This window comes from Mauremys reevesii, linkage group 13 (genome assembly GCF_016161935.1).
Source record: "Mauremys reevesii isolate NIE-2019 linkage group 13, ASM1616193v1, whole genome shotgun sequence".
Classification (NCBI taxonomy): Eukaryota; Metazoa; Chordata; order Testudines; family Geoemydidae; genus Mauremys; species Mauremys reevesii.
In genome coordinates this window covers 10360001-10420948 of record NC_052635.1, presented here as the reverse complement: position 1 = coordinate 10420948, position 60948 = coordinate 10360001, and the positions used below count along the sequence as shown (strand labels likewise).

The following is a 60948-nucleotide window of genomic DNA, read 5'->3' as shown; positions in this document are numbered from 1 at the left end:
ACTGCTCCTCTCTGAATCTTCAGCATGCCTGGTCCCCATCAACCCCTTTTCATTTTACTGCTCCCCAATCACTTACTGAAGGAAGTGCCATCCACAAGCTGCAGTAGATCCCACTGCTACTACCAGTTGTCATGGAGAGTTGGGGAGTCAGGGCCCTGCAACCCCATTTCCTGCGATTCACCGTGACTCTCAACCAGCCAGTAAAATGGAAGGTTTATTGGACGACAGGAACACAGTCCCCAACAGAGCTTGTAGGTACAACCAGGAGCCCTCAGTTTTGGGGGGTAGGGAGCTTAGACCCCAGTCCTGGAGCTCCCTCCATTTCCCCAGCCACCTCTAAACTGAAACCCCCTCCAGACATCTCACTCCCGTTCCCCCTGGTTCCTCCTGCAGTCTTTTTCTAGTTTTCCGGGCAGAAGGTGTCACCTGGCCTCAACTCCCTTCCTGGGCTCTCATGTTGTATGCTCAGTTGTCTTCCCTCAAGGAAAGTCTCCCATCCCCAATGCAGACAGTCCCCAGGTCAATACTCTCCACTCCCTGCTGCATCACAACCTGGTATTTCATTCATCATCCATTGTAAAACTAGTTACATCCAAGCTAAGAAAGGATCTCACAAAGCAGGCCTATTATTAGTATTAGAATATCCATCTTTGGACATTGGTATATACAATTCATATATGAGGGACAAAAGCATAGTATGTGATTCGAGAGAGAGATCGATCAATAGATAGATAGATAATGCCAATTATTGTGACTCATTCCCTCTTCATGTCTGTCTATAAGTATTCATTATTAAACATTATTTACCAAAGAATATCTATGACTATCTTACTCCGCAGATCACTTACATGCAGCTCATCATAAGTAACTGGTGTTTGAGCCATTTTCACTGGCAACCTTTTTAACATGCCCTGTTTCTCTTCCTTGAGTGGATACATTGAATTATCACACCAGGGTTCATTTAAAATGAAAGTGTCAGTCCTCAACTGGTTTAAATTTTCATTGCTCCCCTGAAATCAATTGAGTTTGAGAACTTACACCAGCTGAGAATCTGCTCTCAAAGCTCATGATTATTAAGGCCCTGATCCAGAAAACCCCTTTAGAAAGTGCTTAACTTTAAACATGTGAGTAGTTCCACTGATGATTTACATTTGAAAACTCATCCTTTATTAGATTAGGGTTAGGACTAGGTCTAAATTGGTGTCAGAACTGTCACCACCTGAATATTTCTGCTTCCCCTATTAATCCATCTCCTACAATTGATGCATTTGAATTACTCACCCCTTCTGGGGACTGGTTTATTAACACAGAATAAGAGTTGTCTCAAATGTAGAATCTCTGAGTTGCCTTGGCCCAGACTCACCAGGTGGTTATGCCCCTCCTGGGATCCTAGCTCCCGCATGGAGACCTTAACCATGGTGGGTTTATTTCATTCTCTTATCTAACATAACCATGGAGGCTCTCATAATCCATTCCATTGTCTCACCTGCTGAGCTCTCTGTCTCAGTGATATCTTGTGGCAGTGAGTTCCCCAGTTCAACTGTGTCCTCAGCAGTGCTGGGCAGAGGCCACCCTGGGCACTGTTCAGAACAGGGGGACTGGCTAGGCAGGGGAAGGAGGAGAGTGAGAGAGGAAGGAAGTGATGGCAGGGCTTGCCAATGGGCAGAAGCAGAGGAAATAGTCTTTTGCTTGGAGATGAGGGTAGGAGGAAGCAAGTAGGGGTGGGTGGCCTGTTCCATGGGCCTGGGGCCAGGTCAAAGGAGTGGGGCTGAGAGAGGAGGGGACTAGTAGTCAAAGGGGTTAAGCAGGGATCTCTGAGGAAGGTGAGTCAAGAACTCTGGGTGGAGGAATTTACTCAATGATCCTCTCTTCCAAGAAAACCCAACAGTGATGTCATGGACAATGTCCACATTCCTGATTGAAAGATTTTTTCAGTAATGTTCTGATTTCTGACATTTCAAAACATCGGTACTTTTGGTATTTTTTACCAAACATAAGATTACATTGAAGTAAGAAAAGGAGGCCCACATAAGCCACCTTAGCACGTAACTGGCAGTACAAAAAATAAAGTTAAAATAATAATTCTAAATGGAAACCGCTGTTTAAAATGTTCCCAATATAAAATAAAAACATTTAATTGAAAATGAGATTTTCCCACAAAAAATAAAATAAAATAAAATGGATGTCAGTGAAACTGTTTGTTTTGTTGAGAATATTTTTTTGGTCAAAGATTTCTGACCTCTTCAGCTGTCTAACAGCTAAAGGTAATGACTGGAAAGGGTTTGTTCATCATTTGCTTACAGTCAATTAGACGTACTTCAGTGCATTGTTGGGTCAGGCTACAGTGGTCAGTATCCTGAGGAACTGAACATGTTAGAAACCCTCAGGGTTAGATTCACAAGAGACCTGAGGTGCCAGCTGCCACTTTAGGCACCTGGGGCTGGACTCACAAAGAAACATAACCTTGCAATGTTGAGTGGTCCCCACAGCTAAGTGTCAGGTACCTAGAAAATCCCTGGGGTTCAAAAAGCCTGTGTCTAGTGCTCAAAGAATGGGGGATGATGGCACCTCAGAATGGGATCCATAAAAGCCAATGTGCTTGGCAGCTCCTCGGCTAAGGCGGCCAATGGGAGATGTAGTGTGCTAAGCCCTGCCCCTCTCTCAGAGGTAGGCACCTAAGCGCAGGCTACAGGGAGGTGTGTCCTGCCGCTGGGGATTCTTAGGCCTGGTCTACACTGGGGGGGGGGTCGAACTAAGGTACGCAACTTCAGCTACGCGAATAGCGTAGCTGAAGTCGAACTACCTTAGTTCGAACTACTTACCCGTCTTCACGGCGCGGGATAGAAGTCCTCGGCTCCCCCATCAACTCCGCCACCTCCATTCACGGTGGTGGAGTTCTGGAGTCGACAGGAGCGCGTTCGGAGTTCGATATATTGCATCTAGATGAGACACGATATATCGAACTCCGAGAACCTAGATGTGACCCCTCTCCTGGAGTTAGGAGTTTAGGCCGTATTAGCGGCGAAGGAGCTCCTCACAACCGTTATCCCAGCACTTAGGGTATCACCTGGGGACCGTGAGACCCTAGATGCACATCCGCACTTCTGTCTCCCACATCCCAGGCGAATGCGCTGACCATGTGGCTAAGAGCTACAAGGGAAGTACTCCTGCTCCATCTTTCTGTGTGACATGCTTATGGGGTCCCGCTCCAGTAGGCAAACTCTGGGCAGACTTACTGCACTGGCCCTTCAGGTGAGTTAGGGGGTGAAGTCCTGTTGTGCCCTCACTCATGCGTTGCTCATGGGGCTTATGTATCTCTCCCCTCTACACCCCAGCTTCCTGCATTGACTCCCAGAAAGAGATCACAGCTGGGAATCCCAAGCAGAGGGAGGCACCTCCCTGCAGCTTGGATTTAGGTGCCAAATTCCCCAAGGGAGGCAGGGCTTTGTGCATGCCCCACTCCCTGGCATCTCCCCCTGGCTAGCTTAGGCAAAAAGCTGCCTTTGCAATGCCTACATCCCTCTGTGAATCTGGCCCTTGCAACCTGCTCAGGCTGGCTGGGTCACCCAGCGTGTCAGGGACACTCCCCTTTGCAACCTGGAACCTCCCCACTCCACATTGCATAATGTTATCACTCCCAGAATGTGACTGGACAATAATAGGCCACCGGGCGGGATTAGAACCAGTGCTTGGGGGCTTTCCATTGGCCACGATACCCGTCACTCTCAGTGACCTCGGAGAAGGTGGATGGAAAGAGGAGGTGAAGGACCTTTCAAGGTCCCTTCCAGTTTTAGGAGATTGGTATAGCTCCAGTTATTACCTTTTAATCCCCAAATGGGTACTCCAGCCAATCAGAGCCCCCTTGCTGTCTTCCAGCCCAGAAGTCAGGCAAAACAAAGAACAAAAAAAGTAGGGAAGCTTCATATGAGACTCTTTCTCCAATCCTCAATAGTTCCCAGATAGCAAGGTAGTTAGGCCAGGTCTACATTGTAAACTTATCCCTGCATGCTATTGATAGAACTATGTGTGAAAAATCCACACCTGTGAGCAACGCAGTTACACCTACCTAACCCCTACTGTAGACAGCGCTATGTGGCCAGGAGAGCTTTTCCCTCAACATAGCTACTGTCTCTCATGGAGGTGCATAAACTATGCCAATGGGAGAAGCTGTCCCATCAGGGTAGTATTGTCTTCACTGAAGCACTACAGCAGTCCAGCTGCACTGGTGCCACTGCAGGTCTACACTTAAAACCCTGCCCTTAGACTCAGTTCAGGCAAGAGCCTTGATCTGACAAGCCTCATTTGAGTGCAGGAAACACCACTGACTTCATGCACTAGCTTCCCTGCTGGAGCAGAAGCCTGGGAGAGGAGGAGGACAGGCAGTTCTCAAGGATTCATCACCGGTGAACAAGCTGTTTAAACAGAAGTGTGTTGCAGTAGAAGCTGTAAGAGAAAAGACATTCATGCTCCCTGGTTTGATATCCAGATTTCACTTGTCCCAATTTCTGAATGTTGGCAGATGTACCCGTATGTATACAACAGCCACAAGCCCATCATTATAACTGGTAACAGACCTGTAAATACAAATGCAAGTGGAGATGTTTCTGGTGAGTGCAAGCAGGGCCGGCTCCAGGTTTCTGCTGCCCCAAGTGGCGGGGGGGGGGGAAGCCAATCGGCGGCACTTCAGCGGCAGTTCAATAGTGCTGCTCCATTCTTCGGCAGCACTTTGGCAATGGGTCTTTCACTCCCTCTCTTCCTCTTTGGCGGCACTTCGGCGGCAGCTCTAAGAGGAAAAGTGGGACTGAGGGACCCGCCGCCAAATTCCTGCCAAAGACCTGGACTTGCGGCCCCAACGGTGGACGAAGTGCCGCCCCTTTGTATTAGCCGTCCCAAGCACCTGCTTCCTTAGCTGGTGCCTGGAGCCAGCCCTGGGTGCAAGGAAGACTGTGGATTCATATTCTGGTCATAGCAGAGCCAGGGAGCTTATGACTAGTTACACTGCTTGGTGTTCAGCTGTTTGAATTTGTGATGTAGCTGTTAACAAGCTTTCCAGCAGAATTAATTTACTCTCCAGCTCTGACAGCATATTCATTTCTCATCTTTGGGCCTGTTTGTAACACAATCTACAGCAATTAATTGTGATGCTACAAACAGAATTGTGACCATAGGTGAGAAATACCCAGGACATGAATTCTAAAAGCCAATCCCGTGCAAGAATGAAACTATGGTAAAACAAACACAGGAAATGATTTAGAATTTCCTTTTGTTGAATATGTTGAGTGTTCCGTAGCTTAAGTCTTTAAGTTGCAGAATTGTTTTATGCCTCTTTGATGTGGGGCAAGAGGACTGTTGCTTTTCCAGTCCTTATTTTTCTGTTATAGTCTGGAGTGTATCCTCATGAATTACAAGAAGAAATGCAAACCAGTGGAAGCCATCTCTCTCCTTCAAACCTGCTGTATTCTCAAGCTCTCACCTACTGATGTATAAAGCAAAATGATTTGGATTAGTCATGTGATAACTTTCTCTCATTTATAGGAAATGTGCCTTTATTTAAAAGTTACACTCCTAATTTAAAAATACTAATAAGCACAGGCCACACCTTGCACAGTGCCTTGGTAATCTTGAGTATGAGCTGGTGAAGAGGATTTCATGTTTGCATTTCAGAATCTAGAAGCAATGTATTATTGCCAGTGACTACTGCGTTCTAGATAAATTTGAAGAGTATGTTTGGGTATCTGTCCTCTTCGCTGTCTCCTTCATGCCCCAATTTAAAGGTGTCTCTTCTGACACACTACTAAGGGATGGGAACCAAATCTTAAATTTGTGCCTTCTTGGAAGAAACTCTTAACACATCTGCCATTTGAACAGACTTTGCCTGCCTTGCCTTACTCCATTAATGCCTTCTGACTAGTTGTGGAAGAACCTGCCACCCTTTATGAATATGCAGTTAAATTCTATTATTGAAGTTCTAAATATTGGAGCACTGAACCGTTAGTGCTGCCTTGTGGTATTTCTGATTAAACACTTCTCTAGAAGGTATTTACATTCTCTTCAAAAGACACTTTTTGGTGTCAGTTTAATCTGAAAGAGTATCTTTAAAAATGTTTAGTGTTTGTAATGTAGACACTTACCAAAGTTGGTTTTGTTTGGGTTTTTTGTCTTTCGCCAAAAAGTAGTTCAGTGAAAACTTTTCTCTGCAAGCCAGCAAGATGTTTCCAGTGTAGAATCAGTGCCAAAGGTAGTTTAAAAATGTATATATATTTATATGTAATCTGTTTGCATTACTTCACAAACTAGTCCTCTGAGTGAGTGTTCCCTTAGGACTTCAGGAAAGGCTGGTAACAAATGTCGTTGCCTCTTCCCTCTTCTCGACAAACTTTTTCGGTATGGCTGACTACTCTCCATGAGGAGGGAAAGAAATAAGTTGGTGTTTCACCCAGAGTCACCACTGTGTGTACCCTCTAATCTGTCTGTTTCTAATTTCTTTCCAGTCCTTGTTTCTACTTCCTCTGTATAGTTTTTCCTTTCTCTTGTCTCTTTTTTCCTCCCTTACTTTGCTCTGTTGGCTTATAATTAACTATCTGAGGTCTTGCCTGTTTCTTTGAGGATGAAGAGGGAGAGAAAGGCAAGGATTTCTTTGCCTGCTGAAGTAATTTCTGTTTTATCTTCATCACTGCAGTGACTTCTTTGAATGTACAAAGTCTCTTAGAAAAATAACTCGACTGTATAAATGCACCATGGACCAGTAACAAAGCTAACAGTACAAAAATGTAATCTTATTTACTCACAATTAAGAAACTTTTTATTATTATGTTTATGCTGCAGCTTTTAAAGAAATATCAACTCTCTGTACTAGTTCCTACACTGTCAGAGGTTTCTAAGTGTATGTCACCAGGGAGGTGTGTGTCCCTGCACTGTGTTGGCCTTTGTAACTTTTAATAAAGCAGCTGTTGAAACTACCATGTGTTCCTCAGCGTGTGTGTGTGTTGGGGGGGGGGGGCTGTTAGGAAGAAAGGCCTCTGCTGCCTTGCGCTGCTGGGGAGGCGGCTGCACCTCCTGGGCGGGCGTTGAGGGCAGAGTGGCCCATGGATGGTTGCCGCGCTGGGCCAGGCTGTAGCCCCAGATCCCCACCCTGGGTGATGGGCGGGGGGAGGGCAGGGGGAGCTGGGTGCTGAGGCAGCGGCTCGAGCCCCAGCCAGTAGGTGGTTCCGTCTCTAGATTTAGCCCCTCAGGGGGTTGGGGGTGGCTGCGTGCGTGTGTTCCCTCTGTGTGCTGTCCCAGCTCTGTGCACACAGCTGACACAGCAGATCTCGAGAAAACCCCCAATGACCACAGACTCTAGTAAGAAACGAAGGCACGTCGGCCAGGTTAATTGTCGAAGAAAAACACAGTCTCCAGCTCCCCGGCATAGAAGTCCAAGGTGCTGCTGAGGTGTGGCTAGCTAGTACTTATGTGCTCCCTGACAATGGACTCAGCTCAGTCAGTGGTGGGACTTTCCACTGCCCCCGAGGCTGGCCAAAGACACTGCCCCAGGGATGCATTCTTATACACCGGTACAAACATGTTACACATCACTCCTGACATATTGAGGTGCAACCCTTCTACCTAGCAAGGTACAACCCTTCTACGTAGTAAGGTGCCGCCTCTCACTTTGTACATGTTGATTCGAACAAAACAACTCTCCATCATATTACCCTTTTGGCCCTGTCATTGGGATGGGTCAACCTGTTCCTTGTTATCTGTGAGGAGTATACAAGTATGCAAATGTTCTGATAACTGGTGTCTCTTTTCGCAGCATCAGCCCTTTTCTTGCCAGCTTCTGAGAGCAGGGCCTGCCTCTGGCTCACAGCTTAACTTTGCTTTATGTTAGTAAAGTCTTGACCATTACTTTAGTTCAAGCCTTAGGCCTCATACTGGGCCTCTGATAAGGGTTTATCTTTCAGGACCTCCTCTTACTACAGGGGCTCCCTGACAGCCGCTCTGCCCCGCCGCACTCGTATTGCCCTATGGAAATGCAGGGGGGGGGGCGCCCAGGGCCCAATGGGAGGCAGCTGTGTGGTGAGTCGGAGGCCGAGCCTGCTCACTGTGGGGCTGTGTGAGGCTCTCAGGAAGGGGGAGAGAGACCCCGCTAGTGGCTTGACCCTGGGGAGTGATGGGGGAGCCCGAGCTCTAGGGGTTCTACCTAAAGAACCACAGGGCTGAGGGCAAGGGCTGTAACTCTCTGGCCTTCGGGGGGCTCAATAAGCCCTCCTACAAGCTGGGGTGCAGGTGAGGGGTTGCAGTGGCTCTATAACAACCACCCCCGGGCAAAATGAGACATGGACTTACATTCACCCTGTACTGAATTGCAGCCACTTCTGGGGTGAAGGGCAGTAGCTGCATAACAACACACAGCAAAACTGCACAGGGATTGCCTGCCCAGTGCTGAAATGCAGATATCTCTGGGGTGGAGCGCAGCAGCAGTGTAGTAACACAGCAACACTATACAGGGATCACTCACCTGGCACTGAAATGCAGACATCTCTGAATGGAGCACAGCTGATGTGCAACAGCTGCAGCGGCACAGCAGCCAGCAAACAGAGCTGTAAACAGGGGAGTTTCACTGGGAGTTCTGTTGGAGGAGCAGGTATTTGTATTTTTGTATTTTGTGTAGTTTGTATGTGTGGAGGCTGCTAGGGGCAGGGTGCTGGGAGAGAAGCTGAGCCCTGCTTAGGGGGCGGGGCTTATCTGCCTAGGGGTCCTATAAAGGTAGCCAGCCAGTCAGGCAGCGGCATAGACAGCTGCAGCAGCACAGCAGCCAGCAAACAGCTGTAAACAGGGGAGTTTCACTGGGAGTTTACAGGGGGAGTTTTCAGGGGAGACCTAGACCGTGGCAGAAGAACCAACAGGTTAGTGAAGGGGGGTGGCGGTCTGCCAGTGTTCTGGTGCCTGTTGGGGGTTTGTTTTGGTTTTTGTTTCTTTGACTAACAGGTTTTCAGTGGGAAGGCTATGACTGATACAGAGGCAGCAGTTAAAGTCACAATGAGGATGACCAGATGTAGAAGTTGCGGCATGTACATGATCCTGGAGCGCATACCTGAAAAGAGTTTCGTCTGCATGAAGTGCTGCCTGATAGAGCAGATGGAAGAAAAGATCTGAGGACTGGAGGTGCAGGTGGAAACTCTGGTCGAGTCTAGAAGGGGGTTCGAGCAGATAATGGAGCAAATATATGAGGCGGCTGAAGGGATACTCTCAGACTTGCAGATGGAAGCAGGGCCAAAGAATTCTGAGGGGAGACTGCTGGGTGAGGAAAGTGGATGATGGAAGCATGTAACTAAGAACCAGGCAGAGGAAAAGATGGGCCAGTGAAGGAGAAATAAAGCTCAAGAACAGGTTTGCAGAGTTGGAAAATGAAGAAGGGACACAGCAGGTGGTCACTGAAGGTGAGAGGGCAAGGAAAAAGAGAAGAGCAGCTAGCCCTACAGGAAGAGGGGAAGAGTCAATGGAGACAACACCAAATATGAGCCCCAGGAGATTACAGGATGGGTTGCGGAGGATTGCAAGGGTGAACAGGAATCGAGAGGACTTGCGGCCAGTGGGAGCAGGCGATAGACCAGAGAATCATACTGTCACCAGGAAAAGGCAGGTCTGCGTGATTGGGGACTCCTTACTGAGAAGAATAGACAGGCCTGTAACTAGAGCTGATCCGGAGAACAGAAGGGTGTGCTGTCTGCCGGGTGCTAAGATACAGGATGTGGACCTGAGGCTGAAAAGGATCTTAAAGGGAGCGGGAAAGAATCTGTTGATTATCCTTCATGTGGGAACAAATGATACGGCTAGGTTCTCGCTGGAACGTATCAAGGGAGACTATGCCAGGCTGGGGAAGACGCTTAAGGAAATCGAAGCTCAGGTGATCTTCAGTGGGATTCTGCCTGTTCCTAGAGAAGGGCAACAAAGGTGTGACAAGATTATGGCAATCAATAGATGGCTCAGGCAGTGGTGCTATAAGGAGGGCTTTGGGATGTACGGCCACTGGGAAGCATTCATGGACAGAGGACTGTTCTCTCGGGATGGACTTCACCTGAGTAAGGAGGGAAATAGACTTCTAGGATGGAGGGTCGCCCAACTGATTAAGAGAGCTTTAAACTAGGAATTTGGGGGAGATGGTTGGGAGATGTCCAGGTAATCTCCACGCCGAACTTAACACCGAGAGGGAAGAAAACAAAGTAAGAGAGGATACAGCCATGAGCAGAAGAATGGACATAAGGAGGAAGGGTAGTGTAGATACCAGTCTAATAGGTGATACTGGTGGTAGAATGTCTGTGCCTAACCGGATAAAGAATGTCAGTGAAGCCAAACGGCAAAAATTAAGCTGTTTGTACACTAATGCGAGGAGCCTAGGAAACAAAATGGAGGAACTAGAGCTACTGGTGCAGGAAGTGAAACCGGATATTATAGGGATAACAGAAACATGGTGGAATAGTAGTCATGACTGGAGTACAGGTACTGAAGGCTATGTGCTGTTTAGGAAAGACAGAAATAAAGGCAAAGGTGGTGGAGTAGCATTGTATATCAATGATGAGGTTAACTGTAAAGAAATAAGAAGGGATGGAATGGATAAGACAGAGTCTGTCTGGGCAAAAATCACATTGGGAAAGAAAGCTACTAGAGCCTCCCCTGAGATAGTGCTTGGGGTTTGCTACAGACTGCCGGGATCTGATTTGGAGATGGATAGAGACCTCTTTAATGTTTTTCATGAAGTAAACACTAATGGGAATTGTGTGATCATGGGGGACTTTAACTTCCCAGATATAGACTGGAGGACAAGTGCTAGTAGTAGTAATAGGACTCAGATTTTTCTGGATGTGGTAGCTGATGGATTTCTTCATCAAGTAGTTGAAGAGCCAACAAGGGGGGATGCCATTTTAGATTTGGTTTTGGTGAGTAGTGAGGACCTCATAGAAGAAATGGTTGTAGGGGACAACCTGGGTTCGAGTGATCATGAGTTAATTCAGTTCAAACTAGATGGAAGGATAAACAAAAATACATCTTGGACTAGGGTTTTTGATTTCAAAAGGGCTAACTTTAAAGAATTAAGTAAATTAGTTAGGCAAGTGGATTGGACTGAAGAACTTACTTCAAGTCAAAGTTGCAGAAACTATCAGAAGCCTGCATCCCAACAAAGGGGAAAAAAATCATAGGCAGGAGTTGTAGACCAAGCTGGATGAGCAAGCATCTCAGAGAGGTGATTAAGAAAAAGCAGAAAGCCTACAGGGAGTGGAAGATGAGCGGGATTAGCAGGGAAAGCTACCTTATTGAGGTCAGAACATGTAGGGATGAAGTGAGACAGGCTAAAAGCCATGTAGAGTTGAACCTTGCAAAGGGAATTAAAACTAATAGTAAAAGGTTCTATAGCCATATCAATAAGAAGAAAACAAAGAAAGAAGTGGGACCGCTAAACACTGAGGATGGAGTGGAGGTTAAAGATAATCTAGGCATGGCCCAATATCTAAATAAATACTTTGCCTCGGTCTTTAATAAGGCTAATGAGGAGCTTAGGGATAATGGAAGGATGACAATTGGGAATGAGGATATGAAGGTGTGACGTTATGAGTGTGATATAATATCTCATTGAAAGGTGACAGGGCCAGAAAGAGTTAATTAACTCATAGACTGACCTGACCCATGGGTGAACCTTGAGGACTGGTTAGGAAGATATGTAAATGACTAGAGCTTTGAAATGCAAGTCTGCATTGTTAGAGGTAGAAGGGGAGATGTTTGCTCAGGTCTTGTGATGTCAGCAAACAAGTCTCATCTATTGCTATAGTTTTAATTCAAAGATAAAAAAAGAAATATTAACATTTATAATGATACTTGAGTAAAATAGTATTATTGTCTATGTGTCTCCTTGAAGGTTGTGCTAACCTGTATCTGAACTGTTTAATGGATAAATTACTCTGTGCTAATTGCCAGGAGATTTGGGAGAAGGAGTTAAGCCTATTGTTTTCTCAGGCCGAAAGGCTGCTGGAAATGTATAAGAAGCCTGGGACACGATCCTTCTTCATCTCAGATCTGCTTTGGGTTTCAAGAGGGGGAAACCTTAAGCCACAAGGATTGAGATCCCCAGTCATTGACTGGAGCCACCCTGAATATGGAAATTGGACTGTAACCTATGGACTATTTCTAAAAGAACTTTTGGCAACTACAAGCTTATCTCTACTGTGTTTCTGAACCTCAAGAATTGAATTCAAGTCTGTATGTATATTGATCTTTTAACCAACACTCTCTTTTCTTTTTTAATAAATTTTAGCTTAGTTAATAAGAATTGGCTATAGCGTGTATTTTGGGTAAGATCTAAGTTATAATTGGACCTGGATATGTGGCTGATCCTTTGGGATTGGAAGAACCTTTTCTTTTATATGATGAAGTAAAATTCTCAGGAATCATCATCATATCTGACAGGTGTGTCTGGATGGAGGCCTGAGGCTGGGTACTTTAAGGGAACTGCGTGGTTTGGACTTCTAAGTGACCAGTGAGGTACTGTAGAAGCTGTTTTGTGCTGGTTGGTAAATCTAAGTATTGGAATAACCACCAGTGTTTGGGGTTTGTCTGCCCCGTTTGGTTTGCAGTTCACCCTAATTGAGTGACCTCAGCTGGTTCCCACGGGCAGCACCGTCACAGAAGGTAGATATTACCACATCCGAGGTAGAAGCCAAACTCGAACAGCTTAATGGGACTAAATCGGAGGACCCAGATAATCTTCATCCAAGAATATTAAAGGAACTGGCACATGAAATTGCAAGCCCATTAGCAAGAATTTTTAATGAATCGGTAAACTCAGGGGTTGTACCGTACGACTGGAGAATTGCTAACATAGTTCCTATTTTTAAGAAAGGGAAAAAAAGTGATCCGAGTAACTATAGGCCTGTTAGTTTGAAACATCTGTAGTATGTAAGGTCTTGGAAAAATTTTTGAAGGAGAGGGTAGTTAAGGACATTGAGGTCAATGGTAATTTGGACAAAATACAACATGGTTTCACAAAAGGTAGATCGTGCCAAACCAACCTGATCTCCTTCTTTGAGAAAGTAACAGATTTTTTAGACAAAGGAAATGCAGTGGATCTAATTTACCTCAATTTCAGTAAGGCATTTGACATGGTTCTACATGGGGAATTATTAGCTAAATTGGAAAATAATGGGGATAAATATGAAAATTGAAAGGTGGATAAGGAACTGGTTAAAGGGGAGACTACAACGGGTCATACTGAAAGGTGAACTGTCAGGCTGGAAGGAGGTTACTAGTGGAGTTCCTCAGGGATCAGTTTTGGGACCAATTTTATTTAACTGTTTGTTTTATTACTGACCTTAGCACAAAAAGTGGAAATGTGCTAATAAAGTTTGCGGATGACACAAAGCTGGGAGGTATTGCTAACACAGAGAAGGACCGGGCTATCATACAGGAAGATCTGGATGACCTTGTAAACTGGAGTAATAGTAATAGAATGAAATTTAATAGTGAAAAGTGCAAGGTCATGCATTTAGGGATTAATAACAAGAATTTTAGTTATAAATTGGGGATGCATCAGTTGGAAGTAACAGAGGAGGAGAAGGACCTCGAGGATTGGTTGATCACAGGATGACTATGAGCCGCCAATGTGATATGGCCGTGAAAAAAGCTAATGCGGTTTTAGGATGCATCAGGCGAGGTATTTCCAGCAAAGATAAGGAGGTGTTAGTACCATTATACAAGGCACTGGTGAGACCTCATCTGGAATACTGTGTGCAGTTCTGGTCTCCCATGTTTAAGAAGGATGAATTCAAACTGGAACAGGTTCAGAGACGGGCTACTAGGATGATTTGAGGAATGGAAAACCTGTCTTATGAAAGGAGACTCAAAGAGCTTGGCTTGTTTAGCCTAACCAAAAGAAGGTTGAGGGGGGATATGATTGCTCTTTATAAATATATCAGAGGGATTAATATTAGGAGGGAGAGGAATTATTCAAGCTTAGTAACAATGTGGACACAAGAACAAATGGATATAAACTAGACACTAGGAAGTTTAGACTTGAAATTAGACGAAGGTTTCTAACCATTAGAGGAGTGAAGTTCTGGAACAGCCTTCCAAGGGGAGTAGTGGGGGCAAAAGACATATCTGGCTTTAAGACTAAGCTTGATAAATTTATGGAGGGGATGGTATGATGGGATAGCCTAATTTTGGCAATTAATTTGGCAATTGATCTTTGATTATCAGCAGGTAAGTATGCCCAGTGGTCTGTGATGGGATGTTAGATGGGTTGGGATCTGAGTTACTACAGAGAATTCTTTCCTGGGTGCTGGCTGGTGAGTCTTGCCCACATGCTCAGGGTTTAACTGATCGCCATATTTGGGGTCGGGAAGGAATTTTCCTCCAGGGCAGATTGGCAGAGGCCCTGGAGGTTTTTTGCCTTCCTCTGCAGCATGGGGCACGGGTCACTTGCTGGAGGATTCTCTGCAGCTTGAGGTCTTCAAAGTGCAATTTGGGGACTTCAACAACTCAGACATAGGCTAGGGGTTTGTTATAGAAGTGGATGGGTGAGATTCTGTGGCCTGCATTGTGCAGGAGGTCAGACTAGATGATCTTAATGGTCCCTTCTGACCTTAGTCTAACAACACTACACAGGATCACTCACCCAGCACTGAAATGATGCCACCTCTGGGGTAGGAATGCAGCAGCTGCTGAACAGTTTACAACAGGGTGCAAAGAAGACTCTCACTTCCATTTGAAACTTCTGGGGGAGTTTAACAGCATGTTCTGTTTCTGTAACCTGAGCTGAACAGCAGCCAGGGCACAATAGCTTGGGTCTGCACTGCAGCTAACCACACAACAGCTCTGCCATGAGGGATTTGCTCTGATTGATGGAGGAAGGGATGGGGTAGGGAGCCAGTCAAGCCTGGGGAAACAAATTCCTTCTCCAGGAGGCTTTGCTCCAGGATCTTGGAGCCCAGGCTCTACGGCCATTAATTACTGCACCACCCAGCTGGAAGGGAAGGGCTGGGGCAGGTCTCTGCACTCCACATGTCACACACAGACAAGGCAGAACGAACCATGTCACAGAATGAATCAATTGCAGAGCCTGGACTAGAACCCAGGAATCCTAACTGCCGGCTCTCTGCTCTGACCATTAGACCCCACTCTGCTTGCAGTCAGGATTGAACCCAGGAGTCCTGACTCCTAGACCATCCACCATTCCTCTAATCCAGTGGTTCTCAGCCAGGGTTACATGGGCCCCTGGGGGTACGCAGAGGTCTTCCAGGGGGTACAGCAGCAGGCTACATAAAACGCATTAGCAAAGTCAGTGCAAACTAACATTTCCTACAGACAATGACTTGTTTATACTGCTGGGTGTGTTTTGTTATAGGATTATAGTCTGTTAAAATATGTGTCTATTAAATTCAATGTGTAGTTTGTAAAGCTAGAGCAGCAATCCAAGATGGAATCTGAACTGCCATCTTGTGACCGCCATCTTGTTGTTTACTGTTATCATGGCCCAGTCCTAACTGGATCCAACCGGTTTTTCCTCCTATTGGCCACTCCAAGGACAATGTCACCTCAGGCTGTTTTCCACCCTTGCTAGGACTGTACCATATTTTCCCGCCACTAAAGACAGGAAGGGACTGAGCTCCCAGCCGAGTGGCGCAGTCCATCCCAGTGACTGTGTGCGTGGCTCAGGCCTGCCCAGCACGTTCTGCCCGAAGTGACGAGCGAGGGAAGGAGATTCCATCGAACCCGCTCCAGCTCCTGGTACAGCCAGGGGCCTGGCTGGGGGGCTGGGTGCAGGTGTGGGGGCAAGGGGGCTGGGTGCAGATGGGGTGAGGAGCCAGGCTGGGGGGGGCGAGGGGCCTGGCTGGGGGGGGACTGGGTGCAGGGGGGGGGTGTGACAGTGCGGTTCTGGCGGGACCCAACTGAGAGTGCCAAATCAGGACCAATTGCTCAAACAGGGCAGTCACAGCCCTAGGCTGGGGTTTTTCCACCTCTAAGGCAAACCAAACCAGCCAGACAAAAGGACTTTGGTCTCACCCCACTGGCTAACCACAAGTCACACAAGCAATTTCCTTAGACACTCCAGTCTCCCAGCATCACCACCAGTGCACTCGTCCTGGGGATGAATGGTTATGAAAGCCAACACCCCAATAAAAGAAAAAGGTTCCATCGATCCCAAAGGACCAAGCCCCAGACCCAGGTCAATATACACATCAGATCTTACCCACAAATCACGCTGTTGCCAATCCTTTAGAATCTAAAATCTAAAGGTTTATTTACAAAAGGAAAAAGGTAGAGATGAGAGGTAGAATTGGTTAAATGGAATCAATTACATACAGTAATGGCAAAGTTCTTAGTTCAGGCTTGCAGCAGTGCTGGAGTAAACTGCAGGTTCAGATTAAGTCTCTGGAGAACATCCCCCGCTGGGATGGGTCGGTCAGTCCTTTTGTGCAGAGCTTCAGTTTGTGGCAAAGTCCCTCCAGAGGTATGAAGCAGGATTGAAGACAAAATGGAGATGATGCATCAGCCTTATATAGACTTTTCCATGTGTAAGAATCCCTTTGTCCTCACTGTGGAAAATTACAGCAAAAATGGAGTCTGCAGTCACAAGGACAAGTCTCTGCATACTTCACTGAGTCACAAGGCGTGTCTGCCTTCTCTCCATGGGTCAATTGTGTAGCTGATGGTCCTTAATGGGCCATCAAGTCAGCTATGCAGGGCTAACATCAGCTTGTCTGGGACACTTCCCAGAGGCAGAGCATAATACAAAATACAGACAGTACAGAGCGAATACTTATAACTTCAACTACAAAATGATACACAGACATACAGACAGCATAATCATAACCAGCAACCCAGAACCTGGTCTTAGACACCTTATATGACCCCTTTACTGAGGATTTGGTGCCACTCCCGCACCTTGGTTGCAACCCATGTTCTATATGGTTCCCATTTATATCAATAACGTCACAGGGGGCGAGGGGCCTGACTGGGGGGGGGGGCTGGGTGCAGGTGGGGGGGTGAGGGGCCTGGCTGGGGGGCCTGGGTGCAGGTGGGGGGGCGAGGGGCCTGGCTGGGGGCGGGCGGGGTGGACGGGGGGGGGTGGGGGGCGTGGCGGGGGGGGGCACGGGGTGGCAGGGGGACTTCCAGCTCAGGGGGGGGGCCCTGACCGGAGTGAGCTGAGGCCCTACTACCCAAACCCCGTCCTTGCTCTAAGCCTGCCCGAGGCCCCCACCTCCCTCTGCGCCCCACATGACCAGGTGGAGGTTCAGTGGGGACCTGCGTGGCCCTGTCACCAGGTGCCTGCCCATGGGTGCCCAGGCCCGGCCCCCGCAGCGCCAGAAGTGGGGGGCTGCGGTGTTCGGACGTCATCAGCCTTGCAGACATCGACCCACCAGCACCCCAGTTGCTTTCTACTGAAATCAGTCATTGGGGGGGGCTGGGCCCATCCATCAGTGACACTAGGGGGGGCTGGGCCCATCCATCTGTGTGGGGTCACAGACACTCCCCAGAGCACGGCAGGGAGAGGCCAGGGCGCGCACAAGGGTAGGAGCAGAGCAGGGGCGGAAGCCAGGAGTCCTGACTCCAGCCCTGCCCCACGCACAGCTGAATCCCACTTCCCCCAACAGGACTCGAGTGGACGTGACAGGAGGTGAAGATGGCTCCATCCGGGTTGAAGGCAGTGGTGCGTGAGAGTAAGTGCAGAGCTGGGGGCAAGGTCCAGTTGGGTGTAGGTCTGGGGGGGCAGGGCCCAGTTGGGGAGGATTAGGTGTCAGTCAGAGCAGAGAGCTCCCCCATCACCTGCTTGTCACACAGCAGAAGGGGAAGGGGGGTGTCTGTCCCACCCCCAAGGGCTGCCCCCTCCCATAGGAGCTGCACCTTGGGGGGTGTGTCTCTTTCCATTGGGATGACTCCCACCAGGGCCAGTGGAAGGATATTTTGTGCCCTAGGCAAAACTTCCATCTTGCACCCCTACCTTTCCCCACCGACCACCTCTGAAAACTAGTAATCTTAGTGTTATAAACAGCCTGTCAGAACGGGTAATGGCTGCGTGTGAGGAGAAAAATGACATCATAGCCACTTTGTACCATAATGAAACAGTACGCTTCAGCCCAGCCCCATCGCAGAGCTGGCCTAGGCTACAGCTGTAATGTAGGAGAGAACAAGTTAAAGCCTGACACTCGATCAGCATGGCCACTGCTGCCTTGTGCATGCTGGACTCTGAGGTGTTAGTTGCTATGTGTTAGTCCATGTCTTCTTGCAACACCCTGACCTGCTGCGAGGGCTGCGTTACTTCAGAAGCCCAGGCCACTGCTGAATCTCCAGTGGACGGGGCCTGTGGCTAAATCCAGACCACAGACCTGGGGTTTAAAAGGCCGGGGCTGGGCCAGGGCACCGTGAGGCTGAAGAGCAGCAGGTCCGGGGGGCTCTCCAGGTCCTTGGCCACCAGCAGCGCCGCAAAGCCCAGGGAGGAGGCCGCGTTCTCCACGCCACCCCCCAGCCGCACCGCCACCTGGAAGTACTCCCACTACACGCCGCCCAGAAGCTCCACCCACATGGGGACAGAGTCGCAGCTGGGCCAGGGCTTGGCTGCTGTGTGCTGTTGGGGGAGCCCAGTGCTGGGGCGGCAGGGAGTGAGGGTGGGGGGGGGCACTTGTGGGCAGGGGGGAGCTTAGGGCTCTGGGGGTGGCAGCCAAAATTTTTTTGCTTGGAGCGGCAAAAAACCTAGAGCCGGCCCTCTCTCTTGCTGCACAGGGCCAGATCCTTAGTTCAGCTGCACTCGTATCTGGCCTGGCAGAAAGGAAGGGTGATCAGAGCCATGGCCCATCTAGCCTGCCAGCCCACCACGGTCGCTGACTGAGGGCGCTGCTAGGAGCACATCATTAGCTGGCCTGAAAGCAGCCTCTGAGCCACTTCCCCGAGGGGTCCTTCCACCAGCCAGTGGGTCCTGGCTCAGGGCACAGCCATCTTGTCCGAGCCCCACCACTAATCCCCGTCTCTTTCCCTCACAGAGATCTTCAGCGTTGTCTTTCGCAGCGTGAAGAAGGAAGGAGAATGGAAGGTAAGCCGGCCGGGCCTGCTGCCCTGGTGTCCCCCTGGGGATATGCTGTATCCATATATTGTGCTCCTCCCCCTCCAGCCTCTTGGGATTCATTAGGAACCTGAGGTTTTCCAGGCTGGATCAGATCCCTGCTCTGTCTATCCCATCCGTCCCCAGCTAGGCTTGGGTATGTCTGCCCTCCCGCTGCGCTGAATCAGACCCAGCTTGTCCAGCTAGCCCCATATCCCCCCCACACACACCAGATCAGACCACTGGGCCCAGTGAGCCAGCCTGGGTGGGAGGAGGAACAGGAGAGCTCCAAGCATGGGGGCAGTATGCACCATTGGGCAGGCAGGTTATTGAGCCCCCGGCATGGACTGGGCTGGGGTGTGTGGAGCAGTGGGTTAGGCCGGTGCGGCAGAGGGAGCACAGGGGACTAGCTTTCCCAGTGGCCAGATCTGGTACAGCGGGATGCTGGGCTGCACAGAGCAATGGGTTCATTCGGCACGGCAGGAAGGCGGTGGAGATGTTGGGCCGATGGCCTACAGGGCTTTCCTAGGGGAACACGGAGACCCCTTCTTCCATTTCTCCGTGCCCTGATCCTGGTTCTGTCGGAGTGCTGGGGAGCGGGTATCTGGTGGATCAGAGCAGGGAACTGGGAGCTAGGACTCACCCTGTCACCTGGGCGAAGAGGCTGATCTCCTCCAGTCTAGGAGGGTAGAACCATTCCCAATGGCCGGGTGTCCCGGTTTGTCTCCATCTCGTACATCTCATACCAGCCACTCTGCTCGGAGCCGCTGTCCTTGTCGCTCCTCACGCAGTCCTTAGCACGGCCAGCTCAGCCAAGAGCAGGCTTGGTAATGGCCCTGCCGCTCTGCTGTGGAAGGGCTGGGCAGGGAGCCGTCAGCTCTGCCTTTAGCAGTCGCTCGGCTCCCTTGGCTGTGCCGTGGATGATGTTGGTGGGCGGCTGGGCTCAGGGCAGTGACTAGCTCCCCTCTCACTACCTCAGGTGCTGATCATGGACCACCCGAGCACGCGCATCCTCTCGTCGTGCTGCAAGATGTCCGACATCGTGGACGAAGGCATCACACGTGAGTGGCCCCTCCCTCCCATCTGCTCCCCCCGCCAGGGCTCCCCTCCCCCTTGGACACACCTCACAGTCGGGCAGTTGACTTGTCTACATTCACGTTTGCATCTAGTTTCCTCCCTTTGCAGCCCCCTAGACGCCCTCCTTGCTATTGGTACCTTCCCAGCCAGCTCTAGTTCCCTTAGCCCGGCGCTTTCAGCCCCTGGAACCTCTTCAGCACTTTTCTCAGCTCCCGTTAACTCCTCGCTGCTCCTCCCCCATGCTGCAAGCAGGGTCCTGGCTGGGGAGGGGGAATGCTGGCTCGCTGCTCCAGGGTGGAGGGCACAGAGCTGAGCCAGGACTCTAGCGGGGTGCCCCCAGCATAGTACACAGGGATGTTCCCTCCCTGCTCCGTACTGTGGCAGCATCGCAGCCCATGGCCCCACATCAAAGCAGCTGCTGCACTGTAGCCTGCAGAACCCCCCAGCCTGCTGCCAGCAAACATCCCTGTTCCCCTTGGCTTTCCCTCCCCCCATCCCAGTGGAGAGCAGCTGGGGTGGGTGGCTAGGACGCACTGACCCACACCCAGTGTCTGCTCTCTCCTAGCTGTGGAAGATATTGATAAGTGCCGGGAGCCAATCCCCAGCCTGGAGGCCATCTACCTGCTCAGCCCTGTGGAGAAGGTAGGAGCTCGGGCATGGGGCAGGTGGATGGGGAGCAGGGGAGACCCTGGGGCAGCTCCTTGTGCTGCCTGGAGGTGGCGCTGTCCGGGGGGATGCGCAGCACGACCTCAGGATGGGAATGGGGCTAGTATGGGCCCCCAAGAGGCTGCTTCCCCGGAGCTGGGCTTCGTGTTCTTTGCCACGAGAAGCACAGATTGTCCCACAGACCTCTCCGCAGTGCAGTCCCATGGGGAGCATGGTGAAGCCCAGAAGCCACAGGTGCTGCCCGCGGACGGAGCGCTGTAGTAGAGGCCTGCGAGCTGGGGGCTGGGGCTCAGGACCAGGTGTAACGATGCTGGTTCTGGCGGGCCCCAAATGAGAGTGCCAATTCAGGACAAATTGCTTAAAACAGAGCAGTTACAGCCCAAGGCTGGGGGTTTTCCACCTCTGAGGCAAACCAAACCAGCCAGCCAGAGGACTTTGGTCTTACCCCAGTGACTAACCACAAGTCACACAAGGAATTCCCTTAGACACTCCCGTCTCCCAGTATCACCACAAGTGCCACTCGTTATGGGGACAAATGGTTATGAAAACCAATGCCCTAATAAAAGAAAAAGGGTTCTCCTGATCCCTAAGGACCAAGCCGCAGACCCAGGTCAATATATAAATCAGATCTTACCCACAAATCACGCTGTTGCCAGTCCTTTAGAATCTAAAATCTAAAGGTTTTTTCATAAAAGGAAAAAGATATAGATGAGAGCTAGAATTGGTCAAATGGAATCAGTTACATACAGTAATGGCAAAGGTCTTAGTTCAGGCTTGTAGCAGTGATAGAATAAACTGCAGGTTCAAATCAAGTCTCTGGAGTACTGTACATCCAGAGCTGGGATGAGTCATTCGGTCCTTTGTGTAGAGCTTCCTTGTAACAAAGTCCCTCCAGAAGTATGAAGCAGGGCTGAAGACAAGATGGAGATGAGGCATCAGCCTTTTATAATCTTTTCCAGGTGTAAGAACACCTCTTTGTTCTTACTATGGAAAATTACAGCAAAATGGAGTCTGGAGTCACCTAGGCAAGTCTGCCTACATATCTGCCTTCTCTCAATAGGTCAGTTGTGTAGCTGATGATCCTTAGTGAGCCATCAAGCAGGCTAGGCAGAGCTAACACCAACTTGTCTGAGGTGTCACCCAGAAGCATAGCAGAAGTTTGAAATACACACAGTCTAGAGCCAATATTCATAACTTCAACTACATAAATGATACACATATACATCCAGCAAACCACAACCTTGTCTTAGACACCCTATTTGACCCCATTTATACAAGATTTGGTTCCACTACAGGACCTTGGTCGCAACCATGTTCTATATGGTCCCTGTTCACGTCAATAACGTGACAACCGGGCAGCCAGGTTCTCACCTGTCACAATGCCGGTCACGGAGTCTGAACAGCTTCCGAACACCCTGCCTGGCTAGCTGGTGTGGCAAAGCTGCAGGTGCCCAGTGTGGCACCAGGGGAGGGAGCGGGCCCTGATGGCGGCTGCCTGGGATTGCTGCTCGGCCGGCTGTTCCCTGGGCACTGCTCAGAGCTCACTTAGTTCAGCAGCAAGGCCAATGCCAGGTCCCGTCTGTGGCCGAGCACGGACACTTGTGTGCCAGCGAGAGACGGGGCTGGGCCCTGAGGCTGTCCTGGGCACATGGGCACATGCCCTGTTCCAGGTGGGGAGGGAGCCCAGAGCCAGGGGGCTGAAAACCAGCCCACCTCCTGACGGCATCATGCTGGACCCTGAGTCCCCAGGGGCTGGGCATGGGCTGGGCCCTTCGGGAAGCAGGGAGGGGCCTCGGCTGGTGCTGACAATCCCCCTCCCCCCTTTGCAGTCGGTGCAGGCTCTGATCAGTGACTTCCAGGGCACCCCCACCTTCAACTACAAGGCGGCTCACGTCTTCTTCATCAGCCGTGAGTATCAGGATACAGCGGATTCCCCAGCTGGGAGCCTGGCCAGCGGCACAGTGCGGGTGGGGGGGTCTCTCTCTGCCAGCAGGCCAGTGCCCCAGCAGACCAGACCGAACGACCCCACCTACCCCTTCCCCCCCTTCTCCCCCACGGGCCTGCCTCCAGCCAACACGGCTCACAGCATGCGCCCAGAAAGGCCGCCTCTGGCTACCATTCCCAGCATGCATTGCTCCATCAGTCCCAACTGGGGTGGGGGGATGGGACACCACCACAATACTCAGTGTGTCAGGGTCACATCTGCTTCTCCCCATTACAGCGGCAGGGGGAGCCCAAATCCCCGTTCCTCCTTGTGCATCATCCTGAGTTGTACACTCCAGTCACTTCCCCCTGTGGAGGGGCTGAGGGAGGGTGTGAGACGGGGCTGCACAGGAGAGATTGTGGCCCCCCCTCGTTGCTGATGCTGCAGAAGGCGAGAACTCGGCGTGACTCTGCTTTGGTGGGGCTGGATTCATCGTTGACTCCTGTGTGTCCCCTCTGGCTTGCCCAGATTCCCCACAGGTGTGCAGCACTACTGCCCCTGATGTGCCCATCCTGGCCTTGTCTGGGGGGGGCGGCACTGTGCTGGGGGTCCTGAGCCCTGTGCCTGTCACCCCCACCCACTGCCTTTGCCTTGCAGCCTGTCCTGAGCCTCTGGTCAAGAAGCTGAGGAAGTCACGGGTCACCAAGGCCATCAAAACCCTCAAAGAGATCAACGTGGCCTTCCTGCCCTACGAGAGCCAGGTGAGGGGTGGCTGGGCTTTGGAGGAGCCAGGCTGCGGGGCAGACGGTGACGTACGACACCCCACCCTTAGTGTTCAACGTGGCTGGGCAGGTGGGGGGAACCTTTCCCTTCTAGGGCCCTGGGTTTATCGCCAGCACAGGGCAGCAGGGACTAGCCGGCTACTCACACCCTGTGAGACGTGGAATCGCTGGCTTAGATGTCTGGGGGAGGAGGGCCCTGCCTCCCCGGCTTTACCAGCTCTTACTGATGGTTTATACCAGGCCTGCAAGACAGCCCGATACTCCACACGCCTGCCCTTTGCCCAACCGCCCCATCCCCTCCTTGTGTCGTCATTGGATTTCCCCCCTCACGCCCCTGAGGGGAGGGCTGTGTTGTCAATCCCAAATGCATTGATGGGGAAACTGAGGCACAGAGCAACATGAGTCTGGTCTACACACAAAAGCTTTGTTGGTCTGGGTTTGTCATGGGGACATGAGAGCAAAAATCCCCCCTGTAACTGATGCAGCTGTGGTGGCAGAGCCCCTGGGTAGATGCTGGGTAGGCAAAGCAGTCCTTTCGTCACTGTAGCTTATTTCACCTGGGGTACTGGTGCCAGCTGTGCCAAGAGAAGCTCTGGCAGGTATAAGCTGAGTGTCCGTCAGGAGGCTTTGCTGGTTCACCCGTCCTGTTGCGCCAGCGAACCCTTCATGGCCAATACTGTTTTATTGGTGTCCAAGCACGTTTGCCCCAATGGCTCATTCTGTTTGGCCGGTGAAATAAGCGACAGCGGCAGGCACATGTTGATGCCAGGTTTGCCCGTGGCTACACTGGGGCTTTCACCAGACTAGAAGCGTGGCCAAGCCCCCTCCCCCAACATTGACTTCTCCAGGGCAGAGACACACCCCGAGGGCACCTGGGAGTCTGCAGCTCAGTAAGGACCTGAAGCCGGGGAGTCTTCATCCCAGGCTGGTGCGTGAATCTCTGGGCCGCTGTCCCTCTGCCACAACAGGAGTGGCTCTGGCAAAGGGATCTCCCTCACTAGGGGCTCGCTATGGCTCTGCCAGGCTGGTCTGGTCCAACAGCGCATCTTAGGGGCGTGGTATGGGGCACAGCTGGCCTGGCTGCCAGCGGTTGGCACCAGGGTCTGACCTCTGCTCCCCTCGCCCCCCAGGTGTACTCCCTGGACAGGCCACAGACCTTCCACATCTGGTTCAACCCCTACCGCGCCTTGGAAAAGAACAAGGAGCAGGAAATGTTGGCAGAGCAGATTGCCATGTTGTGTGAAACCCTGGAGGAGTATCCAGCCATCCGCTACCGGAAGTGAGTGTGCCGGGGGAAGGAGTGTGACGAAGTGGGAATGTTCTTAATGTTTTCTCTGAATACTGCGTGGGTGCCTGTGACGCAGCAGGGAGAGGGGAGTATTGACCTGGGCAGGTTGCAGGGGACTTTTGCTGGGACTGTCTGCATTGGGGATGGGAGACTTTCCTTGAGGCCAGATACCTGAGCATGTAACCTGAGAACCAGGAGGGGGGTGGGAGCCAGGTGACACCTTTACCCAGGAAATGGACAAAGGCTGGAGGAGGAGTGTGGGGGAGGCTGGGTGAGAGGGCTGGAGGGAGTTTCAGTTTGGAGCTGGCTGGGAAAATGGAGGGGAGCCTAGCCAGGGCTCTGGCCTCCCTGGCGCCCCCAAGATGGACCTGACTGAGGGGGTCCTGTTGTCTGTATCTGAAAGACCTGTCTTGGACTGTGTTGCTGTCATCTAAACAAACCTGTTTTACTGGCTGGCTGAGAGTCATGGTGAGTCGCAGGAAGCTGGGGGTGCAGGGCCTTGTCTCCCCCACACTGTGACAAGGGGAACCCAGCTATCTGCTTCAGGAAGTGAGTGCGCCGGGGGAAGGGGTACCTAGCTATCCCCTATAGGAAGTGAGTGTGCCGGGGAGATACCCGGCCATCCGCTACAGGAAGTGAGTGTGCCCAGAGGGAGAAGGGTACCTGGTCATCTCCTGCAGGAAGTGTGTGTGCCCCTGCGGGAGGAGAGGTTTCTGACCCATAGGGTTTGTCTTTGCTGCAGGGACCATGAAGAGAACTTCCACCTGGCTCGCGCTGTGCTGGCCAAACTCAAGGTGTTCAAGGAATACGAGCCCAGCATGGGAGAGGTGAGTGAGCTGTGCCGGCCATGCCCTCGCCCTGGGACAGAGCCGCGGGGGGAGCACATGAGAAGTAGAAGGAAGGAGGAGTGATTTCAAACCTGCTTGGAGATCCTGGCTGGGGGAGGGGTGGGGTCTAGACCTCCTTGGAGATCCTGAGGGGTTGGCAGAACAATAGCATTCCCTGTGTGGGGACTAATGGCCCCAGCCCTTCTCTAACACTGGCCGTGGGCAGATCTCAAAGTGCTCTACAAAGGCCAGTGTCCTTATCTCCTCTGTACAGATGGGGAAACTGAGGCACCGCCTGGGGAAGTGAGTGCCCAGCACAATCTCTCTGTTTATAAACAGGGCAGTTTGGTCACAGAACTAAGCTTTGCACACGGAGCCTCTTCCACACCTGGACACTCCTGTCTGTGTGTGCTCCTACACCCATCCCCACGGTATCGGAACCTCACTAATGAATTCAGCCTCCCAGGGGAGGCAGGGTGGCCTGTGTTACAGATGGGGAAACTGAGGCATGTAGAGAGTCTGCCAGAGCAGGATTAGAACCCAGCTCTCCTAAGCCTTAGCCACAAGTCAGCCCTGGCCTGTGGGCTCCCCCCAGCTCCTGCCATCCCCGTCCCACCCCCAGCAGAGGGGAGCTGCAAACCCACCCTGCCTTGGATTCTCGCACAGGAAACCCAGTGCCTCCTGTCCCCCTAGGAGAAGCAAAGTGATATAAAATCCAAGACCTGCCCAGATCTCTCCCTCCTGTTGCTTCTGCTCTTGCTTCCAGCCTTTGCCGAGCTGCTGGGAGACTGTGCACCTGTGACCAACTGGGAATGTTTGTAATATCTTTTATGAAGCTGATGCGTGCCTCAGTTTCCCCTATTTGTTTCATGGCTTCTCTGGCAGGGCATGGGGGGGAAGGACTCTCAGGGACAGTAAGAGTCATGGCTGGGGGTTGGTCACCTCCCTAACTTGGTGAAATGAAGAGAATCGGACCCAGATCAGCCTGGGAGCCAGAAAGACTGTGCCGGCTCCAATGGCGCCTGGCTGGATGCTTCCAGCAGGGAATCGGAGCAGGGCCCCCAGCTCGAGAACACAGAGTTGGGAAGGTTTGAACTGGGGGATAAGTGGGGGAAGCTGGGAGCTCTCGCCTGAGACCTGACCAAGCGGCGCAGCTGCAGTGGTTTACATGTAGACAGGCCGTGAGTGAGAGACCCGGAGCCTGAAAACAGGTTTCGCTGCAGCACGGCCGGGCTCTGGGATGACCAGAACGGCCTCTTGCTTTAACCTTCAGTGGGCTGGGCTGCCGGGGCTGGGGTCCAGGTGCCTAAGAAACCGACTGTTCTGACAACGCTGGGGGAGTGGCCCTGTCACCTGGGCCGAGGGGCGTCGGGCCCTGCGGAGTGGACGGGTCTGTACCAGGGTCTGGCTCAGCTGGACTCGCTGGGCAGGGCTCCCGGGGTGAAGCCCAACGGTTCAGTCTCAGGAGGTGGGGAGGCCGTGTGGCCTGTCCTGGAGGAAGAGAGAGACCTGTTGTGGTCTGGCACAGCAAAGGGCTTCGTCCCAGAGACTTCCCCAGCTGGGGTCCTGGCACTGACCTTGTGGATCCATGAGCGCCTTTCCTCTCTACTTTCCCATCCACTGAGGCAGTGTTGCCTAGTGGATAGAGCCCTGGACTGGGCCGGGAGAGGGGGATTCTATTCCCAGCTGGGTGACCTTGGGCAAGTCACCTCGCCTATTTGTGCCTCAGTTTCCCCATCTGTAAAATGGGGATAATGATACCAGTCTCGGCCGGGGGGGCCCTCTGGGATAGCTGCCTGCCATGGCACAGACGCTCTCTAACTCACAGCTGGCAGCACAGGCCTGCCTCCAGAGGGGAGCCTGGCACACACCTGGCTGCCCAAACCGTCTACACAGGGAAGGAATTGACAGCATGTTTGTTAACCACCGGAGCTACTTGCTGCAGCACAGCTGGCTCCAGCCTGCAGCCCCTGTCTGATCTGTGCTATTCTCAGGAGCTGGGCGGTGCTGGGGAGGTCAAAGTCCTGCTCCGTGCACACCCTGCTGCTCTTACTCCTGTGAGTCCCCCCAGGGATATTGCTGAGGCTCTTGCCAAGCCTCCCTGGCACAGGTGTAAGCACTATCCCCATGTTATCTGGGGGAAACTGAGGCATGGAGCAGCGTGCCAGGAGTAGGTGGCAGAGGCAGGAATAGGAGCCAGGAGTCCTGACTGCCCAGCCCCCTTCAATAGAATCCAGACAGCTCGCCCACCGCAGGGCCGGGAGTGCTGACTCAAGCCCTTGCTCCATGCAGGACAATCCTGGCTGGCCAGTCCAGTGTGCTCCCGCCTTGCCAGCTGGCACAGAACCCCAGGGTCTCTTGTAGCATGGCCTCTAGCAGTCAGGTCTCCAAAGCCACCCAGCCCCCGGTCACGGTGCCCTGGGGCCTTGTCTGCACTAGTCCCTCTTGCCTTGATGTTTTCCAGCTGCCAGCCCTGAGGAGTAGCTGGCACAGGCAGTTCACTAACCCCCCCTCTGCTCTGGGCAAGGTGGGGTGACCCGGGGATTCCTCCAGCAGAGTCGAACTGGCAAAGGTGTGAGCAGAGTTGGTGGGGGGGGGGGGCAACTGGGCATAGCAACCCACCCAGGCTGGGTAGGTCTGGAGAGGAATGATGGCGCCAGCTCTGGGTTCATGTCCCTGCTCTGCCACAGACTCCCTGTGTGACCTTGGGTGAGTCACCCAGCCTCTCAGGGCCTCCATCCCCCTCTGCAATGGGGTGACAGTGCTGCCCAGCCCCACGTGCATGGTTTGGGGGGAGGCAGGATGAAGCAATGATAGTGCTACAGTGGTGGGGGCCAGATACTCCTCCAAGAGAGGCGCTTCCCCGTCAGCCTCAATGTGTTTACTCAGAGGCTGTGGAGACCTGCCAGGCAGGCGGGTGGTGGCTGGTCCGAGGTTCTGCTTCCAAGTGTGGCTGAAAATCGGGCCACTTTCGGAGGTGGGACAGTTGGGGAAGCGTCAGGGGCTGTACGTTCCCCCCCCACCCCGACTGTCTGTGCTACCCAGCGAAGAGCAGACGCAGCCCCTTGCCGAGGTGCTCCTGGGTGGGCTTGGGTTCCACTGGGGCTGCTGGAGCTGGTTTCAGAGCCGTCTGCCATGGGAGCGCAGGGCTGGTCTCCTATCGCTACCTGCTGCACCAAGAGGGCAGTGCATGCTGATCAGGCAGGGAGCGGGGGCTGGGCCAGCCCGCCCATGATGTGGATCTGAGCTGCTGACCATTTGAGTGGTCTCTGTCCAACTGGATGCTGGGAGGCCACCCAGGCTGGGAGTGGGGAGCTAGAGCCTCACATGGGGTCCCAGTTCAGATGCAAGGTGGGGCATCGGGATAACGTCCCATTGTCCCCCTCTGGGACCTTGTATCAAAGAGTCTCTGGGCCTGGTGTTGGTTAACGATAGACTAGCCAGGGCCTTCTGGTGTAGTTCCCCCCGCCCCCACGCAGCATATGGGGCAGGGGGCAGTCGGGGGGGTGCCTTGTAAGGGACATGCTCCCATTGGTGGAGAGGCACAAGCAGAGAGTGTGCTTGGGGGAGGGGGGCATTGCTATTAGCACAAGAGGCAGGTGGCCTGTCCCTGCAGGGGGCGTTGCAGCAGAGCTGGGTGGGGAGCTCTCCCTGCCGGTCAGGGCAGGACCCCAGGGCACATCCCAGCTAGCTTGCAGGGTGTCTCTTGGCTTCCCCCTGGGGTTGGGGGCTGGGCCGCAGAGAGGGCGGGTGGTGAAATTTCAGGCCACCAGGACCCATTGGATTGTGCCGTGTGAGCCAGGCCAGGACCCATCTGCTGGAGCAGGGGGTGACGGGTCTCTCTCTCTCCTTTGCCCCAGGGCCCCGACAAAGCCCGCTCTCAGCTGCTGATTGTGGACCGGAGCTTCGACCTGGTGTCCCCACTGCTGCACGAGCTCAGCTACCAGGCCATGGCCTACGGCCTGCTCAGCATTGAGAACGACACCTACAAGTAGGGCCTGGCTGCCAGCAGGGGGCGCCCCGCACTCCTCCTGAGGCGGGCTGGGGGGGATGTGACCCAGGCACCTGCACCGCTCCGCAGCCCCCAGGCTTGGGGGAGGGGTGCCGCAGCCTGACCCAGTCTCCCCTCCCCTGCAGGTACGAGACGACGGGGACCAGCGACTCGCAGGAGAAGGAGGCGCTGCTGGATGAAGATGACGAACTCTGGGTGCAGCTACGCCACATGCACATCGCTGACGTCTCCAAGTGAGCGCACTCAGCCCTGCCCCTGACACGCCCCTCTGTGCCCCGCCTATCCCCCAGACATGCCCCTCCGTGCCCCACCCAGGGCCAGAACCCATCGCCCTCTGGATACACCACTCCGTGCCCCACCCAATGCCAGGACCCGTTATCCCTCCCCCTTCGGCACACCGCTCCCCTCCCCGCCCAATGCCGGGACCTCCCCTCTGGAACACAGCTCTCCCACCCAGTGCCAGGAACTTCCACCCCATTGACACACCCCTCCCCTTCTTTTCCCCTCTTCCCCCATCCTCCCCTTCCCTTCCCACCCCGTGCTGGAACCGCACCCCCCCTTGGATACACTCCTCTCTCACGCAGTGCAGGGACACCCCCCCCCCGCAACACACTCCTCTCCTGCTCACTGCCAGGATTCCCCCTCCCCCTCCCACCCAGTGCTGGGGCCCGTCCCTCAGACATGCTCCTTTTTGAGTGCTGAGACCTCCTGGACCCAGCCCCTCTCCCCAAAGGACCCCTGAGCGCTCTCTTCCAGAGCCACTGTCTGCATCTCCTCTCAGGGATCCCCCTGGACACTTCCCAGGATCTCCCCATGCACCTCACAGCCCCCTTGAGTGAGTCCCTCACCGACCTCCTGCTGGGCCTGCTGCTGCCCCCATTCCCCCCCCCAGCAGGATGCCAGGAGCCCCCAGAGGTGCACTGAACTCTCTGCCTTGGGGTAACTTAAGAAGAGTGCCCCCCCATCCCGTCTGAGGCTCTCGAGGCAGAGAACTCTGGTGCCTGTGGGGCGGGGGCTCCATCCCCTGTAGCATAGGACAGGGTACCCCCTACCTCCAAGGCAGTGCCTGGCTCCAGTCTGACCCCTCTCCCTGCTGCAGGAAGGTGACGGAGCTGCTGCACACCTTCTCTGAGAGCAAGAGGCTGACCACGGACAAGGTGCGGTGGGGGCTGGGGAGGGGGCGATTGGGGAGTCCGGGACGGGGGAACCCATCCCAGTGCCACTGATGGGGAGGAGAGGTTGCCCTGCTGCACCAGGAGGGGCTGGCAGTTGGGGGGGAGGCTGTCCCATTGCTCCCAGGGTTTGCCTATAAAGGGCTAAGAGGTGTATGTGGAGCCCCCTGCCCCCCAGCCAGAGCTCTGGAACTCCCCACGGTGGCGGAGGGCGGAGGCCCATGGGGCGAGGTCAGACAGCAGGATCGGGGCCGCGCAGGGAGAGCTGCAGAGAGCCAGCGCTGGCATCTCCCCGGCCTCCTGCCGCTTTACACCCCGGGGGGCACTCGCGTTGCGGGGCTCCCGGCTTATTCCAGCTGGCCTGAGTGACCCGCCCTGGCCCTGGCATGCGTGGCTGGGCTGCTGCGGCTGTCCCCAGGCGAGGGCTCTGCCCTGCAGGGGGCTCCGTGCACTGGGAGGGGCCAGGATCTCACCACTGCCTCCCACCAGGCCAACATCAAGGACCTGTCCCAGATGCTGAAGAAGATGCCCGAGTACCTGAAAGAGCTGAACAAGGTAATAGGGCTGGGGCTGTTAGTGGGCGGGGGGCAGGGCATTCAGTGGGGCTGATGGGGGGGCAGGGTGCTCTGTGGGGCTGGTGAGGGACAGTAGGGACTCTCTGGGGGGCAGGGCACTCTGGGGGGCTCTGTCCAGATCTAGACAGGAGCCCTGCCCCAGTGATGGGACTGCCTTACTGCCTGATGAGAGCTGCTGACCTGTCCCTTCAGGCAGAGCCATTTCCCCCCCAGGTTCCCTCCTGATCCTCCCCTCCAGCTGCCCCGCTCCATCCCAGAGGTGGCTGCACCTCAGTGCTGGGCAAAACAAGCCCTATATACTTGCCTTATACAGCCGGTTGGGGCTGCCCCTCTGGCCGAGGGGCCCTCCTTGGGGGTTGGGGGGTGCAGGTGCTCTGGACCAGCCAGTGATGTGGTAAACTCCCCCGTGCCCTGGTCTCTCCCCGCAGTACTCCACACACCTGAACCTGGCTGAGCACTGCATGCGGCACTTCAAAGGATCGGTGGAGAACCTGTGCAGCGTGGAGCAGGTGGGTCTGTGGGCAGAAGGCAGCTCGGGGGCAGAGTCTGGCTCATGACTCAGCCCGGAGAGAGGGGTCTCAGACCCGCAGGCTCGATGGAGCCAGGGCCAGCCCCACCATGCAGCACCGGGGGTGCAGAAGGGGGACATGGGGCTTGGGTTACTCCCTGGGGGCCTGTTGCTCACCCCAGGGGGAGCAGACCCCAGGGAGAAGGGGGCCTTGGCACACGGGGTAGGCGAGCTGTGGTCTGTGGGGCCCTCTTGTCCCCCATCCCGCTGCATAGAATCATAGAACTTAAGATCAAAAGGGACCATTATGATCATCTAGTCTGACCTCCCGCAAGATGCAGGCCACAAAAGCTGACCCACCCACTCCTGAAATAATTCTCTCCCTTGACTCAGCTGTTGAAGTCCCCAAATCCTGATTTAAAGACTTCAAGTAGCAGATAATCCTCCAGCAAGCGACCCCTGCCCCATGCTGCGGAGGAAGGCGATAAACCTCCAGGGCCACTGCCAATCTACCCTGAAGGAAAATTCCTTCCCGACCCCAAATATGGCGATCAGCTGAACCCCGAGCATGCGGGCAAGACTTTCCAGCCAGACACTCAGGAAAAATATCCCAACATTGACCCTCGGTACTAATTACCAGTGTTCGCACGTTATTGACCTATTGACTAAATCACGTTATCCTATCAAACCATTCCTGCAGGGGCGGGAGGAAGCGGAGCAGCCTGACCTGGGCCTTGTGTGTTTGCCCCCCTTGTCCCCCAGGACCTGGCCATGGGGACGGACAGGGATGGGGAGATGATCGAGGACCCCATGGAGATCATCATGCCCGTCCTGCTGGACCCCAGCGTGCAGGCCTATGACAAGATCCGTGTCATCCTGCTCTTCATCTTCCTGAAGAACGGTAACACCACAGGCCTGCAGGGGGCAGCACTGGGGGGCCTGCTGCTGCAGGGGACGCCCCTGGAGGCAGTGCCCAGTCTGTGCGGCCAGGGGCGGCTCTAAGAATTTGGCCGCCCCAAGCAGGGCGGCACGCAGCAGGGGGCGCACTGCCGGGCGCCGGTCCCACGGCTCCTGGTGTTCTCTTGCAGTCATGCCTGCGGGGGGTCCACCCGAGCCGCGGGACCAACGGACCCTCCACAGGCATGACTGCGGAAGGTCCGCCGGAGCCGCCTGCCGCCCTGCCGGCAAAATGCTGCCCCACGCGCGCGCTTGGCGCGCTGGGGTCTAGAGCCGGCCCTGTGTGCGGCTGCGAGGAGTAGCACTGCTCAGACTGGCACACCCCCCAGCCATGCAGGGCGCCTCCTGGCCAGCCGCTTCCCGGGGCCTGTGTCCAGCCTGGCTCTACGGCCCTGTCTCCCCTCTGCCCACCTCTCGGTGCCTGCGAGCCAGCCAGTGCGGCCTTTGCTCCCTGCGGCTGCCTTCCCAGCAGTGTCCACCCTCCACGCTCCCCCCAGCCCGTTCTCTGCAGTGGGGAGGCAGCTCCTGCACTCAGATGTCCTATGAGTGGGGTTTCTAGGCAGGCAATGGAGGGGTTGGCCTGGGAGGGATGTGGGGGGCGGTGCTGGAGGGTTGGGCTGGGCTGAGCTGGGAGGATGCTGGGTGCGTGATGGAGGGTCGGTCTGGGCTGAGCTGGGAGGGATGCTTGGTGGGTACCAAAGTTGGGGGTTGTAGTGGAGGAGAGAGGTTGTCTTTGCGGTGTTGCTCAAGGATTGTCTTGTAGCAGGTTGGTGTGGTGGGCTTGTGTGGAAGAATCAAGGGTGCGGGCAGTAGAGGTGACTGGGTTGGCAGTACCAAGCTACCTGCCTCCACGGTGCTGCAGCCAGCTTGGCCAGGGGAGCACAGAGCTGAACTTACAGCTGATGTCCCCGATCCAGGCCAGGTAGGTGCATGGTGCAGTGGAACCCGATGGGTGGGAGGAGACTACTTCTCCCCCCCATGGCGCCCTCACAGACAGCCATTCGGCAAGGAGCAGCTGCCTATGCCCGGGAACTTGGTGTTTGCAGTGTAGCTGTAGCCGAGTGGGTGCCAGGATATAGACAGGGGGGGGGGAGGAATCTCTTTCATTGGACCAACTTCTGCTGGAGCCACACCAAGCCCTTCTTCAGGTCTGAGGGTCTCCCAGCGTCATGGCAATGGGCGAGTGCACAGATTGTTCGGCATAAGGAGTTAGCGCTGGTGTAAGTGACCATGTGAGGTGGCGCATTAACACTGCTGTAGGTGCAGGAGAACAAGGGGGCTGGTGGGTTACAGGTGGTTGTAATAAGCCATAGAGCCAGTGTCTGTTTAGCCCATGATTTTCAGTGTCTAGCACAGGGGTGGGCAAACTTTTTGGCTCGAGGGCCACATCTGGGTGGGGAAATTGCATGCAGGGCGATGAATGTAGGGCTGGGGCAGGGGGTTGGGGTGTGGGAGGGGGTGCGGTGTGCAGGAAGGGGCTCAGGGCAAGGGATTGGGTTTATGAGGGGGCTCAAGGCAGAGGGTTGGGGCGCAGGAGGGGTGGGGCTGAGGTGCAGGAGGGGTGTGGCATGGGGCTCAGGGCAGGGGGTTGGGGTGCAGGAGGGAGGGGGTGTGGGAGGGGGTGCGGTGTGCAGGAAGGGGCTCAGGGCAAGGGATTGGGTTTATGAGGGGGCTCAAGGCAGAGGGTTGGGGTGCAGGAGGGGTGTGGCTGGGGGCTGAGGTGCAGGAGGGGTGTGGCATGGGGCACAGGGCAGGGGGTTGGGGTGCAGGAGGGGGCTCAGGGCAGGGGGTTGAGATGTAGGGTGCAGGAAGGGTTCGGGGTTTGGGCTCTGGCCTGGCGCTGCTTACATGGAGCGGCTCCGGGGTGGCAGCAGTGCACAATGGGGCTCAGGCAGGCTGCCTGCCTGCCCTGGCCCCAAAGCAGAGGGCACCACGTCCCTGTGGCCCTGGGGGGGAGGGCAGAGGGCTCTGTGTGCTGCTGTCGCCTGCGGCTACTTCCCCCAAAGCTCCCATTGGCCGCAGTTCCCCATTCCCGGCCAATGGGAGCTGCAGGGGGACGGTGCCTGCAGATGAGGGCAACGTGGAGAGCCCTCTGCCCCCCCCCCCGCCCCCTGGGGCCGCAGGAGCAGTGTGGGGCCTGCAGCGCCATGGGGGTGGCAATCCCACGGGCCAGATCCAAAGCCCTGATGGGCCAGATCCAGCTCACGAGCCGTAGTTTGCCCACCCCTGGTCTAGCAGTTAGGAATTGAACCTGTAACCCACTAGCCCCCCTGTTTGTCCTATGTTAACGGGCCACTCTCCCTCGCCTGCCCTCTTCAAGCAGGTGCTAACGGCTCACACTGAGCAATCCTGGCACCTTGTGTGTTGCTCTGATGCGCGGCCGGCCGTGCCCAGCCCTGAAGCAGGGCTCGTGTGGCTCCCACCTCGTCTCTAGGGGTATCGGTAACAGCTGTAGTGACAGGCACCTCCAGGGCACGGGGCAGGGACAGCCCCCTTCCCACTCCCCCCAGGAGAAGGCAGCATCCCAGCATCCCCTGGGGCAGGTGTTTCTGTGACTGCTCTACCTGGAGAGAGCCCCCATCCCTGCCCTCCCACATGCTTCACCAAAGCCCAGCCACTGGGAGCGGGTCCCCTGGGCTGCCCACCTCACAGTGGCCCAGACCTGCAGGGCTGGGAGAGACCCTGAGCGTTGCCAAGGGAACCCCCCTCTCCCTGCCCAGCAGGATGCCCAGCCCCATGGCCTGCAGCCTGGAGAGAACTCTGCAGAGCCGCCCCCATCGGGAGCCAGCCCAGGACAGGGGAGGGAGGGAAGCAGGGTCCCCTGGAGCTGAGCCTGGGCTGCAGCGGTGAGAGGGGCTCCCGGAGTGTGTGAGGAGCCGGGGAGGGAGGGAAGCGGGGTCCCCTGGAGCTGAGCCTGGGCTGCAGCGGCGAGAGGGGCTCCCGGAGCGTGTGAGGAGGTGAGCGGCCGGCTGGGCTCGTCGGTGCTGAGCAGGTAGCCCCGCAGCCGGAGATCCTCGCCTTCCCACCCACCGGGGCTGGGCCAGGGTGCGGTGAGGCTGAAGAGCAGCAGGTCCAGGGGGCTTTCCAGGTCCCGGGCAGCCACTGCACCAGCATGTCGGGGCTGAGGGCGGTGAGCACAAACTGATCCACCTCAGCCACCAGCAGCGCCGCGAAGCCCAGGGGGGTGGGCTGTGTTCTCCATGCCGCTCCACAGCTGCACCACCGCCTGGAAGAACTCCCGCTCCGTGCTGCCCAGCAGCTCCACCCACATGGGGATGGAGTCACGGTTGGGCCAGGGCTCAGCCGCTGTGTGCTGGTAGCAGATCCCACGTTTGGGGGTGAGGAGCCTAGTACTGGGGCGGCAGGGGGTGTGGATGTGGGGGGGGGAGAGAGCCCAATGCTGAGGTGGCGGGGGGGCAGGGCTGGGCTGGGGAGAGCCATGTTATTGATGTGGGAAGCTGTGTTCACCTCCCCAGACAACAGAGTCAGGAAATAGAACCCAGGAGTCCTGACTCTCAACCCCTCCCCCTTCCTGCTCTAATCACTAGACCCCACTCCCACCCCAGGGCTGAGAATAGAACCCAGGAGTCCTGGCTCTCAGCCTATCCTCCTCCCTACTCTAATCACGAGGCTCCACTCTCACCCCAGAGTTGCGAACACATTCCTGGAGTCCTGATTCGCTGTCCCTCTGCTCTAACCACTAAACCAGGCCTGCACAACTCGTAAAGCGGCGAGGGCCATATTACTCCAAAGAAAACAGCCCCCCTCCCCTGCCACCAGCTCACCTACCCCCCCCTGCCACTGCCCACCCGCCTCCTCAGCCCCCCTCCCTCACCTGCCGCCTACTCCCCGCCACTGCCTGCGCCGCCCGCCTCCTCAGCCCCCCTCCCTCACCTGCCTCCAATTCACCTACCCCCTGCCACTGCCCACCCGCCTCCTCAGCCCCCTCCCTCACCTGCCACCTACCCCACCACTACCCGCCCGCCTCCTCAGCCCCCGCTTGCCTGCTCACCCCCGCGGGCCACACAGTGAGCCCACGCAGCCGCATGTTGTGCGGACCTGCACTAGACCATCCACCCTCCCAGCAGTGAAGGCAGCAAGGGAGACTTGACACAGGGATTCCCTCTCCCAGCTCTCCAGCGCCATCTGCTGCCCCCGCAGCCTGGTTTGTTTTACAGAGGCCCTGGCTTAAGTATTTATTCTCAAGATGAAAGTTTTTTGATTAAACAAGAACAAAATCAAAACAAGTGTTTATATGGAAACAGATTCAGCAAAACAACCGGAATTAAAACTTATTGCAGCCTTTTTTGGAGGCAAAATGTTTTTTGCCCAATAGCAAAATTTTTTGCCCAAGAGCCCAATAGCTCCCCCAAATCTCTCTCCCAGCATGAAACACCCAGACCAAAGGTCTTCCTCCATTCATAAGACAAGCCAGCTGGCAGTTTGTCCAATAGGTGAAGGATACCTGGTGCCGGATACCTCTGGACCTCCAGATAGGGTTCCAAGCATCCATTGTCTTCACTTGTAAGCAGGGTACCCCCTATTGTTTGTTTGTTTTTCTTGTATCAAATGTCCTCTGGAGACTTCACAATCACTTGATTAGAATTTTCCTCTATTGATTAGCATCCACTGTGAATAATTACTCAATCTACATACAGCCATTCAGGCAGATAAGCATCTCCTGCCTGAAAGAAACTTGTTTATCACTTTCTGGTGACCAGACCCAACTCAGACCTTAAAAGCATCAATTTCAGTATGGAACCATAACACCTTATCTATTATCCATCCAGTCACTGTGCGATGATTATGATGAGCCGTGTGGCACAGGTATCCAGTAAAGGCTTTACATGACACCCTTTGATTATTTGTATATTTTGTACATGGTGGTGGGTGCATTTGATCAAAAGCAGAGGGGTGGGGTGCTCCTCTGGCCAGAGCCCATTGTGTTTGTGTACTTCGGATGCATACCTGGGTGTTGGTGGATCTGGGACATTGTGAAGTGGGACTGGCTGCCACTGGTTTAAACTGGCCTGTATGCGAGCAGCACTTTATACATACAAAGCACTTTTCACCCCCCAAAGTCATGCAAATCAATGACACTAATTGGTGATTTGTCAAACCGGGTCAGTGCAAAGCTAGGGATAGAGAACCCAGGAGTTCTGATTCCTAGTCCACCATGCACTAGACCCTCCCTCCGCTCCCCCAGCTGTGGATCGAACCTAGGAATCCTGCCTCCCAGCACTCCGCACTGACAGCATCGAAAGCGACAGTCCTGCTCTCAGTCCATTCTGTTTGAGCAGACAGAGAACAGGATGCCCCCAAGCCCCCATTATTTTAAACAGGACCTTGGTTAATTTCAGCTCAGAGACCTGGAAATTTATGGCTTCGCTGCGGGATGAGGCCAGCTAAGCCAGAGGGGAAGAGATACGGGCTGGCAAGAATTTTACTGGGTTTTCCTTCTGTGGCCGTACAGCACCAAGCTCCGGGCGGAGGGTGGGGGGGTGTCTTCTCACTACCATGACAGAACAGACACCACAAACAAGAGCACAGAGCCATCGCAGGACCCATAGCTCTGCTTGGGGGTCTATTCGGACAAGAGCCGCCCTACTGGGGGTGGACAGAACTCCCCCAAAGGGCTCCAAGCAATAGGGAGTTTTGCCCTAGTGTCACTGGGGGAAAAACACTTTCTCCCTCCATTGTTAGCCTCCACCCCAGAGGCAGCTGCACCCCAAGGCAGTTTGTCCAGCACCCAGAATTCGCCACCATGGTGCAAGCCAACGGTTGGCAAGCAAGTCTTCAGAGCTGAAAGCAGGTTGGGGTCTAAGGACCTGGGTTCTGTCCCCGGCTGGCCTGTGAGGTACCTTCGGTGAGTCACTTTCGGCTTCATGCCTCAGTTCTGGCTCCTGCCCCTGGTCCTGTAACCACGGCAGGGCAGGGCCCACGTCTCACTAGGTGTCTGTGAAGCACCTGACACGACAGGGTCTCTGCTTCCAGCATGGGGATCTTACACTCCGCTCAGCTGGGATGAGGCCACCTTGGCAGGAGCGGGGCCACCTCTCAGCAAAGACGCTCTGCCTCCAGGTGCAATTTTTACCAGCCACCTGAAGTCGCTTGGCTCCCCACCCCCTTAGAAGTTGCGCTAAACTGGCTTCGCCCCACAGCGCCGAAGCGGGACATGGAGGAAACTCACTGGACAAACCCCAAGCGCGAATTAAGACCCACAAGCCAAATCGCCTCTATGCCACTGTCTGCAATGTCCTGACCAGCACAAAGCAAAGGTGAAATGCTCCCAGCAGGGGAAGGCAGCTGTTCACAGCAGGGCACGTGCCAGGACAGTAAGGAATTAGCCAGCAGCCTAAAATTCACCTTGCTAGGGCCCCGCTGATGGCTCAGCCTCTCTTCCAGCCCCACAATTGTTTCCAGAGGTGCAAGATGGAGAGACTCCCCCCATACCAGTTTTTTCCCTATCCGGCCACTTGGGAACGTTACACATCCCCCAGGGCTCAAAGTTAACCCACTAGCACCACCCAGGAAAACCCGGAGGCACCATTACAGTGGTTGGCACCTGCTGGAGCTGGCCCGTAAGCAGGGCCGGCCCCAAGAAGAACACTCAGTCCTGCCCCCCAGGAACAAAAATAACCCCAGACCCTCACTGGAGGCTGTTTGGCAAGGGGGCTCAGTGATGGGAAAGAGATCCAGGGGCGACTGCAGAGTAAGCCGCGGGGGGCCTTGCTTGTGGGGGGGGGGGGGGGGACAGATCTGGGTTGGGACGCAGTACCTGGGAGGGGTTCTCCCATTTCTTCAGGAAGTCTTCTTTGCTTTTGTCTGGGAAGCCTTTTTTGCCTTTGCCTAGGAACTTCCTCACTGTAAGGGAAACAGGGAGCAGCGTAAGGAGTCAGGAGGAGTGGGACACCCGGCCTGGTGCACAGAGCTCCGCTTTCAGCCCCCCCCCCCTCGGCTCAGCAAAGAGGCATGTAGTCACAAAATGGGCAGATAGGGTGCGGAGGCTGGACATGCCTGTAGAGTCTCTCCCCCCCCCAGCATCAGGGGGCTGGGTTTAAGGGGGGGGGGAGTAGATGAGCTGTGCCCAGCTCCTGCTATGAGCTGCGCTTAATTCCCTGCCCCCACCCCATCCAAGCCCAACACTCAATGCCCCACCCAGCTGCCCCCACCATGCTGGATCCCAGCCCCCCCACCCGAGAACCTGGCAACACTGAGCCAGGACCCTCTGGGACCAGCAAGCCCGGCTCCTTCCAGCCTGGGGGCAGCTGTGCTGCGATGGGGGGAGGGAGGGAAGCCAAGAGCCTTCAGGGGGTCTCCCCCGAGCAGAGAATCCCAGACCCTGTAACCGGCTTCCCCCCCCCAGAGCAGGCTGACCCCGCTGTTCTGGGAGACTGGGATTTGCCTCCCCAGAGCTGGCCGCACACCAGGGAGCTAGCGAGATGCAGCCGACAGCACCACCTAGTGGTTTGAGGTGCTATAGCCTGGGGCCCGTCACAGGTTGGATGATCCACAGGGCATAGCACCAGGCTCGGGAGCTGGATGTGGACCCCCCTCCCCCCGGCAGGGTCAACCAGACTCTGCCCAACCCCCACCAAATTAAGGATCAGACACAAACCAGCTCCTTTTCAAACAAACCCTTTTATTTTAGTCACAAGCTTCCCACCAAATATCCCCTTCCAATGGGGTGAGGACACGGCGGGGGGCACCTTCACAGTAGGCCAGGTTCTCCACCAGCTGCCCCGAGCTCAGTGCTGCTTGGCGAAGTATTCCTTGCTGTCCTTCACCGTGGGCTTGATGGTGTCACTCCCGGGTTGCCAGCCTGCCGGGCACACTGGAGAAAGCAGGGGAGGGGGGTTAGGAGACCAGAGGAGGGAGCAGGACATCCCTGCTCTGCATCCCCCCCCAACCCCACTTACTTTGCAGATGGGGAAACTGAGGCAGAGCAAGGAAAACCTCGGTTTGATGCCAAGTCCTAGGCTAGTGTTCTAACCGCTAGGCAACACTTCCTCTCCAGCTTGCAGGTCTGCCCAGGGTGGCATGGAGGTGCAAGCACCGTAGGTCCATGCATGGGGCTCTTGCCCACCCCTCCTGCCCAGCGTGGGGTGGGGGGAGGCATCTCTATCCCTTGGAGAGAAACTCCCCAGTATAAACAGAGTCTGCAGCCAGCTCAAAACAGCTGGCGTGGAGAGCCCCTCACTTCCCCCCCTCCCTGGGGAACAAACTCAGACCTGCTGCCCCACCCCCCCAGCTGTGGGGCACTCACCCCATCTAGACACACTGCTGCAGCTGGTCCCTGCATTCCCCTAACCCGGCCTCAGCCTTCACCCCAGGTCCCAGAGAGCTCCCCCCAGAGCCCAGCCTCACCTCTCCCATGCGTGTACGTGTACTGGAACGCCTGCACCAGACGCAGCACCTCCTCCACCGAGCGCCCCACCGGCAGGTCACTGACCGTGATCTGCCGCAGGATGCCCTTGTCATCAATGATAAACAGGCCCCTGTGGGGGAAGAGGGATCACACCTCAATGGAAGCCATGGATGGGGGAGCACAAGCCCCCCTCCCAAGATAACATCTCAGATCTGTCATGGTGGGGATCCAGTGGGATCTGGGAGCTCCCATTGGCTGCAGTTCCCATTGGGTGCTGCAGAGCTGGCGCTTGGGGCGGGGGCAGCATACAGAACCCCCGGCTGCCCCTACGCATAGGAGCTGGAGGGGGACATGCCACTGCTTCTGGGAGTCACGGAGCACCATAGCATGTGCTGAGCGGGACAAGTCTGGTGGGAGCTTGAGGGCTAGATTAAAACATCTGAAGGGCCAGATGTGGCCCCCGGGCTGTAGTTTGCCCACCCCTGCCCTAGAGGCGGTGACCCCGTTCCCCATCGCCATGCAGATTCTGGCAGAATCCCCTGTAGAGGGCCCCAGTATTCCCAGGGTTCCTCGATGCACAGAATGTCCTGCTAATACAGAACCAGCAGGGGGCGCTGCGGGGAGCAGGGCAGGAGCGCTGGCTGTGGGGGGAGCTCCCAGCAGCTCCACTCCCAGTGCCTCAGGGCAGAGCCTTCAGCACATCTCTCTCACCTTTGTAGTCGGAGAGTTTGATCTCTTTGAAGGCTCCATCCACCACGGCCGTGGCGTGGAAGCCTTGGGCTGGCTTGCTAATGTGAGCCTTACCGGAAGCCATGTCCTGCAAGAGAAGCCAGGGCTCAGGACGGGTGGCACCTGCTGCCCCAAGCAAAAAAGAAGAGCACTGCCCTGCCCCCCCGAGTGGCCTGGCGCCCCGCCCATGTCCCCTCCCCCTCCGAGCGGCGCGGCGCCCCCCCCAAGTCCCCGCCCCCCCACGAGCGGCGCAGTGCGCCGCCCAAACCAAAAACAACAAAACCAAACCCAGATCGCTGCCCCCTTCCAAGGTGCCTCCCCAAGCACGTGCTTGGTAGGCTGGTGGCTGGAGCCGGCCCTGACCGGGCACCATGTTGTTTTTGTGGATACAGACTAACACGGCTACCCCCTGATAATTGATAGGGAGAAGTATTTCACATTTCACCACCAGAGGGCACCAAAGGAAACCACTACCTTTAGAATGAGACACAGACAAGGGATTCCCTGCTGCTTGGGCAGAACCGAAGTCCAGTTCCAGACAGGTGACCCACACAGCTTCATTCAGTGGGGGCTGGTGGGTTAGAGGTGGGGGAGGGGCTGGGAGTCAGAACTGCTGGGTTTTAGCCCTCGGTCTGTGAGGAGAAGGAGTGAAGTGTAGTGGTCAGAGGGCAGGAGACTAGGAGTCAAAAGATCGCTTCCTAGTTCCGCCACCAACTTCCTATACCCTTGCCCCTCTGGGCCTCAGTTTCCCCATCTGTGCCATGGCGTTAATGACACAGGGTGTGCGGGAGGACTAGCAAAGTGACATGGCTGCTAAAGTGTGTTTAACACTTGGGGCTGGCCTCACCATCTGGCCAGCTGGGCTCTTGCCCCTCCAACAGTTCTGTGCACTCCTGCAATAGTCACTCTTGGATGCTGCTGTTCTAGTTGGGAAGCCAGAAATCTAACGGAACTTCCCTAGACACACCCCTGCAGTGCCCAGGGCTGTAATAGGCCTGCTTCTGCTCACATTACACCTGTGCAGCCTAACTAAGGGCTGCAGATTGCATGGGTATGCAACCACATGGTAGCTTTGGGGGACAAACAGCTGAACACCAGAGATGCGGGGGGGGCGGGGTGTCTTACTGGAAGTGAAACGTTCCCTAAGGGAACGCAGGCTCAGTTCCAAGGCAAGACTGGATATGCAGGAGCAGTCAGCTGTTGGCTGCTTCACTCTGAAATCCTTGTTTGTGAGTGTAACATGTCTCACTCCTTCTCCTGTTTAACACATGGCTGGTACCCCATGGCAGCAGGAAATGTCAAGTTAACCCAGTTAATGCAATTGTGCTTTCTAAGCAGGGTCCGAGTGGTGGTAGCACCTGGGGACCTCAAATGGGGAGCAACACCCCGCTGTGCTAGGGGGTGGGCAAACAAGCCAGACTGTTCATGCCCCAGAGAGCTCGTGGTCCAGCCACTGTGGGCACATTCTGCACAAACCCTCCCGGCCAGGAGTAAAATCCATGCAGGTGCCTGAACAGCTGCTGTTTGCCAAGGTGGGAGGGGGCCATCGTTCACCTGGGCTGAAGGTCCAAGCTCACGTGTGGGCTGCCCTGGGAAGGCCCATGGCAGCTTACAGCCAAGGCATTGCCCCTGCCCTGGGGACAAGACTTACCTGTTACCAGGGGTGTTGTGGGGAACAATCCAGTGCTCGCTGGCATGGAACAGCATAGAATCCCTAAGGCCCATCAAGCACATGACAGTGGCAGATCCCAGGGGATGCCATGGGGGTCCTATTTAGAGCTGCTTTCAGAGCTGGGTAACCTGGACTAAGGTGGGGACACGCTGACAAGTCTCATCTAGCTGCATGTGGGTGGGGCTTATGGAGGCAGGTCCTGAGATGCAGGCATGTCCTATGGACTATCTGGCAGCCTGACAGGGGCCATGCTGGCTGCTCACCCTGGTGTATGTGTACTAACTCCTCTCCATTTTCATCTCATTGATCAGTGTTGGTGAGACAGGCCGGGATAGAAACCAGCCAGTGCAGGCCATGAGCACCACAGCAGCGTGGACTCCGAAGGGTCTCGCCTGGAGAAATGGTACGGGGTGGGGGCACTAAACTGTTCTGTCTGGGAGGTGGGGAAGGGTGGTGACCAGCTTCCGAAACATCAAGTTATCACAAGAGCCCAGCTGCACTGGGTCAGCCCCGGGTCTTACTGTACTCGTGTCTTGTACTCATCTCCAGGACGTTTGCTGTCTGGTCTCTGAAGGGAAGAAACCCCTTTATTTCTAGTTACTAAGGTACTTGCTCAAGGCGCACTGCTTTCATGAGCAGAACATGTCCTGTAGCTGGGAGCCAACAATCCCATGGAACGAGGGAGCAAAGGAGGGTGGAGGATGCCAGCAAAGCTGCTCCCTGCCCAAAGTGAATGTTACTGAACTAGTGTCACTTCCTCAAAGCTCAGTGTCCTAGAGGACTTTCCTCCATGGCTAGAAACGGGCTGATGTTGCTTTTGAGTCAGAAGCTCTCGGGGGAGGGGGGCTATATAGTGCACACCAAATTGTATAAGTAACATGTGACCCTAAGGCCTGGTCTGTGTACAGATCTTGTACTGGGTCAGTTAGGTCAGTGAGGGGTGTGACTTCTTAGCACTGTAGTCCCCAGTACCACCCCTAGCGTGGATGTAGTTCTACATGTTTATACCAGTAGAGTTTATTCCGCTTCTCCTATAGGAATAGCTATCCCAGGACTAGCACTCCTATACCAGCATAACTGCCTCAACACTAGGGTGCATCATTTTAACTGTACTAGTGGCTCAACCCTTCGATTCAATGCCTTGGCTTCTGACTCTGGTAACATGGTCTTCAGCTTCTGTCACCTTGGCATAACTCAGGGTATGTCCAGACTACCCGCTGGATCTGCAGGTAGCGATCAATTTATCGGGGATCGATATATCGTGTCTCATCTAGACACGATATATCAATTTCCCCGAACGTGCTCCTGTCGACTCTGGAACTCCACCAGGGCAAGAGGTGGAAGCGGAGTCGACGAGAGAGCTGCAGCTGTTGATTCTGTGCCGTGAGGACGGGAGGGAAGTTGAAATAAGATACGTCGACTTCAGCTACGCTATTCCCTCCCCTCAGTGTAGACCAGGCCTCAATGATGGCATGTGACATTACCGCAGGACCTGCTGTTTATAAATGTAGTACCTTCCCCCGCCTGTATTGTCATCATTCCTGACTTTTTCGCTCTCTCTCTCTCTCTCTCTCAATCTCTTTCCAGGCTCTCTGTGAGGCTCTTGCTATGGGAACGAGCAGCCTGGAAGAGAGTTGAAGCTTTTAAATTTGGTCAATATTTTTAAACTTGTAGATTCCCCAATGGCTGTTTTAGACATGTTCTTACTGCAGATTGAGAAATAAAATCTCCCTTTGTGTAAACTGTGGTGTTGTGTTCTCTGCTTCCAGAAGAGACCATGTTGATGGCCTGACAAGTGCCCCAGTGTGCTTCTGAAAAGTGCATTTCCCATCTACTCTTCCTTCCCAGCAGAGATGGCTTGGATGGAATGAACCCTTCATTGCCTTTGAGGAGTGATTTTCATAAGACTGGGACTCTTCAGCTTGGAAAAGAGACAACGCAGGGGGGATATGATAGACCTCTATCAAATCATGACTAGTGAGGAGATAGGGAATAAGGAAGTGTTGTTTACTCATTTTCACAACACAAGAACTAAGGGTCACCAAGTGAAATTACTAGGCAGCAGTTTTAAAACAAACAAAAGGAAGTCTTTCTTCACACAACAGTCAACCTGTGGAACTCCTTGCCAGAGGATGTTGTGAAGACCAAGACTATAATGGGGATCAAAAGAACTAGATAAGTTCATGGAGGATCTATCCTCCAACAACTATTAGCCAGGATGGGCAGGGATGGCATCCCTAGCCTTTCATTGCCAGAAGCTGGGAATGAGTGACAAGGGATTGATTGCTTGATGATTACCGGTTCTGTTCATTCCCTCTGGGACACTTGACATTGGCCACTGACAGATGGACCATTAGTCTGACCCAGTATGGCCGTTCTTACGCCTCGTAAGATCTAGTGGCTCCTTATAGCCTGACCTAGTTATCACAGGTCAGGAATTTCACCGTTACCCCCATATCAAGCCTAGTAACCTGTTTGACTAAAGCATCTTCCAAAAGGCCTCAGCCTGGATTTGAAGAGCCAGCCCAATGGAAGGAGAATCCATTCCCTTCCCCTAGGAGTTTATTCCAAGGGTTAACCATCACCACCATGGAAAAATGTGCCCGGTTTCTAATTTGAATGTTTCTGTCCGCTTTCACCTTCAGCTACAGCTTCTTGCTCTAACTTTCTCATCTAAACTGAAGAGCCTTTTAGATCCCACTGTTTCTCCCAAGGGAGGTTCTCCGAGACCTCTCAATCGTGCTGAGAAGCTGAACAGCCTGAGCTCCCTGGCTCTCACTGGAGGGCATTGGAGGCATTCTCCACCCCTTGAACCATTTCTGTAGCCCTTTTCTGCACCCTCCTTAATTTTTCAACACTTCTTTAAATTAGGGCTCTTGGTTTATTGTGGTTAACTCCCGCAATTAACTCAAAACAATTAATTGTAATTAAGTGCACTGTTAAACAATAGAATGCCAATTGAAATGTATTAAATATTTTGGATGTTTTCCTACACTTTCAAATATATCAATTACAACATAATACAAAGCAAACAGCGCTCTATTTTTTATTACAAATATTTGCACTGTAAAAACGATTGGAAAAAATAGTATTTTTCAATTCACCTCTTAGAGGTACTATACTGCAATCTCTTTATCATGAAAGTGCAACTTACAAATGTAGTGGGGTTTTTTTTTCTTGCATAACTGCACTCAAAAACAAAACAATAAAAAATTTTAAATTCTCCTTGTGTTAAGATCCAAGAGGTTGGATCGGTGTTCACCAGGAACTTGGTGAAGAAGTCTCTCAAGACTATCCAGGGAAGGGAGTTAGTACTTGGGAGTGGTGGCAGCAAAACCAGATCTAAGCTAGTAATTCAGTTTAGAGGTTCATATGCAGGTCCTCATATCTGTACTCTAAAGTCCAGCGTGGGGAAGGAACCTTGACAAGACTGAAGATGCAATGTCGGTATTTAGATGCTGAGATAGACCCAGGCCAGTTGGGAACAGCAGAGTAGTCAAAGGGAGATATACTGGCCCCTGGAGAAGCAGTTTTCTGTTCCCTGAGTGACCAGAGCAGGGGCTGCTCCAGGCTTATGAGAACACCTGGCTCCAATTAACCTGCTAAGAGTCAGGTGAGGCTGTTAAGCACTTGACTTTAATTAAGGCCCCTCTGGTGCTGTAAAAGGGCTCACTCCAGTCAGGCCAGGGAGCCAGAGAAGAGGAAGTATGTGTGAGGAACTGGGAGCAAGAGGTGTACAAGAAGCCGAGAGGGAGCAGGCACACTGCTGGAGGACTGTACAAGCGTTATCAGACATCAGGAGGAAGGTCCTGTGGTGAGGATAAAGAAGGTGTTGGGAGGAGGCCGTGGGAAAGTAGCCCAGGGAGTTGGAGCTGTTGTACAACTGTCCCAGGAGGCACTCTAGACAGCTGCAGTCCACAGGGCCCTGGGCTGGAACCCGGAGTAGAGGGCAGGACCATGTTCCCCCCAGACCTCCCAACTCCTGGTCAAACAGAGGAGGAATTGACCTGGGCTGGGCTGTTTCCTGATCCACAGGGTAAACCTGTAAGGCGAGCAAATCTGCCAATAAGCACAAGGTAGAGGAGGAATTTTGTCACAATGCATCTGAGGGAGACATGGGGAAGATGCTCCATGCACAGCCTGCATGGAAGGGGTTGTAATAAGCCAGCAAACAGCAGTCTGGGAACTTTACATTTTCCATAGCAACTTTAAACAAAGCTACAGGAGCAGAGCCTGCAGAAAGCAACTAATTTGCATCAAATGAACCAAACTGCAAGAACTATTGTCTTCAAAGTGCTTTTGACTCTGAAAAGAGACTCTATTGAAATTCCATCAAGAGGGCCCATGTCCATCATCTCTCTGAGATGCCATAGTAAATGTGCTCACTTTGCAAGCAAGCAGAGGTTTTCTTCTACTCACCCTGCAAACTAATGCCAGGATCAAAGGGCTTTTGTCCTCATGCATTATTGCCTGTAATAACTGTTCTGCGGGTCAATTTAAATGACGTGCACTTAGTTGGCACAGTAGTAACTGATTAAGATTATGAGTAATCAGAACATAAGAATGGCCATACTGGGTCAGAACAATGGTCCATCTAGCCCAGTATCCTGTCTTCTGACAGGGGCCAATACCAGGTGCTTTGGAGGGAATGAACAGAACAGGTAATCGTCAAGTGATCTATCCCATGTCACCCATTTCCAGGGCCGCCGGGTGGGGCAATTTGCCCCGGGCCCTGCGGGAGGCCCCATGAGAATATAGTATTCTACAGTATTGCAACTTTTTTTTATGGAACGGGCCCCTGAAATTGCTTTGCCCCAGGCCCTCTGAATCCTCTGGTGACCCTGGATGGGAGGAAAGTCTATGGATACCGGGACACGGGCGCTGAGGTGACGCTGGCCCTGTCCGAGGTGGTAGCTCCAGATCAGGTGATGCCCAACACCTATGTGACCCTGACAGGGGTGGGTGGGACCCCATTCAAGGTGCCCGTGGCAAAGGTACACTTGAAATGGGGGGACAAGGAGGGCCCCAAAGAAGTGGGGATGCACCACCATTTACCCACTGAGGTGTTAATGGGGGGGGGGGGACATGGAGACCTGGCCACGCGACCCCAGGGTGTCCCGGGCGTGGGCCATAGCCCGAGCCTGCAAGGGACACTGTGCCCTGACCTTGGGGAGCAGGACCCTACTCTGATGGGGAGGGAATACCCAGAGACACAGCTCAAGGAGGCTGTGACTTCAGAGCCAGATGGTGAGAGAGAGCAGGTCTCCATCCCTGTCCCAGTGGCTGTGTTCCAGGCCGAGTTGCAGAAAAATCCCTCCTTGTGGAAGATAAGGGACCTGGCTGACCTCAGTGTGGTACAGACCATGGGGGGAGGTTGCTGGAAAAGGTTCCTGTGGGAGCAGGGGTTCCTGTACCAAGAATGGGCTTCCCGAGGGGAAATGGAGTCATGGGGAATAGGGAGGCAGCTGGTGGTAACCCGGCAGTATCGCTGACATCTGTTGTGCCGGGCCCATGACATTCCCCTCTCAGGGCACCAGGGAGTCTGGCGTACCCAGCAGAGGCTGCTACGGAACTTTTACTGGCCTGGGGTCTTTACTACTGTCCGACAGTACTGCCGATCCTGTGACCCCTGCCAGAGGGTGAGGAAGGCCCGAGACAAGGGGAAAATGGCTTTAGGACCCTTGCCCAGCACAGAGGAACCTTTCCAGAGAGTGGCCAAGTCAAAGGGAGGCTCTTAACCAAGAGAACCTGAATCTCAGCCCTCCAGACTGGACCACTGGGAAAAGACCCCATCCCAGTTTGAACCCCAGGAGTATTGTGGGGAGGGGGGGAAAGGACACAGGTTGCATAAGCCTTCCCACCTGCAGACTACGAGTGCCCTCGAACACACCCAACTTAAAGGGGGGCGTGAAACTGGAAGGGCCCGGTGTAATTCTCCCCCAGGAAGGGGTAGGGATGATGGGGCATCCATGGGAATGAAGGTAGGTTTGAACTTCCCCAGGTCACTGGCTGAAGTGACCCTGCTCAATTTGGTCTCGAAGGGGGGAGAGATGTGATGAAATGCGAATGTTCTTGCTGTGTTATGTGAATGCTGAGTGGGGAGTATTGACCTGGGAAGGTTGCAGGGCAGTGGGGCTGGGACATGCCTTGGGGAAGGGAGCATATCTGAGCACGTAACCTGAGAACTAGGAGGGGGTTGTTCCAGGTGACACGTCTGCCCTGGAAAACTAGACAAAGCCTGGGGGAGGCTGTGAGAGGCTGGAGGGAGTTTCAGTTTGAAGCTGGCTGGGAAATGGAGAGGGGCGCCCCGACGGGGCTTGGGCTTCCCAACGGGGCTGTGGCCTCCCTGGGGGCCCCAGATGGACCTAACTAAAGGGGGTCCTGTTGTCTATAGTGGCAAGAACTGTTTTGACCTGTGTTCCTGTCATCTAAATAAACCTCTGTTTTACTGGCTGGCTGAGTCCCGTCTGACTGCAAAGAGAAGTGGGGGTACAGGACCCTGTGGCTTCCCCAGGACCCCGCCTGGGGGGGACTCGCTGTGGGAAGTGCACGGAGGGGCATACGCTGAATGCTCCAAGGAGAGACCCAGGAGGTGAAGCCATGTGAGCTTCTTGCCCTGGAGACAGTCTGCTCCAAGGGAGAGGAGGCTCCCCAAAGTCCTGACTGGTTTTGTGAGGAGCAGTTCCAGAGCATCGCCCGGGGACTCCATAACGGTTTACAATGCAAATGCTTGAAGTAACTACATCACGGGGCTCCGGTGATGTGATAAGTGAGATCAGCATCTGACAAGCATTTCAGCATTTCTAAACACCAAACACATTCGCATCAACTTCGCATCTGTTCTAACAGTGGGAACACACTGGTGAACCAGCCTGGTTCCTGGCTCTGCATTTGTCAGAGTTCAGTGAGGCCCCAGGGCCTTGGCATGAGCTGGCTCCTGGTCTGCCAGCAGCACAGGGTCTTGCTGCTTCCTCAGCCTCTCACGCCGAATCCCTCCTTGCGGAGGTCAATGGCACTGAGGCCATAGGTGCTGACTTCTGCTGGCGCCGGTGGGTGCTGCCCCCCTCTGCGCCCGGCCCTGCCCTGACTCCACCCCTGCCCTACCCCCTCCCACCCATGCCCTGCCCCCATTCGAACCCCTTCGCCAAAGTCCCCACCTTAACTCTGCCCCCATTCCAACCCCTTCCCCAAATCCCTGCCAACCTCCACCGCCTCCCTTGAGCGCGCTGCGTTCCCGCTCCTCCCCTTCTGCTGGCTCTGCTGAGGTTAGTGGGGTGCTCCAGAGAGCTCAGGCTCGGCCGGAGCTCTAGGCTGTCCCCCAGGTCTCCTGGCAGCCTGTCTGTGGGTGCGCACCTTGGGGGCAGGCCTGCTCCTCACCCTGGTGCTGCGGCTGACGTTCCTCTCTATCCTCCACCCCACCCCCCAACAGGACGTCAGTCTTTACTTCATGCTGTGGGGCTGCCTACACGTCTACCAGTGCATGCCCGACAAGGCGGAGGACGTGTGCCTCGTCCTGACGCAGCCCGGCGGGATGGGGGCCAGCTGGCTGTGCTGACCAGGGAGCCCCTCATCTTCACCATCAAGGCCAACCGTGACTGCACCTTCCTCAAGATCTCCAAGTCGGACTGGTGTCCCCCTTCCCCTCCTCATCCTGTGGGCAGGCTCTGCCCACCTCCCACCCCACTTCCATCTAGAGTGGTGGCCCTGCCCTGGCCAGATTGGGGCCGTGTACCATTCCCCACCCCCATAAACCAGACAGTTGGGCAGATGTCTCTGCTGGTGCGTTTTAATTATCCAAATGGCCTGGCCTGCCCCCTGCCCTAACAGCCAAGCAGCCTGGGGGTCCCAGCCCCTCTCCTGTCCCGCCCCCAAGAACCGACACCTCAGCCAGGAGTAGGGGGGAAGGTGCCTTGTTGAGAAAAGCAGGTGGAGCTGGGGCAGCGAGCTGTGGGGGGCAGAGTCTCTGGGAGGAGGGGGCTGCTTCTAGGCCTCCTTGGGGACCAGCTGTTTGAGGGTTTGGACGTCATCCAGGAAGCGCTTGGGGGTCAGGATGTGACTGGAACCTGGGGGGGAGAGAGGTGGTTGGTAGTGGTGGGCACAGTGGGGCAGGCATCAGGCTGGCATCACCATCACCCCCATCTTTGCAGCTGGACCCTGCTCTAGTGCAGGGGGGGAGGAGACAGCCCCTCCTACCCACCGCGGCCTGGCACCGCACCCCTCGTGCCACTGTACCCTGCATGGCCAGGCAAGAATCCACCTGCTGACAGTGTTCCTCACCCTTGGGTCTTAGAGGGGTGTGTGCAGGGGATGAGCCATATCCCCATGGGTGTTCCTGGGGGTGTCTGACTGGGCCCCCACACATGGTCCCTGGGCAAGGAGAGCCCGAGGCCAGGAGATCAGGTGGCTAGATACAGGCCATGTGGGGCTGCGAGCAGATGGGATAAGCACATCTGTTCCCAGGCCCCCTGGGTGCGGGAGGACAGAGGGTGGCATGGGTGTCCTGTAGGTGCTGGGCAGGCAGTTCCTAGGCCTCCCCCTCCCAGAGGGTCCCGACTGTCCCTGACCTGGGCATTCCAGCCGCCCTCCCCTCAGGACTCGCCCCACTCACCGATCACCACCTCCCACTTGCCCTCGCTGGCCTGGGTCACTTCGTAGGCGCAGCGCATCTCAGACATGGACACCCCACCCAGCACATAGATGATGAGGCGCTGGCCCATCGGGTACTCAGCCACTGGCCTGTTCTTGTGCCAATGCCTGGAGTGGGGGCTGGGAGGGGAGAGAAGGGCAGTGTGGATACCAGGGGCTTGCTGAGGGGCAGGGCCTGGAGGAGGCTGGGGGGCAGGCCCTGCCCAAGGCCGTGGGACAGGAGTCCCAAAGCAGGCAAGAGGGAGTAGGGGAGGGTGGCACCAGCCCTGGGTTTTTTATAATTGGAGATATACCAATCTCCTAGAACTGAAAGGGACCTTGAAAGGTCATCAAGTCCAGCCCCCTGCCTTCACTAGCAGGACCAATTTTTGCCCCAGATCCCTAAGTGGCCCCCTCAAGGATTGAACTCACAACCCTGGGTTTAGCAGGCCAATGCTCAAACCACTGAGCTATCCCTCCCCCCTGGCTGGGGGTGCTGTCTAAAGCTGGGCCAGTCCCTTTCCTCCATCCTGGGCCCTGGTGTGCTGAGGGGCTGCTGGGGGGCGGGAGACATGCTAAGAGGGGTCCAGGGCTCCAGGCTCTTGGGCACCCCCTCCCCTGTAGAGGGCCGGGTCCTGCCCACACACTCCCAGGCACAGAGGCTCCTACACCCTGGGAGGTGGGGGGTGGGGGGGAGGATGGCAGGGCTCTGCCCCCCACAGCGCAGCCAGGCTCAGCCTTACCTGACAGCAGCCTGGGAGCTGGTGGAAGGGACCGGGTCTGAGACGAAGGGCCACAGCTCCCTGTCCAGTCTGTCCTCAATGATGTCCTGGTGGGGAGGGCGGGGGGGAGGACAGGTCAGCAGGGGCCAAGCAACAGGAACTTGGACCTGGTGGCCAAGCCAGGCCCCATTGCGGGGGAGGGGCTGGGACGGCTCCTGACTGAATGATTGACAGTCCCTGGGGGGAGCAGCCTAGGGCCCCCTTTCTGGGGTGGCGCATGGGGAGCCAGCAAAGAGCACACGGACTCCTCCAGTGATGCCCCCCCTCCATCTCCCCACATCCCCCTCAGCCGCTCAGGGCCCTGCTGTGAACTCCCCACCCCTCCACTGTTGTGGGGAGGGCAGAGACCTCCTGCAGCTGGATCCAGGGCCCCTCACTGGGGGTGGGGGTGGGGCTGCCCTCAGTGCCCTTTCCCTGCTGCGGGCAGATCCAGGCCCTGCCTCTTGCCCCATGAGTTGTGTCCCAGCCACGCAGGGGGCCCAGGCTATGATACAGCCAAATGCCACATAATAGGGGCTTTTACATTAATTCACTGCGTTGACTTGTACAGGGAAGCTTAAGGCCTGACGAGCTGTGGCTGGCGCGGGGGGGGGGGGGCAGTGCCCCTGATTGGATTAGGAACGGGATTGAGGCTACCACAACTGCCTTCCCCAAAATCCCACAGGAGGAACCATCAGGGAGCCTCCCATCTGTGATCTGCCAGGGACAGAAGCTCAGGCCAGGGGGTTAATCCTTGGCCTGGAGGATCCCCAAGCCAGTAGGCTGAAGGCAACTAAGTGTGTCCCCTCACCCCCTTGAGGAGTGCCCCACAGGGCAGGGCGATGAGGGGCTCAGGCCCCAGCAAGCGTGGGGGGAAGGAGCGACCATGTCACCTCTCACAAGCTAAGGAGGTTTGGGCCCAGGCAGTGCTTGGATAGGAGACCTCTAAGGAAAAGCCACAGGGTGCTGGGGGGTGCTAGTGAGTCAGCAGAGGGTGCTCTGTGACCCCAGTGCGGCACTAGGGGGCGCTGTACTGCAGGGAGCGGGGAGGCTCTGCAGGGGGCGCTCTCCCCTGGCAGTCAGTGCTGGCCCCAGTGTGGCACTAGGGGGTGTTGTACTGCAGGGAGTGGGGAGGCTCTGCAGGGGGCGCTCTCCCCGGTCAGTCAGTGACCAGTACTGTGCTGCAGGAGTTTGTCCTTCAGATGAACGTCAAACAGCTGTAACGTGAGCAGAAGCAGGCCCATTACAGCCCTGGGCACTGCAGGGGTGTGTCTAGGGAAGTTCCGTTAGATTTCTGGCCACCCAACTAGAACAGCAGCATCCAAGAGTGACTGTTGCAGGAGTGCACAGAGCTGTTGGAGGGGCAAGAGCCCAGCTGGCCAGACAGTGTGGCCAGCCCCAAGTGTTAAACACAAACCAGCCTAAGAGTCAGGCCCCAAAACCCCATGAAATCTTAGGAGTTGTTTCTTTTTGCCTGCTGGTTACTGAGCATTTAGGCTTACACAGTCCATGTTTTCAACCTTTCCTCTCAGCCAGCAGGGCTAGACACTTGTTTTAAATCTCTCAGCTTCCCAGCTGCTGGGGCTTTACAAAAAAAAGCCACCAAGGATCATGAGACTTGCAATATAGTTACCAGTGCCATAGCTCTTGACACTAGCACTGCTACCCCTCTGATAGTAGAGCTGGGACATTCACACCAGTGGGGGACCCGGCCTGATCTGTGGCCCTCTTTTCCCAAAGGGGTGCAGAGTGGCTGCTAAAAGATGTTAGAGGAGAGTTAGCTCTTACCTTTGACTTGCGCTTAAGGTGCAATTTGCCTTGGAGCCAAGAACAAAAGGAGAAGTCGCAGCAGACTCATATGCATCTGAGGAGGAAAAGCTTAGTGTGAGTGCACAATGAAAGGCTTCTGGACAGGTTTGAACACACCACGACTCTACACCCACAGATAACATGAACTAGAGGCCATTGGCCCTGCTCTCTCCCCAGCCCACGTACTTGGAACAGATCCTGTTCCAGAGTTCTCCTGAGCTGTGCTTTAGAAGGAAGATGCAACTCCATGCTCTGGGTGTCCTAAGCCTCTAACTGCTAGAAGCTGGGAGTGGACCACTTGGAAGTTGACCTGTTCTGTTCACTCCCTCTGAAGCAGCTGCTGCTGGCCACTGTCAGAAGACCAGATACTGGACTAGATGAACCAATGGTCTGACCCAGTATGGCCATTCTTATGGGTGCCCACTATGCTAGACCTGATCCTGCTGCCCTTCCAAGTTATAAGGGGCATGAGCATGCAGAGGAATCACAATGCCAGGGGTGCTAGCTGGTCTGTTGGAAGGGGTTCTCTCTTGGGATTTGGAAGCGTTGCCAACACCTGTACGGTCCATGCTCAGGCCCTCAGTAACAGCCCAGAGAGGTTTTATTACCTGCACAACAGTTAAGCTTCCTATTGACAGGCGGGGCCTGGCACAGAGGGTTGGAGCAGGATATAGACTTGTTTGCAAGAGACTTTTCCTGACCACAATGCTGACAACTCATGAGATGTTTGCAGTGTTGGTGTAGCAGCGCTCGTCGCAGGATGAGAGAGACAGGGTAAGGAGGCCATATCTTTTATTGGATCAAAGCCAGTTGGTGAGACAGACAAGCTTTGGAACCACAAAGAGCTCATTTCAGAGCTGGGAAAGGTACTCAGAGCATCACAGCTAAACACAAGGTGGAACAGATTGTTTAGAATATGTGCTAACTACTGATAGCAAGGGACCATTGAAGGTGAAGTGACTTGTTAAAACCCCTCCAGTCATAGTGGAAAAGCAGCTAATGTACTCAATGCTTTTTGCCCATCTTCATGAACAAGGTCAGCTCCCAGACTACTGCACTGGGCAGCACAGTAGGGGAAGGAGGTGACCAGTCCTTTGTGGAGAAAAACGTGGTTCAAGACTGTTTAGAAAAGCTGGACGAGCACAAGTTCATGGGGCCAGATGTGCTGCATCCGAGGGTACTAAAGGAGTTGACAGATGTGAATGCAGAGCCATTGGCCATTATCTTTGAAAACTCATGGCAATTGGGGGAGGTCCCGGATGACTGGAAAAAGACTAATGTAGTGCCCATCTTTTTAAAAAAGGGCAGGAGGAGGATCTGGGGAATTACAGACCAGTCAGCATCACCTCAGTCCCTGGAAAAATTCTGAAGCATGGAACAGTCAGCATGGATTCACCAAGGGCAAGTCATGCCTGACTAACCTAATTGCCTTCTATGAAGAGGGAACTGGCTCTGTGAATGAGGGGAAAGTAGTAATCTGTTATTCCTTGATTTTAGCAAAGCTTCTGATACAGTCTCCCACAGTATTCTTGCCATAAGGTGGCTAGAAAGCAGGCTAGATTGTCAGGCTCAATGGCTCCATGTCCAGTTAGCAGCTGGTATCAAGCGGAGTGCCCCAAGGGTCAGTCCTGGTGCTGGTTTTGTTCAATATCTTCATTCATGATCTGGAGGATGGTGTGGACTGCACCCTCAGCAAGTTTGCAGACGACACTAAACTGGGAGGAGTGGTAGATACACTGGAGGGTAGGGATAGGATACAGAGGGACCTAAACAAATTAGAGGATTGGGTCAGAAGAAATCTGTTGAGGTTCAACAAGGACAAGTGCACAGAGAGGCCTGCACTTAGGATGGAAGAATCCCATGCACTGTTACAGACTGGGACTGAATGGCTAGGAAGCAGTTCTGCAGAAAAGGACCTAGAGCTTAGTGGACAAGAAGCCGGACAGGAGCCAGTGTGCCCTTATTGCCAAGAAGGCTAATGGCATTTTGGGCTGTATAAGTAGAGGCATTGCCAGCAAATCGAGGGATGTGATCATTCACCTCTATTCGGCATTGGTGAGGCCTCATCTGGAGTACTGTGTCCAGTTTTGGGACCCACACTACAAGAAGGATGTGGAAAAATTGGAAAGAGTCCAGCAGAGGGCAACAAAAATTATTAGGGGGCTGGAGCACATGACATATGGGGAGAGGCTGAGGGAACTGGGATTGTTTAGTCTGCAGAGGAGAAGAATGAGGGGGGATTTGATAGCTGCTTTCAACTACCTGAAAGGGGGTTCCAAAAAGGATGCATCTAGACTGTTCTCAGTGGTAGAAGATGACAGAACAAGGAGTAATGGTCTCAAGTTGCAGTGGGGGAGGTTTAGGTTGGATATTGGGGAAAAAACTTTCACTAGGAGGGTGGTGAAGCACTGGAATGGGTTACCTAGGGAGGTGGTGGAATCTCCTTCCTTAGAGGTTTTTAAGGTAGGGGTTCTCAAAGCCCTGGCTGGGATGATTTAGTTGGGGTTGGTTCTGCTTTGAGCAGGGGGTTGGACTAGATGACCGCCTGAGGTCCCTTCCAACCCTGATATACTAGAATAAGAAGCAATGGGCTGAAATAGCAGTAAAGGAGATTTAGGTTAGCCATAGGGAGAGAACTTCCTGTCAGGGCAGTTAAGCACTGGAATAAATTGTCTAGTGAGGTTGTGGACTCCCCATCATTGGACATTCTTAAGACCAGGTTAGACAAACACCTGTCAGGGATGGTCTAGATCAGAGGTGGCCAATCTGTGGCTCCAGAGGCACATGCAGCTCTTCAGAAGTTAATATGCAGTTCCTTGTATAGGCACCAACTGTGGGGCTGGAACTACAGGCACCAACTTTCCAGTGTGCCAGGAGGTGCTCACTGCTGAACCGCTGGCTCTGACACACAGGGCTGGCTCCAGCATTTTTTGCCACCCCTAGTGGTGAAGAAACATGCACCAACACCTGATTGAGCTGCCACCGAATTCGAGGAGAGGAGTGAAAGGCCCCTGCTGAATTGCCTAAGTCCCCAGACATGCCGCCCCTTTCTATTGGCCACGGCAGGTACCTGCTTCCTTCTCTGGTGCCTGGAGCCAGCCCTACTGCCTCTACTTCACTCCTTCCCAGCCCCTTGCTCCTCCCCCCGAGAGCCTCCTGCATGCCACAAAACAGCTCATGGGGAGGTGTGTGGAAGGAGGAGGCCCTGATCAGCGGGGTTGCTGATTTATTACTGGTTTCAGAGTAGCAGCCGTGTTAGTCTGTATCCACAAAAAGAACAGGAGTACTTGTGGCACCTTAGAGATTATTACTATGGCTCTTTGGCAATGTACATTGGTAAATTCTGGCTCCTTTTTTGGCTCAGTTTGGCCACTCCTAGCCTAGATAATACTTACTCCTGCCTTGAACGCAAGGGACTGGACTAGAGGACCTTGAGGTCTCTTCCACTCCTACAATTCTATGCGTTGTAGTTAGAATCATACTCAGTGGAGACCTCGCCAGGAAAGATTTTTTCTGAACTCCCTTTTCTGATCTTCAGACTCCCCAGCCTCTCCAAGATCATCAGAAGCAAGCTCCCCACAGACCAGGACACCAACTCAAAGCAGCACCACACCCTGCCCAAACAGTTGCAAACCCCACACACAGCTCTGCTTTAAAGATCCATGGGTCCTAGATGTGCGCCGGATCAGATAGGCATTAAACACCTGTGAAGCCAGCCAGCCAGCCATGAGGCTGTCAAATGAACTCACAGGAAAATAAGCTAAGAACACTCTGGGCTAGTCTACACTGGCACTTCACAGCACTGCAACTTTCTTGCACGGAGTGTGAAAAAACACTTCTCCCCTCCTTCTGGGCGCTGCACGGGTCAACACTGTAACATGCGAATACAACCTATGCACCAGCACTGGAAGCCACACCCCTCAGGGAGGTGGGGTTTTTTAGAGCATTAGGAGAGCTCTCTCCCAGCGCGGTTCTGTGATTACACAAGCCGTGGACAAGTCCTCGGTATCCAGCCTCTCAGTTCTTGTCCTCAGATGAAGCCTGCACAACCCCTGCAAAAGATGAGCCTGAAAGCTGAAATTCCTAACTCTGCTAGACACTAAAAATCATGGACTGGAGAGAGAGACTGGAGCTATAATCCACTAACAATGCCCCATCCCCCACAGCTGCCTTCCCCCTTATGACTGGAGGGGTGTTAACAGGCCACTTCACCATGAATGGTCTCTTGAAATGTGTTAACTACTTATGCAGGAGCCAGCAGGAAGGCTCAGTCCTGTCCAGGAGGAGCCAGCGGTTGCTTTCACTGATTTTAGTAGCAGGGGATCTGGCCTTGTCCATGCTATGGGGTTTCAGGGAATTGATTCCCACTGCTTTGGATAAGCCAGTAGGCACAGGAGAAACCTCAGCTCCTGGAACAAAGTGCCACCATATTAAACCTGCAGCCCCAGAGCCTTGATGTCAAATTCCAACAATATTGAAGCTGTGGGAGCTCAGTGGGGCAAAGGAGCTCAGCAGGGGATAAGCCTGCCAGTGTCCCCCAAGTGCAGACACAGCCTTGTCAGCTACAGCATACTTTGGCCATAGTAGGATTTGACATGTTAACCACACACCCTCAGATCCCTGCCCACTGGACACCTTGTTTAGAATTTAAAGCTGGTAAGTGTTGCATTATACAGCTTAGTTTAATAAACGAGTCAAGACAAAGCAGTTGTACTTTAGCATGTGTTAAACTGGTCGAGTGAAACACTAGCCACCACAAACACCAAACCTTTAATCCTATTTAAAGCAAAAGCCCACAGTGGTCTAAACGGAGTTATCTACAGGAAGAGTTGACCAGAGTAGCTATTCTGGGATAGTGCCCCAATGAGGTTGGGGCTATTTCAAAACAAGCATGATTTTATTCCAGGATTTCTTCACTTATGAAGCACATGAATTATTCTGGAATTGAAGTCACAGATTCTGAAGTACTCAGGGAAGGATCACTGAACGCCAGTCAGCTTCCATGTGTAGACAAGGTATAGTAGTGACTGGTAACGCGAAAGGTAGCATGGTGTGTGGTTTCACGCTCTAAGGCCTAGTCTACACTAAAACTTACGCCGACCTTGCAATGTCCCTTCGGAGTGTGAAACATTCATCCCTCGAGAGATGTAGTTAAGCCAGGATTGAAAATTACCTGCACCAAACAGCGCACAGGCCAGTGTTCACCTCCCCTTCTGAAGGGGAGATTTGCAGGACAAAGGGCAGGGATGAGGCATTTGAAGTACAGCTGGTCAGAAAATGAACATTTTTTTTCCTTTAGAAAATTTCATTTTGGGGGGCAAAGCTTTATATATATTTCAATGTTTTGGCTGAAAATCGAAACATTTCAACTTGGAAATGCTGCTGCAGTGCCTCATGGGAGCTGTAGTTTGGATGCCTCAGGCCCTATTCTTTAGAGATCAGGCTACTTAGTCAGTCTACATCTCCCATGATGCACAACGGTCACTCCTCTTGAAGAGAGAAAGTGATGCATCATGGGAGTGCCTGGTGCATTATGGGAAATGTAGGGTGGCCAGCCCTAATGTAAAGGTTTGGAAAAACGGGGAGGAGTGACAATCTATAGCTACAGACTCTGCTGGCCACAAACACCAGCCCCATGAAACCTCCACACCTCCCCCCTCACCTGTTTTCCCACATAGAAGTTTTTGTCTAACCACATCACTGAGCCCAACGTGCACTGGCTGGGCCTCAGCGACTCAGCGAAGGAAGGGGAGTGGCGCTGGCTGGATGGCAGCCCCTGTCTGTCAGGCAAGTCCCTCTCTGTTCGGCCTCTATGGAGAAAGAACTGTCCGTTACAATCAGCTGTTTCTGCTTTAAAGAGCCAGATGGAGCACTGATACTATTGCAATTAATGCCAGAGGGGTTTCTGGTCCCCTTTATTGGCTAAAGCATGTAAAGAAGGTTGAGTCTGCTACTGTCTCCATGCTAATGTCATCCAGGGTCAGCACAGAGCAGGGACTGGACCTGGGATGTTCCTGGGGAGCAAAAAGCTGCTTTACAATGGGGCATTCTGAGTGTCATGCTAAGGAAAGGTGCTGGGGAGAACAGCAACGTGGCCATGGGGACAGGGCCATGGAGAAGGAGGCAG

The 60948-nt window shown here is 54.2% G+C and overlaps 1 protein-coding gene across 6 annotated transcripts; it reads left to right on the top strand.

The window, feature by feature from the left end:
* The first annotated feature begins 8753 nt into the window (after positions 1–8753).
* LOC120379792 (syntaxin-binding protein 2-like) lies at positions 8754–44011 on the top strand. 6 transcript variants are annotated; one of them, XR_005587595.1, is made up of 17 exons: positions 8787–8888; positions 15593–15759; positions 17628–17693; positions 19011–19060; positions 20049–20130; positions 20712–20788; positions 22642–22720; positions 23394–23497; positions 24649–24797; positions 25549–25633; positions 29494–29624; positions 29771–29878; positions 30745–30802; positions 31307–31372; positions 31821–31901; positions 32601–32801; positions 43938–43996. XR_005587595.1 is itself a non-coding variant. In XM_039497311.1 (17 exons), exons 3-17 carry the CDS (start codon positions 17657–17659, stop codon positions 43982–43984), a joined length of 1293 nt encoding a protein of 430 aa, XP_039353245.1. In that variant the 5' UTR covers positions 8787–8888; positions 15593–15759; positions 17628–17656; the 3' UTR covers positions 43985–44011. The 6 variants fall into 6 exon arrangements, 5 of the variants coding, with proteins under 5 accessions (XP_039353244.1, XP_039353245.1, XP_039353243.1 ...); XM_039497311.1 differs by having other exon boundaries at positions 32663–32801; positions 43938–44011; XM_039497309.1 differs by lacking the exon at positions 43938–43996 and having other exon boundaries at positions 32663–33004.
* The last annotated feature ends 16937 nt before the right edge of the window (positions 44012–60948 follow it).

Excerpts from the sequence above, each read along its gene's own strand:
- LOC120379792 (XM_039497310.1), top strand. The coding sequence starts at position 17,657 with ATGGCTCCATCCGGGTTGAAGGCAGTGGTGCGTGAGA. Across the intron at positions 17,694-19,010 it reads GAAGGCAGTGGTGCGTGAGA|AGATCTTCAGCGTTGTCTTT; the intron begins GTAAGTGCAGAG and ends TTTCCCTCACAG. Across the intron at positions 29,625-29,770 it reads ATTGAGAACGACACCTACAA|GTACGAGACGACGGGGACCA; the intron begins GTAGGGCCTGGC and ends CCTCCCCTGCAG.